This window comes from Physcomitrium patens, chromosome 23 (assembly GCF_059467195.1).
Source record: "Physcomitrium patens ecotype Gransden chromosome 23, ASM5946719v1, whole genome shotgun sequence".
Lineage (NCBI taxonomy): Eukaryota > Viridiplantae > Streptophyta > Bryopsida > Funariales > Funariaceae > Physcomitrium > Physcomitrium patens.
The window spans coordinates 14800757-14872845 of record NC_143432.1 but is presented as its reverse complement, the minus strand read 5'-3'; the positions used below and the strand labels follow the sequence as shown (position 1 = coordinate 14872845).

The 72089-nt window shown below is 33.2% G+C and overlaps 5 protein-coding genes across 11 annotated transcripts; 2 read left to right on the top strand and 3 right to left on the bottom strand.

Annotated features, from left to right (window-relative positions):
* Positions 1-25555: 25555 nt before the first annotated feature.
* On the top strand, positions 25556-26165 carry LOC112275530 (60S ribosomal protein L14-1-like). Its single transcript, NM_001378215.1, has one exon. It carries the CDS (start codon positions 25640-25642, stop codon positions 26042-26044), a length of 405 nt encoding a protein of 134 aa, NP_001365144.1. The 5' UTR covers positions 25556-25639; the 3' UTR covers positions 26045-26165.
* An 11354-nt stretch (positions 26166-37519) lies between these two features.
* On the bottom strand, positions 37520-43537 carry LOC112275972 (carbon catabolite repressor protein 4 homolog 1). Of its 5 annotated transcripts, none has more exons than XM_090246432.1 (12): positions 43272-43537; positions 42191-42792; positions 40999-41773; positions 40654-40740; positions 40430-40513; positions 39905-39988; positions 39557-39655; positions 39350-39403; positions 39073-39164; positions 38775-38889; positions 38444-38594; positions 37520-38159 (listed from the first exon to the last, which is right to left on the bottom strand). In XM_090246432.1, exons 2-12 carry the CDS (start codon positions 42346-42348, stop codon positions 38014-38016), a joined length of 1845 nt encoding a protein of 614 aa, XP_090102558.1. In that variant the 5' UTR covers positions 42349-42792; positions 43272-43537; the 3' UTR covers positions 37520-38013. The 5 variants fall into 5 exon arrangements, with proteins under 5 accessions (XP_090102558.1, XP_090102557.1, XP_024362617.1 ...); XM_090246431.1 differs by having other exon boundaries at positions 43361-43524; XM_024506849.3 differs by having other exon boundaries at positions 43224-43519.
* A 1323-nt stretch (positions 43538-44860) lies between these two features.
* On the bottom strand, positions 44861-46437 carry LOC112275515 (uncharacterized). Of its 2 annotated transcripts, none has more exons than XM_024505930.3 (2): positions 45947-46437; positions 44861-45556 (listed from the first exon to the last, which is right to left on the bottom strand). In XM_024505930.3, the coding sequence occupies exon 1, from the start codon at positions 46322-46324 to the stop codon at positions 45983-45985; it is 342 nt and encodes a 113-aa protein (XP_024361698.1). In that variant the 5' UTR covers positions 46325-46437; the 3' UTR covers positions 44861-45556; positions 45947-45982. The 2 variants fall into 2 exon arrangements, with proteins under 2 accessions (XP_024361698.1, XP_024361697.1); XM_024505929.3 differs by having other exon boundaries at positions 44861-45265.
* Positions 46438-55309: 8872 nt separating this feature from the next.
* Positions 55310-61176, bottom strand: LOC112276121 (uncharacterized). Its single transcript, XM_024507160.3, has 8 exons — positions 60970-61176; positions 60572-60741; positions 58490-60339; positions 57368-57487; positions 57050-57166; positions 56754-56843; positions 56398-56505; positions 55310-56203 (listed from the first exon to the last, which is right to left on the bottom strand). Exons 1-8 carry the CDS (start codon positions 61035-61037, stop codon positions 56138-56140), a joined length of 2589 nt encoding a protein of 862 aa, XP_024362928.3. The 5' UTR covers positions 61038-61176; the 3' UTR covers positions 55310-56137.
* A 3621-nt stretch (positions 61177-64797) lies between these two features.
* Positions 64798-69700, top strand: LOC112275554 (uncharacterized). Of its 2 annotated transcripts, none has more exons than XM_024506015.3 (12): positions 64798-65097; positions 65580-65793; positions 66050-66807; positions 66963-67120; positions 67307-67367; positions 67687-67752; positions 67972-68057; positions 68209-68272; positions 68575-68787; positions 68895-68957; positions 69099-69178; positions 69283-69571. In XM_024506015.3, the coding sequence occupies exons 1-12, from the start codon at positions 65005-65007 to the stop codon at positions 69383-69385; spliced, it is 1959 nt and encodes a 652-aa protein (XP_024361783.1). In that variant the 5' UTR covers positions 64798-65004; the 3' UTR covers positions 69386-69571. The 2 variants fall into 2 exon arrangements, with proteins under 2 accessions (XP_024361783.1, XP_090102794.1); XM_090246668.1 differs by having other exon boundaries at positions 64819-65097; positions 65529-65793; positions 69283-69700.
* The last annotated feature ends 2389 nt before the right edge of the window (positions 69701-72089 follow it).

The following is a 72089-nucleotide window of genomic DNA, read 5'->3' as shown; positions in this document are numbered from 1 at the left end:
TTGATAGCTTTTGGAACAATTAAATCATGTGGCGCACATATAAAAAATTTACCTTGCAAATTAAGATATGTGTGTTGCAAAGTCAATACATTTTGGAAGTCTTATAGGACATCGCCTTGTAACTCTTAGTTAAGAGTATATATGGAAGCAATAGTGAAGCCTTTTTCACTCTTGTCAATGTCCTCTTAGTCATTAGAGTTATTTTAAGACTTTCTAATTTTCTTATTTTTAACAATAGCCATTCTAGTTTAATATTATATCATTTTTCAATGACTTTCTAGTTCTTTTGAGTGACACAAGAATGTATTGAGAATTTTCTTTTTTCAAGATTCATGTCTTTGACAATTTGAAAAGAGTGCTAACTTATTGTTTTTGTATTGTTTTAAAAGTGAGTGGATTATCTTACTTTTATTGTTGTATTTTGAAGGTTGTGGACTATCCACCTTTAAACAAATAATCTTATTTTCTAATACTGATCTTTTCCTTTAAAAAAGTGGATTAACCTTCATTGTAAAAAAATTTCATTTGATATTAGAAGATGTGGATTATCTACTTCTAATTTAATTTTTTGAATTTATTTGAATTATCTATGAAAAAAAAGATTATAGATACTACTCTTAATAGAAGGGAGAATAGATTTTCAATTATTACAAATGATCATGAATTTATCAATATTCTAAGAATAGAAATTTCACATATTTTTAATATAAATCATAGATGTATTATTCTTATGTCTATGGAAGAAGTTCAAAATCTGCATCAAATAGTTGTACAATTAAAGGAAGAAAATAGATCAATCTCATAATTAAATTCAAATAATTTTACTTCTAAAAGTATGATGAAGATAAGGATTAATATGCTTGAGAAGTTTGAGGGAACAAGATCAAGTTTTTGAGGATTTTTGCAACAAGTCAAGCTCTATTTGAGGTTGCATCATTTTGAATATTCTAATAGTTTTATTCAAGTTGGATTTATAGATGCACTTCTATCAAGAACTATTCTTTTTTAATTTTTACCTTTAATGAAAAAGTATTTATAATTACTTCATGATTTGAATTTATTCTTAGAGGTGTTTACAGCCACATTTGGAGAAAATAATTGAAAAAGAGTAGCACATACCAAGCTCTTATTTTTATGGAAAAGATCACAATTAGCCATCATATATGCTACTAAATTCTAAAACCTTGCTTGCAACCAAGATTGCAATGACAAAGCCCCTATCAATCAATTTCGATATGGATTGAAGGATAATGTCAAAGATTTTTTTATTGAATATGCCAAAGAAAAAATCTCTATAATAATTTATTATTTAAGCCATTATATGCGACAATTGATTATTTAAATGATATCAAGAAAAAAGACTTGGTTGAAGGGGAACAAATAAAATAATGATGGTAATTCTCAAGTTTTCAAAATCTCATTCATCAAGGCCTAAATCAATGCAAATTGATATAGTACATTTTAAATCCCTCACAAAGTAGGAAAAGACTTGACAATGTTAAGAGGGCTTATGTTTGTATTGTGAAGAAGCTAAATACATTGCAACATTGTCCAAAAAAATAATGCAACCATAAAATACGAAGCATGATTGCTAAAAAAGACGATATGTCAAAAAACGAGTTTCTCCAAGTACAATAGAAACCATGCGGCTAGAATCTTGCATAATTCTTAGTAAAGGCCCTATTCTCTTTTCAAATCCTTCACCTTATTTTACAATAGAAGTTTATCTAGAACTAAAAAATCACAAAGTCTTATCTTTGTTAGATTCAAGAACATCACCTTATTTTATAAACAAAGTTTTTATCAAAAAATAAGAGATATTTTTAGTCAAAAAAACTAAACTTATATATGTAGAAGTCATAGATGGTCGTTTTCTATCTTTTGGAGATATTATTTATGAGAGAGTTCCTTTAGATGTAGCAATTAAAAATCATAATAGCATAATAATAATTAAAATAACAAGATCTCCATCTAATCTAGTTATTTTAAGATTATCTTCGTTAAAAAAGTATAATCCTTAAATAAATTAGATTTCTTATAATCTTATTTTTTTTAATAGTTTAATCCAAAATCCTATTAGTGAAATAGAAATACATATTTAATGCATCCAAATTGTTATTGGTAGGTGTGAGAGGTTTTATGCATGTTGCAAAAAAAAAATTATCTTTTGTTTTAAATGCCATATTAATTTTTCATGGTAAAAAATCATTAAGTGATATTTTTAACTAGTGTCAAGGATAAAAACACAATAAAGATATATAAACAAGTGAGAGTTTTCTCAAAGAAAGATGATAAAATATAAATAACTTAATATATATATATATATGTATTAATATATATATTAATACATGGCCAACTTCTTGACTACGTTTCTAATCCAAAATATCAATTAAAAATACCTATAAAGTCAAAGCAGTGTCTATGAAGCTTCTAAGAAGCTTCTACAGTAAATACTATAGAATTAACTTATTTTTACCTACTTTTATTTACTTCTACCTATTTATACATGTAATTATTGGCTTACATGTGTATGTCCATGACATTATCCCCCCTTCTAAGAACGGATTCCATAAGGAGCGGTAAGCATATGTTGAGGAAATCTATGATATAACAAATTATATTTGCAACATACTCTGATCTTTGTTCTCTTCAAAGATGATTGATAGGACCTCTCAACCATTGATAGTGTCCCATACCAGGGCGGGAAGACCACCCAATTATTTGATCATTGTTGAGGCCTTCATAACTTCCTTCGAATAGAACATTTGGAACAATATCAGGAGTTGTTCCCACCTTTAGTAAAATCACCAAACATCGGGAGTCCCTTCCCAAATCGTGATACCAAACATATTGTATCTCGCTATCTATTTGAGGAAGAACATGTCGTTCTTGAAGATCTTCATCTCGATTGTGTCGTCTTGAAGGTTGTGACAATTGTAATGTCTCATTTAGCAAGTCAGCAAATGAAGGCTCTTGAGTCGAATCCACTGGTTGTTGGTTCTCCATCTCCTGAGCGTCACAACTACAAAAAAGCTACAAACAAGGATTGAAAGTAAAATGTTATCTTACTTAGAAGTTGTTTCTTTTATAAAGAAGGTTTTCATCTTGATTTTGATGGATGTCGTCGATGAAAAGCCTCTATTGTCTTTGCTGCATTTGCAAGATTTTTTATTCGTTCCCATGTGCATTCACTAATATAATATCATATCCGCGCCAATAGACAAGATATTTCAATTTATTTTGACGTTGCTTTGAATCTAAGACTTCTTCCACTTCAAACTCTTCATTATTATCCACTTCTATAGGAGGACGTAGAGCTTGTCTACTTCTTGGTATGTCCATTGTCTTGTATGGTTCAAGGAGAGACACGTGGAATACTGAATGGATTTTTATTCACTCCAATAGATATAAACGATATGCAACTGGATTGATTTGAGCAGAAATAGAAAATGGTCTAAGCCTTTGATAGTCCAACTTGTCACAAAGACGAGTGGTCTTGATATTGTGATGAAGTAACCATACCTTATTATCTATGTGGAATGGTGGTTGTTCCTTTTGATAGACATCCGCATTGACCTTTTATTGTTCTTGAGCTTCGTTTAAGTGCGCCTTCATCGTTACATGTAGCTCTGATAAATGAATTGCCAAATCTTTTGTAGCAAGATTATCAACTTTTGAAAAGTCAAAAGTATCAAGTCGTGGATGATAACCATAATTGGCAAAGAAAGATGTTTGTTTTGTAGAAGAATGTATCGTGTTATTGTAAGCAAACTCTTTCAATAGCACAAAAGTTATCTAATCATCTTGTTGGTAGTTGATGGTACATCTTAAATACAACTCCAAAACTTCATTAATATGCTCCATTTGTCCATCAGTTTGAAGATGAAATGTAGAAGATAGTTTTATATCCACTTTAAGAATCTTGAAAAGAATCTATCAAAATCTTGATACAAATTGAGTTCCCCTATCTGATATAATATCTTTGGGTAATCCAAAATAGCGATAGATATTGTCAAGAAATAGCTTAGCTGTTTCTTCACATGTGATAGATTTTGTACATGATACAAAATGTGCCATCTTGGTAAAACGATCTACTATCACGAATATAGAATCATAAGAACTTGAGATTGAAAGATCCATCATAAAATCCATAGAAATAGAAGACCATGGTTGTTCCGGAATGGATAATGACTGAAGAAGTCTGTAAGTGTTAAAGTAAATGGAGGATAAGTTAGAAGGTAAAAGATATTATCTTAGATAAGTTGCTAATAGTTAAAGGGCAGCAAAAGAATGAAGGAAAGTTATCAAGGTGGTGACTAGGTTTTAAGTAGCGGCTAGGTTTTAAGTGGCGGTTAGGATTTAGTTAGATGAAAGTAAGTTGAATACTAGCCAAAATGGATGTAATCTCTACCTATAAGTAAAAGATATTGGAAGTGAGAGGTATCTCATTCTACACTTCTCTTGTGTCTAACCTTGTTGATTTCTACTTACTTGTGTGTTACTTATTATATTTTTTCAATAGGTTATGGGCCCACACACACTTTGTTGTACTATTCAAGTAAGTTGAAGTCATTTTTTGGTTGTTACTCTTATGTGGAATAGATCTTATGGTGTTTGCTGATGTTAGAGATTCTATGATCTAATCTGGTATTTTGACATGTAGAGTTTCTGATTTGGACCTTATAGATCTCTTACATTAGTTTGAAGGTTCTTAACTCCTAGGATTGAGTGATTAAGACCTTATACAAAGACCTTGATAGTGTCTTTGATTTTGTGGTAACAAAGTGTGTTTTATGAGTGGAAGTACTTGATGGTGAGGTTGATTGGAGTTCACATACTTGTAAGAAGCTTCAAAAGTTGATTTGGAAGTGTTTGGAGAAAAGAAACATTCATTTGTTCACAAGAGGGCATTCTGAGATTTTGCAAGTACAAAATTGTTTTAGTGATTTTAAGCACATAGAGACTCTTTTGCTTGATATTTTTTGATAGACCTCTTCTAAGATATGGCTTCAAGTGAGGGTGAAGGTTTGAAAGTGATTGAGAAGTTTAGAGGTAACAATTTCTACCATTGGAAGGTCAAAATGGAACTATTTAGTTAGCGTCGTTGGACCTTTGGGACATTGTAGATGAAAGTGAAGAGCCTCTAAGTACGCATGCTAATGCTAAAAAGAGGAAGGACTTCACAAGACGAGAAAAGAAGGTTTTTGGCATGATTGCCACTAATTTGGATGAAGCCAACTTTTCTCACATTATCTCTTGTAAAGGACTAGCAGAAGCATGGAAGACTCTTTGCAACATATATGAGAGCAAGAACTTATCCAATATCATCTTCACGAGGAGGAAATTCTTCACTTGCAAGATGGAAGAAGGTGAAGACCTCATGGCTCATGTCAATAAGGTAAAAGCCCTTGCTAATCAACTTACTGTTGTTGACAAGCCTTTAGAAGAAAGTGATATTATCATGACCTTGTTTATAAGCCTTCCTGAGTCCTACAACTACCTCATTGTGGCATTAGAGCCCATGAAGTTAAAAGAACTCACAATGGATTATGTGACGGCAAGACTTGTCCATGAAGTGACTAAGAGAAAAGAAAAAGAGCCCCAAAGTGAGGATTTGGCTCTCTTTTCAAGGCAAGGCAAGGAGAGTCATCCCAATCAACGTGACAATGTGAGAACTTGCTTCATTTGTGGAAAATCAGGTCACTTTGGTCGAAATTACTACAAGAGTAAGAAAGGAGATAGAAAAAGTGCAAACAATGCTCATGATGAATATGAAGGTGATGATTATGCATTCATGGCAAGTGAAGGCACTTTCGTGGCTGCCATGTCCAAGTGGATCATTGATTCTGGTGCCACCAAGCACATGACTCCATACAAGTGTTTATTTGATACTTATGAAGAGATTTCAACAGCAAATATCTTCATGGAAGGCAATGGTATAGTACAAGCTATTGGAATGGGCTCCATTGTTATAGAGATTGTTGTGAAAGGCCAAACCAAGAGGATTAGATTGAAGGACGTCTTACATGTGCCAAAGATGAAGAAAAACCTCCTCTCGGTGAATAAACTTGTTTCACACGGTTGTAAAGTGAAATTTGATAAGAATGGATGTTTTATGAAGACATTGAAAGGATATCATATTACAAAAGGCTTTAGAGATGGCAACCTCTACTTTATCAAGTGTAAGAAGGTGAATAGAATTGAAGTGGCAGTATTTGCTGAATTTCCTGAAGATGAAGATAAGTTTGGTATTTGGCATCGACGCCTTGGTCATTTGAATGCCAAGAGTATGAAGGAGCTCTAATCCATGGTAAGTGGCTTAGATCTTGGTCATATAAGCCACAATGCTATGACACTTACTTGTGAAGGTTGTATTCAAGGTAAACAACAAAGGGCCTCATTTCCAAGTAGAGTTGCAATATGTGTAATCAAGTTATTGGAAATTATCCATTCTGATGTTTGTAGATCTATGAATATGCCATCAATAGGAGGTGCAAGGTATTTTGTCACATTCATTGATGACTTTTCAAGGAAAATATGGATTTTCATCCTCAAAGCAAAGAGTGAGTGTTTCACAAAGTTGAAGTAGTTTAAGGCACTTATGGAGAAGCAATGTGAATGCAAAATCAAGGTACTGCGTACAGACAATAGAGGAGAGTATATGTCAAAGCAATTCAATGATTTCTTAAAGTTGCATGGTATTGTAAGACAAACCTCCAGTCCTTACACTCCACAACAAAATGGAGTTGCTGAAAGAGCAAATTGAACTATTGTAGAGATGGCAAGGAGTATGCTTCATGTGTAACACCTTGGACATGAGTTTTGGGCAGAATCAGTGGTGAATGCAATATACACAAGAAATAGGTGTCCTACAAGTACACTTACATCAATGACACCGAAAGAAGCTTGTAGTGGGAGAAAACCTTGTGTTTCTCACATGAGGACCTTTGGATGTATAGCATATGCAAAGATAACAGATTGTATGAGATCAAAATTTGATGCAAAAGGTACAAAATGTGTGTTTGTTGGATATTGTGAAGGTACAAAGGCTTATAGGCTCATGTGTTTGGAGACTAAAAAGATCATCAAAAGTCGTGATGTTGAGTTTTTGGAGCACAAGAGTGCTTGTGAGCACTTGGAGATGTGTCCAAGTGGGAGTAATGGTGTGTTTGTGGACACATCTTCAAATTTAGCAAAGGAGGAAGAAGACAAAAACAATGATGGTTGTAAAGGTAGAAATGAAGATGAAGAGGCAAAGAAGGTGGACAAGAAGGCCTCTACAATTGCTAAGACGAACAATGAAGAGCATGAAGATGTTGATGATGATGGTGATGAGGATTATGAACCTTTGAGTGAAAAAAGACTATCTTCAAAAGAAAAGAAGGTTGGAGGTGACCATGGAGTGCAACAAGTTGAGTCTTCTTCAAATGAAAGGAGATATCCTTTGAAAGATAGAAAACAACGTGGTGAATGGTGGAAGGACCATATTTTTCCTCAAATAAGTAAAGAACATACCAATGTTGTAGTTCTTGTTGATCTATTGAGTTTATGTGATGCAATGAAGTCTACAGATGCTATGAAGTGGGAGAATGCTATGGAAGAAGAATACAAATCACTCATGGATAATGAAACATGGGAATTGACTCAACTTCCACCAAATCGAGCTTCAATTGGTTGTAAGTGGGTGTTTAGAACCAAAAGAGATGCAATGGATAATATTGTGAGGTATAAGGCAAGATTGGTTGCCAAAGGCTATTCACAAGTTACTGGTGTTGATTTCAATGAGACATTTGCTTCCATGGCCAAATTCACCACCATTAGAACCATTGTGGCAATTGGGGCAGTAATGGACCTGGAGATGCACCAAATGGATGTGAAGACGGCTTTTTTGAATGAAGAATTGGAAGAAGACATCTACATGGATCAACCTCAAGGATTTGTTGAAGAAGGCAAACAACACCTTGTGTGTAAGTTGAAGAAATCCTTGTATAGGCTTATGCAATCATCAAAGGCATAGTACCAATGTATCGACACCTTCTTTGTGAATGAAGGATTTGTGAGGAGTGAGACTGATCATTCCATGTATGTGATGTAATCAAAAGCCTTCTTGTTGATTGTTATTCTTTATGTTGATGATTTGATCATTTTGACCAATACTTTAAAAAAGATGGATTGGTTGAAGATAAAGTTAACAAAAAAATTTGAAATAAGTGATTTGGGAGAGCTCCACTATTGCTTAGGAGTGGAATTTGTGAGAGATTAAGCTAAGAAGATCATTACATTGAGCCAAAAGAAGTAGATTGAAGAAGTGTTGAAACGGTTCAACATGAAGGAGTGCAAGTCCATTGGAATACCTTTGGAGGTAAATTTGAAGTTGATGAAGCTCACGGATGAGGAATTTACTGAAGTTGAAGAAGAAATGAAAGATATTCCATACAAGGCAGCAGTAGGCTCTTTTATATATGCAATGGTTGGTACAAGGGTGGACCTTGCATATGCGGTGAGTGTTATGAGTCAACACATGTCAAAGGCTGGACCAATTCATTGGGCAACCATTAAGAGGATCTTGAGGTACTTAAAAGGTACTTTGAACTTCAAATTGTATCTTGGAGGTGATAGTATTACATTGCATGGATATTGTGATGTGGATTGGATTGGAGATGCAAATGATAGAAGGTCAACAACAGGATATGTATTCTTTGTTAGAGTGGGAGCAATTTCATGGAATTGTAAGAGACAACCAATAATTGCAAGGTCTACAATGGAGGCAGAATACATCGCAGCAAGTCATGGTGTAATGGAGGCAATATGGCTAAGATAAGTTTTAGAAGACATTGGACTTGTGCAATTGGAAGCAACTCCAATGAAGTGTGACAATCAAGGATGCCTTGCTTTTGCTAAGAATCCAAAGCATCATTCAAAGACAAAGCACATTGACATTCAACATCACTTCATATGGGAGAAGATTGAGATGGGAATAATTGACATGAAATATTGTGCAATGGAAGACATGCTTGCTGATTTACTCACAAAAGCATTAGTGAAAGATAGATATTATAAATTAACAAAGGGATTAGATTTATTAGCCTTTGACCAATAGCAAAGTGGGAGTGTTAAAATAAATGGAGGATAAGTTAGATGGTAAAAGATATTATCTTAGATAAGTTGTTAATGGTCAAAGGACAGCAAAAGGATGAAAAAAAGTTATCAAGGTAGCAGCTAGGGTTTTAAGTGGTGGCTAGGGTTTTAAATGGTGGCTAGAATCATAGGTGGCGGTTAGGATTTAAAGTGGCGACTAGGTTTTAATTGGATGAAAATAAGTTGAATACTAGCCAAAATGGATGTAACTTCTATCTATAAGTAAAAGGTGTTGGAAGTGAGAGGTATCTCATTCCACACTTCTCTTCTGTCTAATCTTACTGATTTCTACTTACTTGTGCCTTACTTATTGTGTTTCTTCAATAGTAAGATCGATATCAAGGAGTTTTTGATCTTCAGCAAACATCACAAGATTGTACAAAAACTTTGACTGCTTTCCACATTTGTGGCCACCAAAAGTCCTTGGATATTAGCTCCAAATTTTTATTGTATCCAAAATGTCATGCTGTTGGAAAGTCATGACGAGCTTGAAGAACATGTAATCGAGCTTTACCTTCTGGAACATATAAGAATCCTTCAAAATATAGTAGATTATTCTTGAATTCAAACTTGGAAGTATCTTGAGACTTTGAAGGATTTTCCTTAATATCACGAATAAGAAGATTAGAAGACATACTTGACTGAACTTACTTAATGAAAGTTGAATCAACAGTTAGTGTTGATTTCATTGCTCAAAGATGAAGATGCTCTGGCTTAAAAGAAATTGTCCGTCGTTGATCAAAAGCAGCATCTCCTTCCTTTGGTGCAAGATAAGATCATCTAGAGAGTGCATCTGATAAATCTTGTTGTTTTCATGGTCGATAAGTGATCTTGAATTCGAATCTTGACAAAGACATATTCCAACAAGCTTGGCAATAATTCAAAATACATGCTGACATAAAATATTCAAGGTTCTTGTGATTTGTGTATATAGTGACTGGACTAGAAGCACCTTCTAGATAATGGCGCTATTCTTGAAACAAATCCACGATTGCAAGTTCTTTGTTGTGCGTCTCGTAGTTGATCTCGATTAGTGAAAATTTTCTAGAATGAAAAGATATTGGATGAAGTTTATCATCTGTTTCCATTTGTGACAATATGACACTCAAAGCAAAGTCTGATGCGTTTGTTTCCATAAAAAAATGGCTTAGAAAAATCAACGCAATATAAGATTTGTTTTTATAAGTCAAACGTGGACTTATAGAATAATATTTAAAGCGACAATCCAAACAACTCTATTTTCCTTGGTTTATGACATAGATACTATTTTACCAATTGAATTTGAAATTTTTTTCCTTCAAATTGCCTTAAAAGAAAGATTATCAACTAAATAATCTTTAATTGCTAGATTAGAGTAATTAAAAGTTCTAGATAAGACCAAAAGATAAAGTGGTCAATATATAAAGGCAATCCAAAGAAGAAAAAAAATTACCTTTTGATAAGTGACATAAAGTTAAAATTCTTAAGTTTGGCATGTTAGTTCTCTTACAAGATGCTAAGAGATTAGATTTTCTAGGAAAATTTGATGCCATATGATTAGGCCCCTACTTAGTTAAAAAAGTCTTTTCAAATAACTCAGTTTGGTTACAAATACTTAATAGAAAAGATTTTTCTATCAAAACATCTGAAAATAGATATAAAGAATATAGAGTGTGATTTTTATCATATACAAAGTCAAATGGCTCTTCCTCAAATTCACCCTTATTCAATCTCTTAAGTGGAAAATTATGAAAACCAAATAGAATTCAAAAGCTAAAACATTGGAATTCAAAATAAGCTATAGTCATATTCATTTGTCTTGTCTTTTTTTTCAATTTAGTTCTTTCACCAAAAAATTAGAGATATTATAACTAAAAGAGACAAGTACTTGATGAAACTTTTATGGAAAATTATATATATATATATATATATATATATATATATATATTATTAAAAATTATGTGAATATGTCTTAATAAACATTGAAAGAACATAGAGGGCTTGATCAGGTGAGAGATTGTCAAGTGAGTGTCTCAGATTTGAATCCAGTTGAAAAAAATGAGCTATTCCAAAGAGCTATTCCAAAGAGCTAGTTGAATGTAGGAAAAGACCAACCTTAATATCCAACGGATATATAGACCTTAAAAGGTTGATAATAAAATCTTCTCATATTAAAGAAGAATCTAAAAATATCACTTTTTTATTTCTTAGCTCTGATTTTTTATACATATATACATAATCATTAAGTCTTAAGTCAAATTTAATTTTCTTTGTCTTCTTTGTTTAAATATATAGAACAAAACCTACTTTAATTCCTTCAAATTAGAAGCAAATCACTCATTCTCATCATGGATAAATGATTAAATACTTTTGTAGATAATTCCTCTTTTTATTCAATAGCATTTTAGAAGGTCAGTTCTAGGTTCTTTTCCTTTGCAAGTTGTTCTAGATGGTCACCATGTTAGAAACATCAAATTGACTCACTTATTATTTTAGAATAAAAATATGCATTTAGAATGCTTTAAATCACAATATATAGTAAGTAATATAGAAATCCTTAGAAAAATAGAAAATTAAAATGTTAGTAGTTGAAATGGAGTCTTAGTAAGTCTTGAAAGCAATTATCTTTGTTGGTTTAGTATTTTTATTTTTTTATTAAATATTAAGGATTATTTATTAATACCAATATTTATATTGGTCTTCTATCTATATGTACTACTTATAAAAACTATAAATGTTAGTAGTTAGAAGAAGCATGAGAAAAAACTTCATGTTATTTTAGTTATTGAAATAAAAAAATATGATATATAGTGGATTTAAATTAATTTTTATTATTATCAAAAATCATCAAGGTAAAAAAATTTATCCTTAAATGGATATTAATATTATATAAATATAATATAGGATTTTTTTAGAAATTATTTAGAAATTATTCAAAAAAATGTAGGAATTTTTAGAGCAATTTTCAAGATCTAAATAAAAATAAATTTTACCTCTTTGGGAGCCTTTATGAAGAAAGGGAGTAAGATTTGAAGGCCACACAAAGTTCTTAGGCTGATTGTGTGTTTTAAAACACCATAGTGAGGTCGATATTGCAAAAATATTGGTCCTTCTAGTAGAAAATAGGAGGATCAGTAGCTAATGTAGTCCTTGTAAGAAGGAGTGTGCACAAGTCTCATATGGGTTATAGCACCTTGAAGAAAGTTAGGAGGATAAGATTAAGGCCTCGTAGCCTCTCTTAGACACCCTTATACACTACATGTGAACCTTGATGAGGCTCGAACCCTTGATCTATAAGCAAGTTACCTTTGAGGTAAAATATTTTTACTTCATTTTTCAATTATTTATTTCATATCTTTATAAATTCATAACTTACTCATAGTAATTTAGATTTATACGTCTCTTATGTCGTTGAAAAGATAATAAAACTACATATCTAAAAATATATTTTTTAATTTTTACTTTTATTTTTTATTAGATGAAAATATAGTGAACAGATTGTGACTTAATTTTGGGTGTTGTAATTGCTTCATGTCATTTATTTCAATTGCTTTGTGGTTTTTCTTCTTTTGTTCTTGTTATTTTTTTACTTCACTTTACACCACCAATTACAAGCAACTCTTAATTGAGGCCATCTTGTAACTTAGATTGAAGAATAAAAATTTACACTCATAAGATATCTAATGCATTCTCAAATCAATGCACTCTTGTGCCATTGAAAAGAACAAGATAGTTTTTAAAATATAATATAATATTGAATTAAAATGGCTATTACCAAAAAAAAATAAAAAAATAGATATTCTTGAAACAAGTTAAAAAAATAGAAAGGTATTGATAAGAATGAAGAAGGCTTCAGTCTTGCCTCCATATATACTCTTAACTAGGAGCTATGTGGCAATGTTCTATAAGATCTATAAAATGTGTTGACTTTGCAAGACATATATCTTAACTTGAAAGACAAGTTTTCTATTTGTGCACCTAATTGTAGAAGGTAGAATGGAAATTGCTACAATAAAATCTTAACTCTAATAGAATATTAAATAAATTCTAATTAAATCTTAATAATATTGAATAAATTTTAGTCAAATTTAAAAGAAACCTTAGAGAAATTACAAGAAAAAAAAAAAAAATCTTAAAAGAATTGAAAGGAAATCCATGATAAACTTGAAAAGAATCCTTAAGAAATCCTAAAAATATTAGAATAATCAAAAATATATCTTAAATCAAGTTCTAATTTAACCCTGGTTGAAATCCTAATATACTTCAATCCAATCTCAAACAAATCTTAAATTCTAAATTAAATCCTAAACAAACTTTAAATCTTAGATTAAATCCAAGACAAATATTAAATCTTAGACCTAATTCTAGACAAATCCTAAATCTTAAATCAAATCCTAAATAAATCCTAAATTCTAAATCCTAGATCAAACCTTAGATAAATCTTAAATCTTAAATCAAATCCTAAATCAAACCTTAATTCTAAATAAAATCTTAGATAAATCCTAAATTTTAAATTAAATCCAAATAAATCCTAAACCTAATTCTAATTAAATTTTAATTAATTTAATCTATCTCTAACATTATTTAGAACCTTAATATCTATCAATTGAATCGATAATCTTGCTTAAAAATTTACACACTTCTCAAAAACAAAGTTAGCAACAAGCACACAAAATTTGAAGTTAATTACATTCATCAAATAGAAAAAAAATCCTAAAATCCACTTGGGTGTTGGCTGGTCTTCTACTCCAATCTGAATTTTGAATATCTAGTACTCATATGTTTTTTTCAAATTGTTCAGTTATTCTGAAATTTCACATATATATAGCAAATCAAACCTATTACCATTACACACAAATTTTACTCCAATCTAATTAGTAGATTGCTAAAAATCTTAGAAATTCTAACTGCCTTTCAAAGTCTATATTCCAAGACTTCAACCTACTTGAAATTCAATAACCTTCTATTCAACTATTTGGTCAAGTTCAAACTTATAGCATACACTTCAAACAACCATTTTCATAAGTTTTCAAAATTTAAAAAATAGATCTATTACCAAACTCACAAAATATTCCAAAATATAATACTCTTTTTATTTCACAAATTCAAGAGTCATCTAAAACAACCATGATTTTGCAAAGCTCTTGCAAAATTATTTCACACTCAAATCATCCAAAAATCAATGTTTAAACAAATCTTTTCAAATCTGATTTCTAATTTCACTCTCTAATCTACAAAAAAATCCTTGAATTGCCATAAGTATATAGTTTTGTACCCTGGGGTCTGATTTCGACCGAGATTGATAACTGGTCTTCTTTGGATATCAAATTCTATCCTTTTGAATAAATTTTTGCTAAAATTAACTCCTTATTTCCTTCTACATATGTTCATATTCTTTATTTTTCTAATCTACCTTGTTTTGCCTTATTTATTGCCTTACAAAGTAAATAGAAGTCTATTTTGTAAAAAGGTAGCGTTTACATCTTTAGCTTTACTTTCTTTTGGACTATTGTTTATTTTCTGAGATAATTTGTTATAATATTTGAAATAAGATATTTTATAATATAATAATTTCTTCATCCATTTCACTTATTAGTCTTGTTACATCACAATAATGGTGACTATTGTAGCTAGAGAGAATTATTTTTTCACACATCGTCTGATTTAGAAACCATGCTTTTCATTTTGTGATTGCATTGCTTCTTTAGAAAATATTGAGTAGTGTGCTTGGATTCTCTACAATATAGGTACAAACCTACTTAGTGATGATAAATCTTTTCTTGCTTAGTTAGAGATTTAAAACATACCATATGAATTTGCATCAATTTTGGCCTTGATGAATTAGTTTTTGAAAACTTAGGTCCTACCATTATTATTTGACTTATTCTTCTTCAATCAAATCTTTATTCTTGATGCCTTTTAAATAATTGATTGTCACATGTAATGACTTAAGCAATAAATTATTTTAAGGATATTGCTTTTGGCATTGTCAATAACAAATCTTTGAAGTTATCCTTCAATTCATCTTAAAATTGATTTATAAAGGCTTTGTCATTCTAGTCCATGTCACAAGTGATATTTTAGAATTTAACAACATATATGGTTATTAAGTGTGATCTTTATCATAAAGATAAAAACTTAGTCTTTGCTATTTTTTTTTAATCACTTTCTTTAAATGTAGCCATAAATATTTCAATGAATGAATTCAAATCATAAAAGAATTGTGAATATTTTTTCATTAAATGTATAAACCAAGAGAGAGTACTTCCATATAGAAGTGCACCTATGAATCTACCTTGAGTAAATCCATCAAGTTATTAAAAAAAGATGTTATTTTAAATAAACCTTGACTTGTTGCAGAAATCCTCAAAATTTTGATTTTGTTTCATCATACTTCTTGGGCATACTAATCTTTGTCTCCATTATACTTGCAAAAGTAAAACTTCTTAAATTTGGTTGTGAGGCCAATCTACTTACTTCTTTCAACTGCATAACTTCTTGAAGTAGACTCTAATTTTTTTTTATATGTATAGAATTAGTATTTCCTTGGTTGGCACTAGTGATGCATAAAATTTCCATCCTAAGAGTGTTGATAGATTTGTGAAGATTTGTAATAGATACAAATCTATTCTCACTTCTACTAATTGTAACATCCATAATTTTTCCTTCTATTTCAAATAACTTGATAAATCTACAAGTTAAATTAGAAGAGGATAATTGACGATGTCTACTTTCAAATAAAAATTTCTACAAAGAAGAATAATTTTCTCTCTTTAAAGAAGATATTATTTTTAGAAAAATAAACAATTTATTTAAAAATAGATAATCTACAACCTTTAAAATGAAACAATAGAAGTGAAATAATCCACTTACTTCTAAAACAAGATAAGAATAATAAGTTACAACTCTTGTAAAATTTTCAAGGATATTAACCTAAAAGAACTAAAATTTCAATATACTCTTATGTTACTCAAAAAGACTAAAAAATCATTCAAAGATGATATAGTATTAAACTAGAATGGCTATTGCGAAAGACAAGATGACTAAAAAAAGTCTTGAAATAAGACTTAAAATTAAAAAGGCATTGACAAGAGTGGAGAATGCTTCACTCTTAACTCCATATATATTCTTAACTAGGAGCTATATGATAATGTTCTATAAGACCTCTAAAACGTATTGACTTTGCAAGACACATATCTTAACTTGTAAGACAAGTTTTCTATATATGTGCTACATAGTTAGCTTATTTCATAAACTATCAATACATTGTTAATTTCTTGATCAAGTTTTTAACCTACCAATCAATAATAAATACATATAAATTCAAAGTAACATCTATGAAGCTTTTAGGAAGCTTTATTAGAAAATATTATAAAATAAATTTTTTATTACTTATATCTATTTAATCATCTAAAAAAATATTAAATTAATTATATATATTTGTGATAGTTAATTCTTCTACTGGCCTTCAAGCCTTCTTACTCTTGATATTAACTATAAATTTTTGTCTTTTTAATTGTTCCTTATTTTTTATACACAGCTTAGTCTTCATTATTTAAATTTTTTTTTTTTAGTTGAAGTTCTAAATACATGTTACAGACATGCATATATATTTTAGTAGTCACTTAATTAATATGAATATGTAGAAATAAATAGTACATAAATTTTATAATATCATATAGAAAAGTTTCTTAGAAGCTTTACAAATGTAGATTTTTTTTTATATGTGTTTATAGAGGATTGGTAGATTAAAAACTTGGCCAACAAGTTCGTCACATGTCACACTTATTAGCCACTTGTACTATAAGTTAGACATATGGTGCACATATAAGAAACTTGCCTTGCAAATTAGACATATATCTTGTAAGTTAGATATATATTAGAGGTCCTACATATAGAATGTCACTACATAGCTCCTATTTAGATAGTATATATAGAGATAAGAGAGAGACCTTCTTTATTCTTGTTAACTCTTATATTAATTCTAGTCTAATTTGAAGAATCTCTAATTTCTTAATTTGTGATAATACATATTATAGTTTTTTCTTAAGTAAACATATTTATTTAATTTTTTTTGTTATTTCTCTTTGAAAAATATTTTACTTAGTTATTTATATTCTTTAAATTTTTATCTTTGAAAGTATATCTTTAATAACTATAAATAGTATTTATAATGAACAAGATATTTTAAACTAAATTGATATTGCCTTGAGTCTAAGAGTTCTTCTATATCAAATTTTTGATTATTATTCACTTTTAAAGAAAGATGTAGCATTTATATTCTTTTTGGAATATTCATTTTTTTATATGATTCAAGAATAGTTTTATAGACTATGAGATAGATCTTCATAGACCTTGATAATTGATATGCAATTAGATTGATACATTCAAAAATGTGCTTTCAATGTTACATACAGCTTTAATAAAGAATTTCTTAAATCTACTATCACAAGATTAAAAAAATTTAAAAAGATAAAAATATCAAGTTATAAATAATAAATAAAATTAATATAAAAAGGTATTTATTAAATAGAAGAATTTTATGTTATTATAATCAAATTTTACCAATAACAAAAGAGTTGTCTAATCATCTTGATTCTAGTTGATAGTACATCTCAAATATTACTTCAAAATTTAATTCTCTCGTTTTGTTTGTCCTATAATTTGAAGATATGAAGTCAAATATAATTTCATATTGATCTTTGATATTTTAAAAATGGTTCTCTAAAATCTTAATTCAGATTCTTCTATTTGACATAATATTCTTTAATAATCTATTATAATAATAAATATTATCAAAAAAATATTTAGTTATTTTTATTTATAATATATTTTATATATGGTACAAAATATACCATCTTAATGAATTATTCTACTATCACAAATATAGTCATATGAATTTTAGACTAAATGATCCTTAATAAAATCTATAGAAATAAAAGACAATGGTTGTTTTAATATGGATAGTGGTTGTACAAGTTTATAAGATTGATAATGAAGAGTTTTTGATCTTAAATAAATATGACATAATTACACAAAGCTTTTTATTGCTTTCTATATTTGATGCTACTAAAAATCTCTTGAAATCAATTCTAAAGCCTTATTATATCAAAAATGTCATACAACTAGAAAGTTGTGACAAGTTCAAAGAACTTATAGTTATACTTTATCTTTTAGAATATATAAGCATCTTTTAAAATAGAATAGATTGTTTTCAAATTCAAACTTAGAAGTATCATGAAATTTTGAAGAAATATTTTTAATATTACAAATAAAAAAATCAAATGACATACTTAATTGAACTTTCTTAAAAAAAGTTGAATCAATAGTTAGTATTAATTTCATACTTTGAAGATGAAGTTACTTTTTTTCTAAGATAATTTTTCTTTCTTGATTAAAAGTTGTATATTTTTTTTAATTTAAAACAAAATAGTCTTGAAAAGACGTTTAACAAACCTTGTTGTATTTTTTTTGGCCATTACTTGATCTTGAATTCAAAACTTGACATAAACATGGTCTAACAAGCTAAGCAATGATTCAAAGTATGTACTGACTAAAAATACTTGATATTCTTGTAATTTATATAAATAATTACTAAACTTAAAGCATCTTCTATATAATGGTGCTATTCTTTAAATGAATTTATAATTACAAATAGTTCTTTGTTGTGGATCTTATAGTTGATCTTTGTTGTTGAAAAATAAATTTAAATAAAAAACTATAAAATAAAGTTTTATATCTATTCTTATTTATTATAATATTGCATCTAATGAAAAGTTTGATACATTTTTTTCTATAAAAAATATCTTTAAAAATTCAATGCAATAAAAGATTAGTGTAGAAATAAAATTTATCTTTAGATCTTTAATTAATGCTTCAATTTTTTTATTCTATTCAAATTTATCTTTACAAGTCAAATATATATAGCAAAGTTGCAACTTGAGAAAATTTCTTGATGAAGATTCAATAGTAATTGAAAATTCCAAAAAATATTAATCTTTGACTATTTTTGAAATCTTCCAATCTATAATAATTTAAAATTTCTTAGGATCTATCATAAGACTATTATTTAAAATAATATCTTCTAAAAATTCAACTTAAATTATAAAAAATATACACTTTTTCATCTTTGCATATAATTATACATCTTTTAATTTTTATAATATATGATAAAGATGAAATTAATTTTTTTTTTATATTTTGAAAGTAGATTAAAATGCTGTCCAAATGAATAAGAAAAATTATTTAAAGTTTTTCAAAACACATCATATATTAAATGTTAAAAAAAAATTACACATTTGTGAGTCCAAAAATCATAACATTGTATTCAAAATATCCAAACTTGGTTCAAAACTTAGTCTTCTATTTATCTCCTTCTTTGAAATATTCTAAAATATATGATCCTCATAGATCTATTTTTATATAGAACTTGCCTTGATTCAATTGATCAAAAAATTTGAATATTAAAGGTAAAGGATATCTATTCTTGATAATAATCTTATTTAGCCTTTGATAATTTATATACATTCATAATAATCATTCTTTTTTCTTTACAAATAAGAAAGAAGTTATTTTAAGAGATTTAGAATGATAAATAAAATTCTTGGTTAATTTTTTATTAATGTATTCTTTGCATATAGCTAGCTTATTTTGTAATAAATTATAAATTATTCTAAATAGTGATTGAGTTTTTTCTTAAAGTTCAACTTAGTAATTATAAGAATAATACTCAAAAAAAATTATTCTTATTCTTCTTCTTAAAAACATCTTAATAATCTTGATACTAGCTTAAAATATTATTTGAAGTCTTTATATCATAAAAAACGAGTGTGATATAAATAACACAAGGTGATCTTACTTTTACAATATATAAGAAATCTCTTCCACATAAAAATAAGAGTTTGATTATATTAGACTTGTAACTTTCTACTTAATTAATAAAATCCTTAATTATACTCAAAAATAATTTAAAATTATAAAAAATCTAATATATTTAAATATTATATTTTTTTAGCTTTAATAAATCTAAAATGACTAAATTAGATGGAAATCTAATAATATTAAATATCACAAAGCTATTTTTATTGTTAGTTGCTATTATAGCATGGATTTTGTTGGTAATATTTTCAAAAGACAACAAACCACCATCTATAATTCTTACATATACCACTTTAATTTTCTTCACAAAAGTTATATTGTAACTTTTAACAAACTCTTCATCTAAAAACAAGTTGAGGTTCATAATTCTAACAAGGTAAAGACTTTATAATATTTAGATATTAAACAAACATCTATTATAAAATATTAAAAAGGTTCCAAAAAAAGAAAATGACCTACATTAGGTATTACATAAGACTTTGGTTGTATTATTTCTATTATAGCTAAATAAACTTTTTTTTGACATATTATCTTTTTTGACAATTATATTCTTTATTTTGTGGTCACATTACTTTTTTGAATAATTTACTTTGATTTAATTTTCCACAATATAAACATAATTATTTATGATAATAATGAATCTTTTCTTACTTAGTATAAGGATTAAAATATATCATATCAATTTGCATTGCTTTTACTTCGAAATGTATGTATTAAAAAGATGTTGGTATTACCATTAAATTGTAAAAATATTGAGGCTCACTTGTACAACTCTCATATCAAAATTCAAATAGCCGATTATTATACTTTTCAATAAAGTGAATTACTTGATTCTATGTCTAAAGATTCAGTATATTGAGCATCAATATTTTTAGCATATATTATAGTCTATAAAAAATTTGGTTGAAAAATATAATATCATCTCATTTGATATTGATTATAAGTTGTTAAAATAATGAAGCATATAATGTTACTAATTGATTGCATCCTCACAAAATACAAATCTTATTGGTTGCAACATAAATTGTGTCATGTTATCCATACATGAATTAAAAATGTGTCAAAAAAACCTCCAAATTATCCAATATTAGATTATATTGTTAAAAAAAATCACAATAAAATAGAATCTAGAAATAATATTCTAATAAACTTAAATTGTAAATTTGAGATGAAATAGCTTTAGGATTAAAATTCAATCATTAAAATACTTGGTTGATGAATCCTCAAAAATTTGATCTTGTGCCATCAAAATTCTTAAACAAAGCAATTCTTGATTCTTTAATACTTGAGTAGTGTCATGATATAACACAACTAACATTTAAAAGAATAAAGAAAATATTATATTTCAGAAGATCTTATTTCAAAATATTATCACAAATTATTTTAGAAATATAGATAATAGTCAAAGGATAATAAATTAAAATTACAAATGTTGCTTTTTTATAAAGTGAGCTTTTACTTACTTTGTAGAGCCATAAATAAAGTAAAATAAGGTAGATTAAAAAAATAAAAGATATAAGCATATATAAGAAGGAATTAGAAGTTGATTTTAATAAAAGATACTTCAAGAAACCAAAAATTGATACCTTAAGAAGACCAATTATTAACTTGGATTAAAATCAAACCCTAAGAGATATAATCAAGCATCTATGGCGTTTCCAAGATTTTTTTGCAAATCAAAGAGTAGAATTTGAAAGAAGAAATTATAGGATTTCTTTAAGCATTGGTTTTTAGTGTTTTGAGTTTATAATGACTTTGTAAAAGTTTTGCAAAGTTAAGGTTTTTTTGGGTGATTCTAAATTTTATTAAATAAAATAAGGTTTATAATTTGCTCAATTTTATGAGTCTAAAAGCAGATTTGCAAGTGAAATTTAATAGAGTTGTGAATATAATTTTGGTAAACATATGTTGTAAATTTGAACTTAATCAAAAAGTTAGATTGGAATTTATTAAAGTTCAAGTGAGTTAGGATCTTGGAAATTAGATTTTTAGGTTTAATAAGGTTATCTAAGATGTATAATAATTTTTTATTTGGATTGAGATAATTTTTATTGGAATTAATAATTGACTTGACTTCTAATACTTTTGCAAAATTTTTAAGGAAGTTAACAATTCATTTAGGAGTTATTACTATTGGAAGATCAACATTAATATTAAAGTTGGAGGCTAGTCAATACTTGAGTGGATTATAACATTTTTTTCCTATTTTGTAAGTTCGATTTTCTTCAAATTTATTGTGCTTGTTGTTAATTAAGAGATTAAGAGATGTATAAAATTTTAAATAAGATCAACAATTTAATCAATAGATATTGAAGTTCTAAAATTGTGCTAGGATTAGTTTGAATTGATTAGATTTTGGCTAGGATTTGCTTAGGATTTGATTAGTATTTGATTTAGAATTTGATTAGAATTTTATTTAAGATTTAATATCTAATTAGATTTGGTTTAAGATTTAGGATTTCTTAGGAATTTTTTAGAGTTTCTTTAGGATTTATTTAGGATTTCATAAGGATTTCTTTAAGATGCTTGTGGATTTTGTTAGAATCTCTTTAAAGTTTCTTTATTATTTCTTTATAATTTCTTTAGAATTTCTTTAAGATTTCTTTATATTTTTTTTATAATTCCTATGAAGATTTAATTAGACTTGATCAATATTTGATTATATTTATTAAGCTTTAATTTATTTCATATATGATTCTATTAGAATTATTAGGATTTGTTGTTGCAATTTTCTTTTATTTTCTACAACCAAGTGCCTAATGCATCCTCAATCAGAATTTTACATAATATAATAATACTATTCTACCATTAAAAAAGTAATATGATTTGATATAGATGTTGAAGTACCTCAAATCATCTCTATATCTTTATTTTTTGCTAATCTTATTGTTTCTTGTAGTAGTAAATTGAGTTAATGCATCGCAAGTATTAATTTTTTCATTCATTTTTGTATTTATGTCATTATAGTCTTCATTTCTACAAACTTTTTTATGATAATATAATAGAAAATAAGATATCTAATATTGCTTATAAAAAAATAATTAAATGCCAATAAAAAAAATAAAGAAAAATGCCAAAATAATATAAATTTAAAAGCAAGTAAATTATAATTTTTAATATACTTATGTCTTATCAAAAAAATAACCTATTCTTAATAAAAAAAAACATTAATATTATAATTATACTCTTATCAACATGTTAACAATTAGGATTTAAAGAATAAAAATAAATAAGTTAGATATTTTTTAAAAAAATATAAAATATATATATATATATATACATAGTTAAGAAAAAATTGAAATGACTATTGCCTAAAGACAAAAAAATTAAAGACTTGAAACTAGACTAGATGTAAAAAAGGAGTTGACAAGTATGAGGAAGATCTTATTTTTACTTCCATAAATACTATCTAACTAAGAGCTTTGTGGCAACATTCTATAGAACCTCTAATATATGTCCTACTTGCAAAACAAATGTCTAACTTGCAAGAAATTTTTTGTATAGATGCGCTACATATCCAACTTGTTGACTAAGTTTTTAAGCTATTAATTATCTATGGACTTATATAATAGCAAAAGCCATGTTTATGAAGCTTCTAAAAAGCTACTCCAAAAGATATTATCAAATTTATCAACTTTTATATATTTCTATCTATTTATGTTATCTAAATACTTATATAAATAAATATATGTATCTATGATAAATTAAAATATAAAAAAGGCATTGATAAGACTTAAAATAGCTTTAGTCTTATTTTTATGTAAATCTACTAATTAAAAATAATATAGAAGTTTTTTTGAACTACAAGGCTTCTATACCAAATTTATAAGTTATAAAATATTATAATAGTGGCTTTTTATATATAAAAAGTTTTTCTTTTATGTGGCATGCTTAGGAGATTTTATAGATCTAATTTATCATTAGGAATTTTTCTAAATATATTTCATAAAGATATTTAATATTATATATATATATATATATATATATATATATATACATATATATATATATAGATAGATAGATATAATTCTAAATCATTTAAATATGATTACATCTAAAACTTTCTATCAAATAAGAAATTACATAAAAAAATTAATTTGAGTTTTTTTAGATTTAAAATATAAAAATATAAATTTTTATATTTTATAAAATATTATTAAATTCTAATTTAAATATCAAATATATTTTTATTCTATTTTTAAATAATAAAAAATAATTTTATCATATTTTTTATAAATACACTTGGATTATAATTTTGAACTTAGGATTACATATTCAATCTATAAATAAATCTTCTAATTTTGAATTTGATTTTTTAAAATATTTTTAGCAATCTAATTTTTTTAAAACTAATAAATATTATTTTTACATTCAATAAGAACCAAAATTCGCTTTTGGTTCTAAAAACATATTTTATTGAAAAAATATCTCTCATCTTAAATAATTTAAACAAAAATAAATTAGATACTAGGTTTTTTAATAATATTTTTTTGTAAGTATAGCTTTAGCATGTATAACACTTTTTATAATGATAATAAACTATAAAAAAATTCATATATTTCTTAAATAAATAAAAATAGATAAAAATATATTAAAAAATTAATGTATTTTTCTTTAAAAAATAAATAAGCTTCTTAGGTTGAAATTAGATCTATAGACTCTTTTAAATTTATTAAGTGGATATAGAAATTTCTTTTAGAAGTTCTTATTTTTAAGAATCCACTATAAAACTATTGCACAACTTTAATGCTTAACTCACAAGCCTTATAGTTATAGTTGTTTAAAATCTTATATGTGGCTTATTTATAATTAATACATATAGAGGAAAGATTAATTTCTTTCTTATTTTTTTATAAATTTTTATATTCTAATTTTAATATAAGATTCATATTATTTCTATATTTAGAAATTTTAATTTTAATTTATTTTTATATTGAAAAAAATATTTATTTTCTTTTCATTTCTTTCTCTTCTTTCTTAATGGAGAATGAATATATTATCTTTTCAAATAATTTTGTAGATTTATATCATTGGTATAAACAACATGATATGTTGTTAGCTAATAATATTATATTTCAAAAATCTTATTTATTATAGAATTTTAAACATCTTATTTCTAAAAAATTCATTAAAAAAATAATCTTTAATTTATATTTAATTTATTATTTTTAAATCATATAATTAATAAATAAATAAAATTATATAGCTCACAATAATATAACTTCAATTCTTATACACAACCAATTTAATGTGTAACTTTAAAATGTGTTTGCTTTACTTTGTGGTGCTATTATGGCTAAAATCCTATAATTTTTGCAAACTTCTGGTTGATTAATTATTTTTTCCATAACATTTTGAGAATGGTATAAGGAACAATGATTTTGTTTTGGAAGGCAAGGAAGAAGGAAAGAGGCAGGAAGTGTGAACGGGGCCAAGAGAAAGCAAGGGAGGAGCAAGAAAGAAAGAGGCAGGCAGTGTGAACGGAGGAGGGAAGATCGATTAGGGTTAGGGCGAGGGGGACGGAGATAGAGCATAGCGATGGAGGGGAGCACCGGGGATGTTCCTTACCCGATTCCTGCAGGGCTGCTCCTCCTCCTCCTCTGCCCCTGCGCTGTGTCGCACCGCATCGCTTCGCTTCGCAGCTATGGTGTTCCGCCGGTTCGTGGAGATCGGGCGCGTGGCCCTCATCAACTACGGCCCCCAGCATGGCAAGCTGGTCGTAATTGTCGACGTCATTGACCAGAACCGGGCGCTCATCGACTCCCCGGACATGACCCGCACTCAGATCAACTTCAAGCGCCTCTCTCTCACTGATATTACCATCCCTGACCTCTCCCGCACCCCCTCGAAGAAGGTGCTCAAGGAGGCCTATGCCAGCGCCGAGGTCGACCAGAAGTGGGCCAGCAGCGCTTGGGGCAAGAAGCTCGCCGTGCGTGCCAAGAGGGCTAGCTTGAACGATTTCGACCGGTTCAAGGTTATGGTGGCGCGCGTGAAGAGAAGCTCTATTGTTCGTCGGGAGCTTGGAAAGTTGAGGAGGGAAAAGGCTTAGGTCTGTTGGACACCTGGTATGAGAATTCGGTGTCATTGGTTTCTTGTCTCTTGTGTGGTTTTTTGTAGCACGAAATGCGTGATTTTTTATAACAACTTGTCCTGGTTCTACCCGTTGAGCACAATCTTCCAAAAAAACGTCACGTACTTTCCTGCGCCTTTCTTACGTGGGCATCATTTCATCTGCTGCCTTGTTTCCTGAAATTTTGTGTGTTTCTCATTCCGGAAGTTAGAATTGAGTTCCTGACAGTGTTCGTTTACCAGCACGTGGTTTTCTATAACATTTGGTTTAGGGTTTCTACTCAAATCGGTTTCAATTGATAATCACGATATATTGCGGATTAACAGACTTAGTCTGTATTGGGCGTGCTGTATATTCAGCGTCCTGGAGGTAGTTTAGTCGACGTTAGGTGGAAGCAGCATCGTCATCATTCGGTTTAGCAAAATTCAGGTTAGATGCAACTTCGTTCAGTTTAGAATGTCGACAAACTGGTTATCTGGATCTAACGAATTCAGACCATCCGTGAACAATGTGTCGTCTGAAGCATGAGCAGCAAGTTTAACGGACAGTAAATTTGCGGTTGGGGTCTTTTAAATATATGATAAAATTATCCAAGAATCTTAGACAATCTCGAGTTTGTAGAGATTCTTGGATAATTTTATCATATATTTAAAAGTTTCAATATAATCTCTTAATCACGGTCTTTCTCATGGTGAAGATAGTGCCTTTTAGGTCAAGCCTGAAAATTGCATACGGATACGCGATTTCATATATTTTGAAATGTTTACTTTCCCTCATGCTATCTAGCGGCACTTCTACACTCTAGAGAATTACTGTCTTTTCTACACTCACATTCTTCAAAACTGGTTTTAAGGGGCTAATACGTAGTACTGATTTACTGTAACTCTTTCACTCTTTCTGTATTTCACACATGATCCCTACAGCAGTTTTCATGGCTCAGTTTTGACGTTCTAACTATTCAGCTGCGTTCATTTTGACGACCTTATTGCGTGCTTGGCAGAACGTTTTTAGCATTGGGCAGACAGTTGGATTAGCAGCGGCGCTAGGCTGCTCTGCCGCAATCAGTAGCTACGATTGAGAAGCAGAAGTCTGTTGATTCGGTCTAAGTGTTTACACCATATGTTCATTTGAGCATATGTCATCCATCGTGTTGGATTCCCCAAGCGTATTAAATCCTTGAATATTGTTCAACCCTAATTCTGATAAAGATGAGCCATGCCACATGTATTTGGCATATTCATTTTATTTATTGATCAATGCATCTGTTTGAAAGGTTACATGTACTTAAAGATTACAGTGTGGTGTTGCTCAATGCTTTCTGTGTTCAATGTATTTAAAAGGAAAGTGAAATGAAGTTGGAATCTCTTCGTTTTGTATAGGCGGATTGTTATTTGTGGGCTTAGAGGGACAGCCTTTTGCCAAATACATGAGAGTGCATCAAGCTATCCAGAATACTATTTTCTCCACATTCTTTCAATAGAGTCAGCAATCATTCTTTGAAATTTAAGAGTACTTACATATTTATATTAGTAATTACTTAGATTAGAGGAGGTAGGTGGAAGTAAGTAGAAGCAAATAAATTTAATAATATCTTATGGAGAAGCTTCTTAGAAGCTCTATAGATGTTGATTTGACCTTCTAAGTGGTAGGTAATTGATAGGTCAAAAATTAGACCAACAAGTTTCACATGTTGTACATATTAACCAGTTGTTTCTTAGATTATGTTGTACATGTTGGTCACTTGTATAAGTTGTCACATATATTGAAAACTTGCATTGCAAGTTAGACTCATGTCGTGCAAATTAAATACATGTTGGATGACTTATAGAACATCATTGCATAGCCCCATACTTGAATAGTATATATAGAGGCAAGAGTAAGGCTTTCTTCACTCTTGTCATTTTCTTTCTTGTTCTTATCTTTATTTTAAGAACCCCTAATTTTCTTGTATTTAACAATAGCTATTATAATTTTTAGCTTATAACTATCTTTGATTTGTTTATTTTCTTATTTTAAATGTTATAGAATTATTTTACTTCTATAGAGTTTTGTTATGATTTGTGTTTTTTCTAATTTAATAAGAATATTAATTTATTGTTATTCTTTTATTTTATAAATAGAGAAATTATTCTACTTCTTTTATTGTGTTTTAAAAATTGTAGACTACTCACTTTTAAACTAATTTTTTTATTTATTTATTTATAACATTGATTCTTTTCTTAATGAAAGTAGAATACTTTTCTTTGTGAAGATTTACGTTATATATTTGAGATTATGAATTACTTGCCTTTGTTTTGATTTGTGAATTTATTAAAGTCTTCTATTTTAGTGATAGAAGAAAAATAAATTATAGATGCTACAATTGGTAGAAGTGAGAATAGATTTGCAACTAATATAGAGCTTTACAAGCTTTTCAATATTCTTAGAGCAAAAAATTTACATATTTTTAATATTAATCATAGATATATTATTTCTATGTTTATAAAAAAAACAATAATGACATCTAATGCCTACACTAATAAGTTATGTAGTTGACAGAAGTAAGTAGATCAATTTCACAAGTAAATCCAAATGTCTTGCTATAATAAATATGAAAGATGTAAAAATTAGTATATTAAAGAATTTTGATGGAACAAGCTCAAAATTTTGAATATTTCTACAAGAAGCCAAACTCTAGTGAAAGTAATATCATTCCTAATATTTTTTGAATTTATTGAAGATGGGTTTAAATGTGCACTCTTATTTGGAAGTATTTTTTTTATTTTAATTTTTGATGAAAAATGATTCCTAATTTTTATATGATCTAAATTTATTTTAAAAAATTTTATTACCATATTTAGAAAGAATGATTAAAAAAGAATAGCAAATTCAATTTCTTATTTTTAAGATATAGTTGTGTAAACAAAGATTGTTACACACAACACATCAAATACTACAATTCAATCACAAAGTATATAATCTAAACCAAATGCAAATTTACAATCAACACATTTTTAGTGAAAGATTATAAATCTATACACAACTAAAGCTATCTTTCACACCACAAAGAAGGAATTCAAAACTGTAAGTGTGAAGAATAGAAAAAATCCTAAAACTTTAGTAAAGTGGCTAAATCACCATAGCTAAGCAAATCCTTATAACAAGTTTTTTCTCTTTCAAAATCACTCAAAAGACTTCACTTCATAAGAATGTCAAGTTAATGATTTTTTTTCTATCTTAGTATTCAAACTTTAATTGACATTTATAAAGTCAATTAACAAAAAAAAAAAAAAAAAAAAAAAAAAAAAAAAAAATCAATGGATGAAAAACCACTAATCACGCTAAACTATATATATTTGACGAGATTTGGCACTCAATGCTATATCACTTAACAATATGGATCACAATAAGCTGCCATTTATATTGTCAAGTTCTAAAACTTTGTTTGCAATGTAGACTAGAATAATTAAATCCTTATTGACCAATTTTAATATGGATTAAAGAATAATAATTAAGATTTATTATTTAAAATATCAAAAATAGATTCATAGAAATAATTTATTACTTAAGTCATTGTATGAAAGAATCAATTCTTTGAAAGGCACTAAGTATAAAGATTTGATTAGAGAAGAAAAAATCAAGTCATTACAATAATTCATAATTTTTAGAAAATTTATTTATTAAAACTAAAACCTATGCAAATTAATATGGTACATTTTAAACCTCTCATTGAATAAAAAAAGATTCAACATTATGAAAAATGATTGTGTTTGTATTATGGAGAATCAAAGTATTTTCTATGTTTTCTAATGAAACAACAAAACTACAAAATAAAGAGCATGGCTATCAAAGAAGACAATATATTGCTAAACAAGTTTATTAAGCTAAAATAGGAATTATGTGGCTGAAATCTTATGCAACATCTAATAAATATCTATTATCTCTTTACAATCATCATTTTATTTTAAAATAAATATTAATTTAAGAGCTTATAATTACAATTATTTTATCTTATTATATTCAAGAATTTTAACTTTTTTATTAGATAAAGATTTTTTTAAAAAACATAAAATATTTTTAATAAAGAAAATAAGTCCATGCATGTAGAAGTCATAGACAATCATAGTTTTTGTTTTGAAGATATTATCTATGAAACTATTTTTGTAGAGATAGCAAAAAATGGTCATATTAATTTAATAACATTTGATATTATTAGATCTCTTACTAATTCAATTATTTTAGATTTATTGTGGCTAAAAAAATATGATCTTTGAATAGATTAAAGTTCTTTTTACATCATTTTTTATATTATAATCAAAATAAAGTAAAAAATTATAAGTCTAATATAAGTAAATCTTTATTTATAATTGAAAGAGCTTACATGCATGCAGTCAAAAAAATATTGTATTTTTTTATTTACACCACACTTATTTATAATGGTTAAAAGACTTTAAGCAACATTCTAAACCAATATATAGATTATTAAGATGATTTTAAAAAGAAGAATGTAAATAATCTTTTAAAACATTGTCCTGATGATTATTTAATTGAACTTTAATAAAGAGCTCAATTGCCATTTAGACCAATCTTCAACTTATTACAAAATAATTTGGCTTAATTTAAGGAATAGATTAATAAAAACTCAACCAAGAATAATATATCCCATTAAAAATATCTAATATGAGCATCTATCTTTTTTGTAAAGATAAAAGAGAAATTCATACAATTGTATATAGATTATTGAAGACTTAATAAGATTTTTATAAAGAATATATATCCACTAATTTTTATATGAAAAAAAATATTCAAATAAATAAAAAAAAAATCTATAGAAAAACAGATTTATGAAAAGTATACAATCTTGTATGCATTACAAAAAGAAATGAATGAAAGATTATATTTTAAGCTACGTATGAACATTTTGAATATAATGTCATATTTTTTGGACTTACAAATATGTCAATTATTTTTTAACATCTAAAAAATTATATTTATTGAAAGTTTTTAAATCATTTTTTTCTTTTTTATCTAGATAAAATCTTAATTTATTCTATGAATACATAAAAGCATGAATTTTATATTTTTTATGTATTACAAAAACTTAGAAATATAAGACTATATGCTAAAATAAAAAAAATATATAAATTTCACACAATTCAAATTAATCTCAAAGACATAAATTTCAAAAAAATAAAAATTTAATATACTCTTGTATTGCTTGGAAAGAAAAGATATTCATTCAAATCAAATATAGTATCAAAATCAGAATAGTTATTGCCAAAGATAAAAAGACTAGAAAGTCTTGAAATGAAATTAAAGACTAAAAAAACATTGACAAGATTGAAGAAGGATTCACTCTTGCCTTCATATATACTATCTAACTACGAGCTATGTACCAACATTTTGTAGGACCTCTAACATCCCTCTAATTTACAAGATAATTTTTCTATATATACTCTATATAATTAGCTTGTTCTATAAACTACTAATACATGTGAGACGTGGCTAATTTGTTGGCCAAGTTTCTAACCTATTAATCAACTATAAACATGTATAAAGTCAAATATGTGTTTATGAAGCTTCTAAAAAGCTTTGCCACAAGCTAATATCAAATCTATCTACATTTATTTTTTGCTTCATATTTTTTTTCTGGATAAATATGTATGTTTGTGATATTATCTCTCTTTTTAGGAACAAGTTCCACAAGGAGCAACAATCTTATATTGATGAAGTCTAAGATGTGGAAAATTTTATTTACCACATATTTTGATTTTGTTGCCTTTGAAAATAATTAATAGGGACTTGCAGCTAGCAATAATGTCTCATTCCAAGGCAAGAAGACTACCCTCATATTTAATCACTGTTAAGGCCTTTATAACTTTCTTCAAACAAGATATTTATAATACCATCAAGACTTGTTTCTTCTTCCAATAAAATCACCAAATATTAGGAGTCTCTTCTAAGATTGTAATATCAAACACGTTGTATCTTACCATCTATTCAAGAAAGAACATTTTGTTCTTGAAGATCTTTGTTTCTATTACGTCGTTTTGAAGGTTGTCACAATTGTAATATCTCATCTAATAAATTAACAAACAGTAGATTTTGAATTAAAATTATTGGCTATTGGTTCTCCATCTTTTTAGTACCACATATATATATATATATATATATATAAATTATAAAGAATAATACAAATTAGAATAAAATCTTCTCTAAATTGCATTTCTTTTATAGCAAAGATTTTCTTGACTCTTCATCTTGATTTTGATGGATGTCACTGATAAAAAACATCAACTTTCTTTGATGTATATATAAGATTTTTGGCTAGCTTCTATGTGCATTTATTAATATCATATCTATACTATTTACTAATATTCATATCTATATTAGTGATAAAATATAATTACTTTGTTGCAATATTAAGACTACTCGTCCTTGTGATAAGTTGGATTATCATAGGCATAGACCATTTCTTATTTGTAAACAAATCAATCCAATTGCTTATGGGTTATATCTATTAGAGTCTATCAAGACCCATCATACATTCTACATATCTCTTCTTGAGCCATATAATATATGATATAACTTCAATATTAGCAATAAATGCTCCTAGCAATACACATTTGTATTCGTCATTTGTTGTTCTTGAGCTTCTTTTAATTGTAGCTTCATTATTGTATGTGGCTCAGATAAATAATTTGACAAATCTTTCACCTTAAGATATTTAACTTTTGAAAATTCAAAAGCATCAACACAATTAAAAGAAGGTGAAGTTCAACAAAAGATTATTGTACATATCCATTGCAATGAACAACATCAATTCTATGTTCATGGTAAGATGTGATTACTTGATTGTAATATTAAGACTATTTGCCTTTATAACAAGTTTGATTATTGTAGACTTAAACAATTTCTTATTTGTGAATAAATCAATCTAATATTAAAAATATACATATTTACCTAGATTAAAACACTTAGATAGAAATAAGTAGAAGGAAGTAAATTTCATAATATCTTATGGAAAAACTTCTTAGAAGCTTTATAGATGTGGATTTGGCTTTATATATGTTTGTAGTTAATTGGTACATTGCAAACTTAACTAGAAAATTAGCCATGTATCACGCATAATTATTGGAGATGTTTCGTGAAATAAACATTCAATTTTTGACATAATATTTTATAAATTTATTAACCTTATCATGAATATATTATATATTGATCAAAATAAAATATTTATTTTTATAAAAAACTATGTTATATATTAATAACTAATTTTTATATATAATAGAATATATAGTTTTTAATTTTAAATAAATAATAATAATAATATTTAAAATAATAAATATTACATATATAATTTTTATATATTCTAAATTCAAATCTATAAAATTTTAAGATATATAGAATCTTATCATTCTTTCTTTTTGTATTCAAAAGTTTTTAGTTTTTATAAAGACAAGCCAAAAACTATAATATTTATAATATATTTAGTAATATTCAAATAAGTCTTTAATTCGTATTCTTTTGATATAATCTTTAAGTAAATTTTTTATTATTTTTTCATATGTTAATAATAGAATTAGAATAAGAAAGTCATTTATGTAATTTTTTCAATCATACAATAGCAATTTTATATCATGTTTTGTTTTTTTGAACTAAAAATTGTAAGTAAATGGTTGATGTTTAAAAATAAAAATTAAAAATGAACATGTCTTATTGTCCATTAATTAAATATATATATATATATATATATATATATAGAGAGAGAGAGAGAGAGAGAGTTGTCCTTTGGAACTATTTCAATACAATAAACATGTGATTGCATTTAAAAGTATAAAGAAGTAGGATTACTCAATATCATGATTTCTTTTTGAATGAAAATAAGAAGTTAATCACTGAAAATTAGTCTAAAAATCAAGAAGATTCCACTTTAAAATATATCAAAGTGATTTAAGAAGTAATTTATTAAAATAAAATAGACTTTATAGAAATAATGAATCCTTTTGTACAAAACCATATTATGGTGATTTTTTCCTCAGAGGTATCAACTTTAACAAATTTTGGATTTTATTCTTACTTTAACAACCCTATTAAATTTACATTCTAAAATAATTTGAAATATTGTATAGTAATTATGTTATTATTAAATTATCATTACTTTGGACTTTGTAAGACATGCAAATTTTGTTATAAATGGAAAATGATTGCTTGTAATCTATTGCATTGCACAATGAAAAAAATTGTACCAATTAAAATCAAGAATTAAAGTGATAATTAATAAATCATTTCTAAAAGCAAAATGACATTAGAAAACCTTGAAAAGATCTGCAATTTTGCATTGGAACAAATCCAAGTTAATATTAAATAGCAAGATGGAGATTATTATTTATTTATTTAGGTGTTTCCAATCATAAAACTCATACTTTCAATCACCATTCAAATAATTCCGCATGTAACAAATTCCGGACCATGAGGCGCAACACCAATGGGGAGTCAACACGTCAGCAACGCCCTCACGGCGCCATGTGGCACTCGCCACCAAACGGAGTAGAGAAATGCCACGTGGTAATAGCAAGCCAAATGACAAGTGTCGCCCGAGAGTGTTGGGGTGGGGAGGGAAGAGAATGGAGTTGCTCTCACTCAGGAATGAGCGGAGGAGGGAGGGCACACAATGCAAATAATTGCAAGTGAAAGATAAAGGAATTGTGGGAATTGAAGGATTAATTGATCTTTTCTTCTCTTCTCTTCTCTGCTTCGCACTGCGTTGTTTTGCTTTGTTTGGCTTTCATTTGCTTTGGGGTTGATTCTTTTTGTAGGGGAGGGAGGGTGTTGTGATTCCTGGGACGGCCACACTGTTGTGGCACAGCAGCATGGCAGGAAGGCAGGCCTTGATGCGCTCGGTGTGGTATGATTCTTACTATTGTCCCCCCCGCACATCCACCGAGCTTCTATGGCGCAAGTTCGCTTCCATGGGGACTGTCTCACGTGGGTGGTCGTCCGGCAGCCGTCACTCAGAGGGTGGTGCCAATAACAACAACAGCGCGAAGGAGGGGGAGGATCCGCAGGGTTCTTCTTCCGCACCCCCTGCGGTGGATGCTGATGCCAAGAGCTATGGTGGATTACAGCAGCATCCCGGCAAGGTGGCCGATAGGGCTCATGAAGAGCATGTCAAGCATGGCATTGACCAGGAGAGTATTCGAGACGTTGGATACGACATGTCCAAGGTTAGCAAACCTTCCGGCGACGAGTAATGAGCCATGCAGAATGTAGATCTACCATGTAACCCTAATTCTAGTTTCCACCCGTATTCATTTCCACACTCCGGAGGGAATCGCACAGCAGGTGCAACGTGTGCTTCAGGGCTGAGCATTGCGTAATTATCAGCGGGCAGGTGGTAGGAAGATCTGAAAATAGCCACAGCAGAAGCAGCGATGAGCTGAATGTGTTGTAAAATTGGCGAACATTTTCTCTTTCTTGGCAGATCGTTTTTTTCCTTAATGAAATGTCATTATGTCAGATTCCGCTTGGAATCGAATACAAATAGCACTTGTAGGATATATGTTCATGAGACATTTCCCTGTCTTTTTTCCAGCACAGTGCTTGAAAGTCAAGTCACCCTCAGTTCGCAGTAGAGCACATCTTGTGGTGCTTCAAATTTGCAGGATGTTCGCCTTGGAACTATCAGTGATAAAACTCGAGCTACAAAGATATTAGTTGTGAGAAATGTCTCACCAGCAATAATCTTTTTGCAGAAAATGATCATTTCTTCACATCTTCATGCTCGTCACTCTTTCGTGAGAGCTTTGCTCAGTTTCTATCTATCATCTGCCTTGTTTTGACTCTCTCGCTGGACATGAAGGTGTCAGTGTTACACTTCAAGTTAAATGTCTACACCATGGTGCATTATACTGTAGTATGTCTTCGCATTGCTGCGTTGTTCATCGTTGTGCCACTTGATGCATGCATTATCTGGATACACGCTGGAATTTTTCTGTTGTTTCTTATTCATTTGTATTCTTACATTTGTATGTGTTTTAAATATGTTGAAGTATATTACAACTTTCAGATTTATGTGTTGATATGCTGAAAATTATTATATCACATTCATTCAAACACATTTATAGATATGATCACTCTTTTTGAAAATTATGATTTAATATCTTAACATAGCCTGTGGATATAGATTTATAAATTAATTATCTAAAACTTATAACTAATAAATGAGATTATTCGAAATTCAATATTTGGTACAAATTACTAAGAAAGATTCTATGAGTACAAAAAATGATATTGAATGCAAATAAAATGTTAATGATAACATACATATGCATTAATGTTTTTGTATGCATTGTTTGATAAGTTTTTGATAAATCAATTTTTTTGGTTGAATACTTCTTTTGAAGATAAAGTAATATGTTGGCTGGCACTAATATGAAAATGAGCAATATGTAGACATTATACAAATTCTCTTGTTAGAGTAGTATAAATAGTTACTATATTAATTTGATTCCAAGGGTGTATTTTAAATTAAATAAATTAAATAATTAAGATGTTTTAAAGTTGGTGTATATATTCACTTGGTGTTACTATTTTAATACATTGAACGTCATGCCACTATATAATTGTGAAATTCTGGTATAATAAGAATGTAATTAGTTACTACTAGAGGAGAGCAATTTGTTTAATAATCACTAGAGTATTTTTTTTTTTTTTAAACAATAAAAAAAAGGATTTTTTTAATAAAGATTCTTTTGTCAAATAAATAATAAATAAAAACGTACAAATTTAACCTTGGTAAGCTATAAAAGTTTTAAAGGATATTATTAAAAATAAAAGAAATTTCATTACATATGTAGATAAATATATATATATATATATATATATATATATGCAATAACAATGGTAAATGAACTTATGAATAGAAACAACAAAAAAAATATCCCATATAGACATTGTTTTACATATATAAAACTTTTATAATAGCTAGTAATTGCACAAATGGGTATAGAGAACATTACCTCTATTTATTTTACAATGCAATTTCATTTTATTTATTTTATATTAGCAAGACATAATGTAAAGAGAAAAATCAATTTCAATCTCTCTTGGAGTAAGCATTTTCAAATTAATATCTAAATTTTGTAACATTTTCACAACATTATACGCACATAAAAGTTACTGTACATAGTCATGTAAGAACTAATGTGTTTGGAGATGATATTTTAATTGCAAGAACATCAGTATTCACACAACATTTCACAAGATCCACCACATAGAATTGGGCAGCTCAAAATTATTAACAATAAGGCATCTCCAAATTCCATAGACACCCGAATTGTAATGACATTGGTATGGACCGGTGACTAGAAAAAAAAAAAAAAAAAAAAAAAAAACATAGAATTAGAGAGTCCCCCGCACGAAAGCAAACTACACATAGTTGATGGCATTTCAGAATAACCAGCAGATACGATGGAAGAGAAAACGAAAAAGGGGCACAATTGGGCTTTGTTATTACGCAGACTGACAGCTTATTGAGCAATCAGGTACCGGTAAGAGTGAACACCCAATAGCTAGTGACCTAGCAAAATGTACATCTGCACTAGTGACTCAATTGGAGCATTCTCCAATCCAGCTACATCTCTCCTGTTGGAGGTTGCTAAAATATGTCCAAGAAACTGGTGGCAGCTACTGTGGGAGCTCAAAATCTGAACCTCATACATCAGTTCCAAATCTAAGTGGTACTTCATGTCTCTAATGATTTGAACATGCTAATTGTCAACGAACCGAAATCTTGGGGAAAATACACAACCTCAGCTGCTGTACCCTAATTTCTGGAACAGCGTGAAAGACAACCCAACGGATGAGAAATGAAGTCACAAGCAGTTGGCTGCTCAGACAAGCAGGCTATACCAAAGCTTAAGCAAACTGCAACAAGTAAAATCCGCACAAATCTTGCAGAGGTCGGTCTAGCGACGCATCCGAGGCTTGCATCGGAATTCCGCCAGTAGAGCAATATGATCTGATGACCATTCCGGAGAGGGTAACCCAGTGTCTTTGCGTAAACTGTCTTCATCCAGCAGTTCCAAGAGTGACTCCACACTAAGCGAGTCCGCTGCAGAACATTACCGTTCATCTGTCAGAATCGAACTAAAATCTAATTCACTGAAGGTATAACATCCAAAGACTTATCTCTCAAATAGATGGTTGCGTTGGTACACGGCACCAAGTCACCATCCAAAAACCGTATGAGTTGGAAGGATGTCCTCTATTAACATTTTCCAACAGCACAGAAAAATATGAACAGTAATATTGGACAGCAGTTGAAGAGCTTTCGGTTCTCTTCAATGTAATAGGACGTCCTACCACAACTGTCAGAAAAGAACATGACAATCTCACCAGTGTAGAAAATATAATCAAGCGTGCCCAGAAAATCTCGAGTACAATTTGTAAATTGTGGTTCCCAGGTGGTTGGATCCATTCGCCGCCTCTGTTTCTCTACTGTAGGACCATTTCCGATCAATCTCCCAAATTCTGCGTAAGCACTTACCTGCAAAATTCCCAAAATACTCCATTAAGCAGCTATTCAACTCTTAATTTCACATCTTTTGCATACTGAGAAAGGCTGATGGATTGACTGGTTATAACACTTTTAAATTAAGCAGTATGCGAATTTGAATTATAGTTATAATTTACTGTTCGAAAAACACTGCGAAATAAAAACATTTACCAAGGGCAGTGAATGGCAAAGTTTGCTTGCAGGCCGCAAAATGTTCAGTGGATCAACTTGCAGGTCTGGATGGGAAGGATCCACACTACCTGTTGACAACAGACAGTGAGGTGCACTGCAAAAACAGTCCCATAGGTTGGTGTTAGAACCGTATTGTTCATTCACGAGCGTACAATACAACAGCGGATCTTAAACTTGGATTCCATGTCCATCACTATATTGCCACATGGACCTTACAGCGGCCTAGCAACGTACACGAACGGATCCTCAGTATTTAGGGTATATTAGAAGCACTTGCCTGCCAGGAACAGAGTTAAAATCGCCAGCCACCAGCATGGGAATGTCTGCGCTGGCTGCTATCTTCTCAAGACCTTTGAGGAGAGTATGTACCTGAACAAAAATCAAGCCCAAATCCTCAATCGAACAGTTATACAAGAGTATTAGAGAATTCAGCAGTCGGAAATTAATCTAGACAAAGCATAGTAAAAATCACAACATCCAGTGGTTTGAACGTTATACTTCAACACATAATTGGAGCTGCGATCTGAACCAAGAAGATAGAATGATCTGCATACCTGCCAAAGCTTGACGTCCTTAAGTTCCTGGTTTGCATGAATATGTGTGTTTGCCTGTCCACAGGCAACAAGCCAACAGTACCTGAGTTAGATCCCAATCAGCTCTAAGAAATATAACGACAGGGTTTGCATGTCTCAACTCTATAATTTGACAAAAGTCGGCCTGCAGCAATGCCCTCGATATGAAAGTTATGAATATATACTCACCACACACAGAAGCTGGCCACGCTTGCCTGAAACGGCTTGAGGATCCATAAACCCTCCAGTATCACGCGCTTCCAGTACCACGATCAATGCCACATTGTCCTGCATAGGTGACAGATCATCAATTCGTAAAATATCCTTTCACGCTTTGAAGAGGTCCCGATTCATATGAAGACAGTTCTCAGTAACTCATCAATTCCATTACAGTTGAACGGCCTGGAACGAATCAAGATATCCAGTGATTATTTGGAGTCTATTTATTAGCAACAATAATAAAACCATGGATACAACAAAAACTTGAAGCTCCTAAAAGTCAAACGAGCTCCAGGTATACTCAAGGCATAAACCAACCTTCAAAAGCCTGCTCAAAGCCGCTTTTTTAGTAGATGGTATCAGAGCTTCTGACAATGACTGAGCAGCCTTGTTAAACTCCACCTGCGTAAGTGACACGGAATAGCATAATTGCTATTTGTAATCATACTCTCATTGGAAGCTTCAAATACAAATTATTCAGCCTTGGAGGAAGAAGGAGAGAGGGAGAAAAAAATAAAATAAAACAACGCGAACCACAAACATTCACAAACGACGTTTAGACCACAAGTGATGACTCCTCTCTTCCTCTCCTGTCAACACCTCTCTAAAAATAGCCAGATAAGATTCAAACCTTGTTTCTTAGACGGGACATAGACATGTAAACAGTTGATGATGGGAAGTTCGACAAATAGAAGAAACATTACTACGTTGATCACCACTACGTATCTTATCATGAGACCAGGAATCCGTCAGATGGTTTCCTTATAGATGCATCTATGCGAGTTAAAAAAAAAACAAAACAAAACAAAACAAAAAAACCAGGTTAAACCCGAATATTCATACCTCATATTTCTTCACTAATGAGAAGCGATCTCGACGGAAAAACGTTGCGCAACCATCAATAACATAAACAGAACCTGTATACACCTGCAATCCATTGCAAAATAACAAAATCACAGGTCACTCTTGGGTATAGTCCTGTAAAAGCACAAATTTTAGTAAGAATTGTTTGTTACATAAGCTTATGTTTCTAAGGACCCAACCATGAAGCACAAGACTGATCTCACCTCCCCAGTTTTCTTCTTGTAAACACCGGTGTAACCATGCTTCTCTAACTCAGGCGCATAAAAATCCTCATAATGATCACTTTGCACCTGCGGATCCAACCCAACAATACCATTCACATCATTACGATTACATCGACCTGCCCGATTAAACCTCAACGCCTCATGTATATCTACCTTGATACTACAAGTAGATGGCGATGTTACGCAAATCCAAGACCTGATCAAACAAAATTTGCGCCTGAAAAGATCAATTTTTTTCAGACAATGGAAATACACTCCTTCCAGAAAATAACAGACCAGGACCGTTGGTCTTTACTCTCAACTCCCATTCAAAGTTCAAAATACCTCCTGAAGACACAGAATGTCTGCTCGGTACGCCACAATCTCCCGTAACAGATTCTGCCTTCGATATGTCCATGCCAATGCCCATGGAGGGCAATAGCTGTACTGCTCACTGGTGGCATACAGGTCCGACAGAACATTGTACGATAGCACCGTAAAAGTCCCAGAAGTCGCTGTCCGTCCATCTGTCTCCACCAGACCCGTTCCTTCCATCGAATTTACCGTCACCAACCGCCGCGGGGTTGGAGATGGTGCAGGGATCACGCGTGATGTTTGTCTCTGATGAGGGGTTTCAGCTGGCCGCCCTGTGCTTCCGTCGATGACTACACACTCTATCTTCAGGATGTGACCTACGTCCTCCGTAGTCGGTGTGTAAGTCTTCCCCTGTCCAACTTCACACCAAACTTCACCAGCCTCCTGATCCTGGTTGTGCGATGCCATCCGAACGGGGCTAGAGAATATGGATCCATTGGAATGATTGGCCATTCGCGTAGCAGCACTACCCAGACTCCCATCCAGGGACCGAAGAGTTTTTGCCGGGTTCGAGTTGAACGTAAACGGGGATTCATCTTCTTCGAAGCCATTTTCTCGCTTGTCAGCAGCCTCCTGGTGCATAATAACATGGTGCCGCCATGAGTCTGTAAAACACTTCTGGGTGCAATGCAAGCTCTTCGACTGGGGAAGTTTTGCTTTCATGCACTGCACACATTGGAGTGTAGCAGGCTCAGACGGGTGTACACAGCAGACTAAAACCTTCTGCTCATTCTGCAGTCGATACCTGTTTCGCGTACAGAGCCAACAAATTAAGCCTTCGCCCCCATGAACGACGATTGATATTTCATAGAAGGAAAAACAATATCGTTGTGTTCACAAACAAAACAAAATACTCTGACAAAGCAGTTAATGGGCAACCTAAGTCTCGATACAACCGTGTCCACCCAGCTTCACAACGGAAACCAAAGTAAATACATGTACCTGTCTGAGACGAAGTGCTCAGCTCAAGTTTTACATTTGTCATACCAAGATTCAAATTGTAAACCAATAAATCTTGACAAAAATGTGACTACACTGACAAAGCTTCAGATTATAGAGCATAATAATTACTAACCCAAATCACGAACTATCTCCTTCTAAACCAGTATCAATGTAAGTGTTCCTCAAGAAACTGAAAGTAGATGAAGACAAGGCGAAGTACCATCGACACTGAAGGAAATAGCCGTCGATTGACGAGGCCTCGGTGACATCTTCTGGGGAAAGACTTGAATCACCCCGTCGTAAGAGCACATAGGCCGACAACTCGCAGCCTACGATGGGAATGTCGGTCGGGAGGTGCACCCGCACCACGCTCAGCATTCTTCCTCCCCGTTTATACCCCCACCCTTATCCCTAGCTCCGCTTGAGACGATGCTTAAGATTCTGCTCTTCTGCCCTTTTACTTCCAGACGAATTTCATCAAAAAGTAAATGCGATTGGGGCTGATCCGCCATCAGGCATCCCCTGGGCGCGCCAGCGTTTCCCCCTCAAAATCCTCCCTCCCACTGCTTTAGATGTTTATTCCGGAATCTGTCCGCAACAACCTCCACGGCTCGCTATAACCTAAAAATCTTGCCAAAAGTCATTTCAGTTTCCGCTACCGAGCTAGGGAAACAAAAACACCTTTTGTTTCTACACTCAAGCTTTCGTAACCAAGACATGCACTACAGGGATAGCTGTCTCTTAGCGGCGCATTGTATTACATAATAGTCTTCCAAAGATTATTGCGATGACTTCTTCATTCTTCCTTCGCTAGCTACTTGCCTGTAAATAAACCCCTAAAGTTGTTAGCGCACGCTGAAAGAAATTCCACAGACATGAATAGCAGCTAAAGCGCAAAGAGGAACAGAAAATACATGTCCTAAACCACACAAACATCTCTCGTCAAAAGAAACAAGCATCACTTTACACTCCCACCCACCCCTACCCTCCATTTCCAGTTCACTTCCTATCGAACATCGTCCCGCGGCAACCACACTTCACACAAGCTCAAAACGACACAAAAAACAAATACAATAAAATAAAAGAAACAAAAATAAAAAGAGCAAAGATACTTCCACACGGCTAAGCACCACCATTAACTGGGCGGCACAAAACTACGTGACTCGCAAGAAGAATCTTTTCAACAAACACTCCAACTCTTCTTTTTCCCACAGGCCCAAAGCAAACACAACCTCGGTGTGCTTCGGATTTACCCCACAAACAAGAGAGCATGAGTTCCAAAATTAAGTCGTCGGACGAACCCTATCCAAACAAAATCTGAGTGGAGAAAGAGGGAGGGTAGAGCGGGGGCTGGCTACCGCACCAAACAGAGAGGGATCCAAATAGGTACCAAAATGAGCGGAAAGGGGAAGGAATGATAGAAGGGCGTCGTCGCGGCGCAGGTTGAACAAAGGAAGGAATAGAACAGGGATGGCGATTCTAGAGGCCCAGAAAGAGGCGATGGCGGATGAAGGAAGAAGGGAAACGAAGCACGACGACGACGAACACGAAGACAAAAACCAAGACCCCCCCCCCCTCCAAAGCCAAGCCAAGCCAAGCCCAGCCCACAAAGAGACGATGCGTTCCCCGTTCCTGTTCCTGTTACCCTGTTCCCCGTTCCCTCCGCCTTTGTGCCGCCTCCTCCGCCATCGCAACATCTCATTCATCTTCGTGCCACATTTTCATCCTAGTAACCTGATCATCCATCCACGTGATTGCATCCATTGTTGTCGCATGTCCATCTCATTCCGTTCCATTATTTTGCAAACTTATTTATTGACCCGCTTCTAGTTAGTTTTTGAGGTCATCGTTAAATAGCGTGCTTCTTAAATGCCCCAACCCCATTATTCCTGATAACCTTAAAAAAGGAGTAACTGTCACCTCCTCCATTTTGTCGAAATAGTATCAAATTAGTGCATGTGTTGTGTTGGAGAGTAAAGGAGATAAAACAGGCACTTCTTATTCATGATTTTCCATCGACCGCAACCTGTTTCCATTGCGCGCAATAATATGGTTGACGTTGTGGATTAAGATCTCTTTGAACGCGTAAAGTTCTCTTTGAACTCAAATTCAGTGGAACAAAGAACGTTTTCAGCAAAGAGTGTTCACGATCATTCAGAAGCATACGGTGAAACAATAGTGGAATGGATTCGAGTATTTTGTAAGCCAAAATTACATGGAAGTGTTGATTTGGAATGATAAATACTACTGCAACTTAAAATTTCAATACGGCCGGATTTACATTCGTCAGTCACTCTCGCTGTTTTATGAAAACAGACAGATATTCAACATAATAAATTAATGCGTAAGCTTGTTTTGAAAAAAAAAAAAAATTGTCATGATGAAAACGTTCCGAAAACTGAAACAATGGTCAATAGCATGAACAGTTCTGGGGCTGAAGAATCAATACGTACACTTGATTCGGGAACTTAAAAATGGACTCATATATCCAAATTTTTGCACATTAGAAAAATATAGATTTGTCCACCAAATACAAGCATTGCCCAACAGTGATTTCAATGTCCAATCACAGATACTCAGTTAACAATATCTTTCAAAATGAGAGTAAAATAGTGCTCTTCAGTTCCCCAAAAAAAGAGCTCACAGTATTAGAAGTTCAGCACACAAACAAAGACATGATATATTACAAACAAAAATAAATAAATAAATAATCCAAAATTGCAAGGCATCACAAAAACAGGTTCAAGTCTAATACGATAGTCACTGTTGTTACTCTAAACGCGGATATGCGAATCCTAGGACCCTGATTCAACAAGGCATCAGCATTTTCAGCAAGTATCCAGAAATGAGTATCTCCCGATGCACTCGCAGTCAACCATGAACTCCCATAGCACTACGAGAATAAATTGCATTAGACTTCTTTTGCAAGCAATGTGAGCATTTGAGAATCACTCCCCACTCATATCCATCCGCAACTTAGGAGCTCACCTTACACAATAATCTTAACTTTACTACAAAGAGCGTCCTATGCTAGGAAATCAGTATGAGAATATACACAGATCACCTCCAGAAGTGTACTAGCCTTCAGATCTCAAGTCAGCTACATCTTCCAACTGCTTTGAATTACACAATGAGCTGCCACTTGTTGAAGCAGTTCGACAGACTTGCCACCCGTCACTTTATAGCAAATTGCAAAAGTGCCTCCTTGATACTAGATTCAGAGGAGCTTCGCTTAGCAGAGCACAAGCTCTTCGACTCGGTCGGAAGATGACAAACAAAAGCCATCTTGGGGAAACTGCTAAGTGTGACATGCAGGAGTCAAAAGTTAGACTCAGACAAAAGAAGAACTACGGGGCTATGATACGCTCAAGCTGAGGTTACACCTTTCATCACCACGCACAAAAGCCCCACTACACCTTCATAGCTCTTTGTAGTGATTACAAACCGGGACAGACAGGTAGCCAATGATTGCAATCAGACAATGGCAGAGTCCATCAACAAATCCTCAACACATGTACAAAATAGGATGCTCAATACTTCATCGTTTACAAATCAGATGTGCAGGAGAATGCACCACCTGAATGGCCTGCACCCCGTAACCAATGCTTTCAGATTTCATGCATAGTGAACTTAATACTCTCAACTCTACTTATACCGACACTCCCAATTAACAGGGAGAAAAAAAGAAAGAAAAAAAACAAACAAACCAACAAAAACCAAAGTAGAGGGGCAGTTCGGAAACCCTAAAATTACAACCAAGTCAATTGACCACCATGCACCGATACTGGCTTCATGTAATCGCCGACCATTAGCGATGACGACCTACAGCCTTCGCGCATACTACGCACGACGCTCAGGGTACTCAAAAAAATAAAAATAGAATAAAACAAACAACGGCAGTAACCTACCAACCCTAACCTCCTCAGAGAACTAAAAGGTTTAAGCTTACAAAACAGAGAGGAGAAAAATAACTCACGCAAGCTTCAGGCGCCAACATGAATGAGCCCACACCCTACTTGCAATAACGGTCCGCCTTCTTCTTCACGCGCTCATCCAAGGCAGCTTCTCGCGATTTGGCCTTCGGGATCACGTACCCAAATCTCCTGGTCTCCACAGGGAAAAGCTCTTCATACTTCTTGCTCTTCTTGCCGTCGGGGGCGTGCCCCGTTCCAGTATCAATGACATCATCCTCCGCACTCTTCTCCTGATTGCCACCCGCATCCTCGGCTTCGCCATCCTGCTTGGGGTCCTTCTTAGTCTTTTTTTTTTTTTTCTTGTCGATCGTCTTCTCTGGACCCAATCCGCCCTTAAAGCTCAGCTTTCCACCGCGCACCTTGTCGTAGGACGACGACATGGCAGGAGGGTCTTCAGTTTCCGAAGAAGAATCCAATCGAACTTCAAATTAAGCGAGGATAAACAACCAAATCGTGCCGCTCCGACCCTCAAGTCTTGAGAAGAACGGAGAAAATTGCCCTGCGCTTGTTTGCTCGCTTCACAGCCTGAGTGTGAAAGAGAGAGTGTGTGCCAGGATGGATGGATGGATGGATGGATGGATTGGCCGTGGATACATGGATGGGTGGATGGATGACTTATTGGTCTCCGTTTGGATGAAGGATGAAAGCGGATGGTTTTCGCAACGCATCAGAAAAATCTGTTCAACCCTCATCCTCACATCGTAATTGCTCAAATTTTGTATCTATTTTAGAATCAAGATATAGGATGACAAACTTAGACTTGTAATAAATAAATAAATAAATACTTATTGAACATGCATCAAAGGCAAGAGAAAGAACTATCTAATTATTTTATAGAGAAAGTAAATACATTAATACATTATTAATTTGAAATTTATCCTACCATTACATTGTTTTATCTAGACAACTTACTTAATCCAATAAAAAATAATTTATCTTTGTACTAAGAGCCACCATTAAAGATAAATATAGAAGAATGTAGCAATCAGATTGAAGACAACAACAACAACATCTCCAACAACCAATAAAGATATTTGGAATAGAAATAAAGTATGTTTTAAATGTTGGAATTGTTAGAAAAAAATTTTAAATAAAAATAAATAAATAAATAAATAAATAAATAAAAACTTTTGTGTAACTTTAGAGATATTAGTAACTTCACTAAAATATTAGGAAAATAAAAATAAAAATAAATTTTATAAAGGATTATTAACAAAGAATATGTAATATAAAGAAAAGTAAAACATTAAAGCATATAAGATTCTAAGGACAAATTTGTTTTATTAGCAATCACTTATCCAAGCAATAAAAAACTAAGACACAAATTTTACTTTTAAGATGGTTGCGTCTACCGTCTTTTGTACTTACTCTAAAATGTTTAAATTTGTTTTATTTCTACAATACTTTAATATAATTAGTTTTAAAAGAGTAACTTTAATGCAAAGAAATTAACAACAACATAAGTATGGTTATTTAAACCTAAAATCCACTATTTTTATGAATTTGATTACAAATGACCTATAAACATTATTATATAAGAACTCTTTAAACTTTGTTATTTTAGAATTATAAAGTAATAAGTGAATAGTAGCAAAGAAAAGAAATATCCTACAATTTTTATTTTAGATTATTTAATTTTTACTTTATAATTGTCAACTTAAAATATAATTTAAGAAAAATATTATTAATACATATTTTGTATAAGTTATTAAACATACTCATCTTAGTTCTAAAAAATTAAAAGTAAGACCTTAAATTAAGCATATTCACCTTATTTGTTCTTCTTAAGTTTTTATTATTAGAACAAATATAAATTTCAAATTGACTATTTTTCTTTTTTCTTTTTTCTTTTAAAATAATTGAATAACAACTCCAATTCAAATAATATAGTATCTAAATTATCATTAAAAAAAATATCTTTGATATAATTGAAAGCATTAGCTTCTTAAGCTAAGATTCTTATGATACACTCCATAAGATCAAAGATATGTACAAAGCAAGAGAATCTTGCCTCAAAAAAAATATAATTTTTTTAATCTAAAAAGCCTCATATGAGCAAAAAGCTACAACTTCTGCAATACAACATCTAATGTTCAAGATTCTTCATCTTTGTAAAATTTGACACAAGTTGTTAAATATGTATCAACGACAAGAACTCGATGAAAAAGCAATTCAGATAAGTGAGCCTTCACTCAAAGAAAGGTAAAAAAAAATATAAATAAATAAGTATGTATATTGAAAGAGAAACTGGAATGGCTATTGCCAAAAGACAAGAAAACTAGAGACCCTTGAAACTAGACTGGAAGCAAGAAAGGAGTTGACAAGAGTGAAGAAGGCTTCACTCTTGTCTCTATATATACTATCTAACTAGGGGCTACGTGGCAACGTTCTATAAGACCTCCAATATGTATTGACTTTGTAGGACACATGCCTTGACTTACAAGGCAAGTTTTTTTATGTGTAGGCCACATAGTTAGCTTGGTCTTCAAGTTAACAACATGTGTGGCACATGGCCAACTTGTTGACCACGTTTCTAATCCAAAAAGTCAATTAAAGTCACTTATGAAGTCAAAGCAGCATCTATTAAGCTTCTATGAAGCTTCTATATCAAATACTATAGAATTAATTTATTTTTACCTACTTTTACTTACTTCTACCTATTTGTATATATAATTATTGGCTTACATGAGTATGTCCGTGACATTACCCCCCCTTCTAGAGACGAGTTCCACGAGGAGCAGTCATCATATATTGAGGAAATCTATGATGTGATGAATTGTACTTGCCACATACTCTGATCTTTCTTCTCTTCGAAGATGATTGATAGGGCATCTCAACCATTGGTAGTGTCCTATACCAAGGCGGGAAGACCACCCAATTATTTGATCATTGTTAAGGCCTTCATAACTTCTTTCGAATAAAATATTTGGAACACCATCAAGAGTTGTTCCTACCTCTAGTAAAATCACCAAACATTAAGAGTCCCTTCCAAGGTCGTGATACCAAACGCATTGTATCTCGCCATCTATTCGAGGAAGAATATGTCGTTCTTAAAGATCTTTATCTCGATTGCGTCGTCTTGAAGGTTGTGACAATCATAATGTCTCATCCGGCAAGTCAGCAAATGAAGGCTCTTGAGTCAAATCCACTGGTTGTTGGTTCTCCATCTCTTGAGCGTCACAACTACAAAGAAGCTAAAAACAAGGATTGAAAGTAGAATATCATCTTGCCTAGATGTTGTTTCTTTTCTAAAGAAGATTTTCATCTTGATTTTGATGGATTTCATTGATGAAAAGCCTCTACCACCTTTGCTGCATTTACAAGATTCTTTACAAGCTCTCATGTGCATTCACTAATATCATATCCACGCCAATGGACAAGATATTCTAATTTATTTTGACGTCGCTTTGAATCCAAGACTTCTTCTACTTCAAACTTTTCAATATTATCTACTTCTATAGGAGGAGGTGGAGCTTGTCATCTTCTTGCTATGTCCACTGTCTTGTATGGTTCAAGAAGAGACACGTGGAATACTGGATGGATTTTTATTGACTCTGATATGTGTAAACAATATACAACTAGATTGATTTGTGCAGAAATAGAAAATGGTCTAAGCCTTCGATAGTCCAACTTTTCACAAAGACTAGTAGACTTGATATTGCAACAAAGTAACCATACCTTGTGACCCATGTGGAATGGTGGTTATTCCTTTCGATAGACATCCGCATTGATCTTTTGTTGTTCTTAAGCTTCTTTTAATTGCGCCTTCATCGTTGCATGTAGCTCTGACAAATGAATTGCCAAATCTTTCGTAGTAGGATTATCAACTTTTGAAAAGTCAAAAGTATCAAGTCGTAAATGATAACCATAATTAGCAAAGAAAGGTGTTTTTTTGTAGAAGAATGTACAGTATTATTCTAAGCAAACTCTGCCAATGGTAAAAAAGTTGTCCAATCATCTTGTTAGTAGTTAATGGTACATCTTAAATATTGCTCCAAAACTTGATTAACACGATCCGTTTGTCCATCAATTTGAGGATGGAATATCGAAGATAGTTTTATATCCATTTTTAGAATCTTGAAAAGAGTCCGCCAAAATCTTAATACAAATTGAGTTCCCCTATCTGATATAATATCCTTGGGTAATCCATGATAGCGATAGATATTATCAAGAAAGAGCTTAGTTGTTTCTTTACATGTGATAGATTTTGTACATGGTACAAAATATACCATCTTGGTAAAACAATCTAGTATAACAAATATAGAATCATAAGAACCTGAGATTGGAAGATCCGTGATGAAGTCCATAGAAACAAAAGACCATGGTTGTTTTAGAATGGGTAATGGCTGAAGAAGTCCAAAAGATCGATGACGAGGAGTTTTTAATCTTGAGCAAACATCACATGATTGTACAAAATCTTTGACTGCCTTCCACATTTGAGGCCACCAAAAATTCTTAGATATCAGCTCCAAAGTCTTATTGTACCTAAAATGTCCTATTGTTGAGAAGTTGTGACAAGCTTGAAGAATACATAAATGTACTTCTCCTTCTGGAATATATAGGTGTCCTTCGAAATAGAGTAGGTTGTTCTTGAACTCAAATTTAGAGGAATCATGAGATTTACAAGAATTATTCTTAATATCATAAATAAGAAGGTCTGAAGATATACCTAACTGGACTTGCTTGAGAAGAGTTAAATCAACAGTCAATGTTGATTTTATTGCTTGAAGATGAAATTACTCGGGCTTTGAGAGAACTGTTCTTCGTTGCTCAAAAGCTTCATCTCCTTCTTTTGGTGCAAGATAAGAATGTCTAGACAAGGCATCAGACAAACCTTCTTATTTTTCTGGCCAATAAGTGATGATGAATTCGAATCTTGATAAAGACATGCTCCAACAAGCTTGACGACGATTTAATATGCATGCTGACATGAAATACTTGAGGTTTTTGTGATCCGTATATATGGTGACTGGACTAGAAGCACCTTCTAGATAATGACGCCATTCTTGAAAAGAATGCATAATTGCAAGAAGTTCTTTGTCATAGATCTCATAATTGATTTCTGCTATTGAGAATTTTTTTGAATAAAAGTCTATTGGATAAAGTTTGTCATTTGTTCCCATTTGTGACAAAACCACACTCAGAGCAAAGTCTGATGCATCTGTTTCCATAAAGAACGCTTTGAAAAAATCAACACGATATAAGATTGGTGTAGAAACAAACGCTGTCTTCAAAGATTCAAAAGCAACTTCCGCTTCTTGATTCCATTGGAGTTTATCTTTACAAGTCAAATGTGTAAGTGGAGCTGCAACTTGAGAGAAGTCTTTGATGAAGATCCGATAGTAGTTGACAAATTCCAAAAAGCATTGGACATCTCTTACCGTTTTTGAGATCTTCCAATATATAATAGCTGAACTTTCTTAGGATCCATCATAAGTCCATCATTTGAAATGATGTAACCTAAGAAATCGACTTCAGTAGTGTAGAATACATATTTTTTTATCTTGGCATAGAGTCCCGCATCTCTTAATTTTTATAACACATGACGAACATGAAGTTCATGTTCTTTTAGATTCTTAGAATAGATCAAGATGTCGTCTAGATAACAGACCACAAAATCGTCCAAAAACTCTCAAAAAACATCATTCATTAGATGTTGAAAAGCTGCTAGTGCATTTGTAAGTCCAAAAGGCATGACATTGTATTCAAAATGTCCATACTTAGTTCGAAATGCAGTCTTCCATTCATCTCCTTCTTTGATGCGTACAGATTGTATGTTCCCCGGAGATCTATTTTTGTATAGATCTTAGCTTGATTTAGCTGATCAAGAAGTCCAGATATTAAAGGTAGTGGATACCTATTCTTGATGGTAATCTTGTTGAGTCCTTGGTAATCAACACACATCTGCAATGATCCATCTTTTTTCTTCACAAATAGAATTGTTGCTCCTGCCGGAGATTTAGAATGGCGTATGAAATTCTTGGCTAGATTTTCTTCAATATACTCCTTGAGTTCAGTCAATTCATTTTGTGATAAACTATAGATTGGTTCGAATGGCAATTGTACTCCTTCTTGAAGGTCAATTGAGCAATCATAGAGACAATGTTTTGGGAGTGTATCCACATTTTTTTTTTCAAATACATCTTGAAATTCTTGATATTGGCTTGGAATGCCACTTGAAGTCTTTCCACCAATAGAAACAGGTGTGGCATAAATAATATATGGTGATTCTTTCATAGCAACATACAAGAAAGCTTTTGCACCTATAAACACGGGTTTAATTGAACTGGACTTATGACTCTCTACTTGATTAATTACATTTTTAGTTATACTTTTAGAGAACGTAAGAGTTCGAGAAATCCAATCTATTTGAAGGTTGTATTTTTTTAACCACGATAAACCTAAAATGATTAGATTAGAGGGAGATCTAATGATATTAAATACTACAAAGCTATTATGACCATTGATTATTACTTCTATAGGAAGGGTTTCATGAGTAATATCTCCAGAAGACAATGGACGACCATCTATAACTTTTACATGAACAGGTTTAGTTTCTTTACTAAAGATATGATATGTCTTTTAGTAAATTCTTCATTGAAGAAACATGTTGAGGCTTTTGAATCTAACAAGGCAGAAGCTTTGTAATGTTTAGGTTCTAAAATAATATTTAATATAAAACAAAGAGAGGGCTCTGAGGAGAGAATAGGACCTTTACTAGATGTTGTACAAGGTTCCAGTCGCACAGTCCCTATTGTAGCTGGACAAACTTGTTTTCTGACATATTGTCTTCTTTCACAGCCATATTCCTCATTTTGTGGTTGCGTCGTTTCTTTTGACAATGTTGAGTAGTATTTTTTGGTTTTCTACAATATAAATATAATCCTTCTTGACGACGACGAGTCTTTTTTTGCTCAGTAAGAAGTTTGAAACGTATTGTATCAATTTACATATCCTCTACTTCCGAATGTATGTGTTGAAGAGGTATCGGTGTTGCCATTGAATTATAGTAATATTGAGGTCTACTTGTACGATTCTCAGATTGAAATTCAAAAAGGCGATGTCGCACTTCACAGCAAAGTCAATTGCTTGACTCAATGTTTGAGGATCAGGTAAGTTGAGCATTAATTTTTTTTACCTCATATTGGAATCCGTAGAGAATTTGGCTAATAAGTGCAGCATCATCCTACTTGATATCAGTTGCAAGTTGTCGAAATTGTGAAGCATACAATGTTACTGATCGATTGTCTTGTCGTAAAATATAGATCTTATTGGTCGTAATACGAATTGTATTATGTTCTCTATACATGGATCGAAACTCCGTCAGAAAAGCCTCTAGATTATTCAATATTAGATCTCGTCATTCAAGAAAAGATGAAAACCACGATAGTGCTTAACTTGAAAAAAGCGCACCAATGAATCTAACTTGCGATCCTAGAGTTGGATAGCTTTGGGGTTGAAGTTCAATTACAAGTTGCACTTGATTGATAAATCCTTGAAACTTGGATCTGGTGCCATCAAACTTCTCGGGTAGGACAATTCTTGGTTCTCTAATACTGGAAGGACATTCCACCATAGGAGAAAGGACATGATTTGGTACAGATGTTGAAGCAGCTCCAACCATTTCTATATCTTCACTTCCTGCTAATCTTGTTGCTCCTTGTGGTCGTAAATTGAATTGATGCATTGCAAGCATTAACTCCTACAATTGCTCTTACATTTGTGCCATTGCACTCTTCATTTCAACAAGTTTTGCTATGATAACACTTAGAAAAGAGAAGATGTCTAATATCGCTCAAGACAAATAGAAGAGAGGACTTGAGAATAAAGAAAATACTAAGGATAATATTAGTTTAGAAAAGAGTAATCCGTAACTTCTAATATGCTTATAACTTATCAAAAAGAAGGGGTAATCCACTCTTAATCAAGATTAGAAAAAGCTCTAATATTGTAGGTGTACTCTTATCAATCTATCAAGGACAAGAACTCGATGAAAAAGTAATTCAGACAAGTGAGCCTTCACTCAAAGAAATGTAACAAAATATAAATAAACAAGTATGTATATTGAAAGAGAAATTGGAATGGCTATTGTTAAAAGACAAGAAAACTAGAGACCCTTGAAACTAGACTGGAAGCAAGAAAGGAATTGACAAGAGTGAAGAAGGCTTCACTCTTATCTCTATATATACTATCTAACTAGGGGCTACGTGGCGACATTCTATAGGACCTCCAATATGTATTGACTTTGTAGGATACATGCTTTGACTTACAAGGTAAGTTTTTCTACGTGTAGGCCACATAATTAGCTTTGTCTTCAAGCTAACAACATGTGTGGCACATGGCCAACTTGTTGACCACGTTTCTAATCCAAAAAGTCAATTAAAGACAACTATGAAGTCAAAGCAACGTCTATGAAGCTTCTAAGAAGCTTCTATATCAAATACTATAGAATTCACTTACTTTTACCTACTTTTACTTACTTCTACCTATTTGTATATGTAATTATTGGCTTACATGAGTATGTCCCTGATAATATGTGTACAAAGAATTACTTATGCAACATCTACAAGAAGCAACCAACAATCATAGCAAAAGTCTACTGTAAGTACCAATTACTAGAACAAAATATGATGTGTACAATAAATCTTACAATGACAAATATGCACACTCCCACCAAGTAACACAAAAAAAATATCCAAATACAAATAATACCTAAAAACCATTGTAGAAGCTTATATATACCAATTATTTCAGCAACAAAAAAAAAAATTCAATAACCAATGCACAAGTTTTCCTTGAAGTGACAAATACCAATTACAATGACAATTACAATGACAATTATTTTCAACAAATACCAATTACTACAACATTCTTTTACTCAAGTGAAGTATGTAATTGTTTCTTTGCTTGATAACATTGAATAAATTTATTGCTTAGTGTAGCATAATGAAATGAGTAGCCATATAATCACCCTAATCCACGTATGAATATAGCTGAGGTCATTTCGATTGCAATATTTGAAATCCATGAATGCAAATACCACATACGTAACTGTCATAGTATGCAATGCCTTAAATGCACTACTCAAGTTGGACTCAGCACAAGTGTGTAAGCAACCTAGTTTTTCAGTGCATCCATGGGCAAGGTATTCACAACAATGGTACCACCACCCTCGAGATGCAAATAGGCCTTGTGGGAAGTATTTGGAACCAACCATAATGCTTCACATTGTATGCACAGGTAGATATTTTCAATTTGAGGATTGCTTGAGAAATGATTTTAACAATGAAAGTTAAGTAAGAAATTTTACACAGATTTCTAATAAATTGTGCAAGAGAGAGCTATAACTTGCACTCAGTACTAAATTATCCTCTGGAAATTGAGTTTGGAATTTCATGTGGAACTCAACAGAAAATATCAAATTCATAGGATTGGTCACTTTATCATCGCCCTTCCAAGGACACCACATCACTTGGATGCTTTAGAAAGTCGTAGGTGTGCTCAAGAAGTGCAAAAACAGGGACCCAGTAAATTAATACTGTACACAAGAGAGCACAAGACTGCTAAATAAAAACAGAAAGAAAAGACTGGGCTCCTCACCTGGCGTTCTTTGCAAAGAACGGAGATATGTGGCACTATTTAGGTCATTCGCAAAGCCTGACTGATATGAGAATCTTTCTAGCAACCAGCAATACAGCGAGGGCAAGAATAACTCTACTGTCTTTTCAGTTTGAAAACAGTTATTTTGCAATAAGCGACAGTAAGAATGGCATTCTTACTCAAGTACGACTTAAAAGCCTGCACTCACGGAAGAACGGCATATGTTGATCGGCGTAAGTCACATAAATACTGTTCTGAATGGCGAAGGTGAGGCCAAACAGTATAGGAGCGTGCATTTCCGGCACTTGCCTTCAGCTTCATAGACGGACGATGGGTTTCGAAAAGCGACCCGGCTACAAACCCACTTTCCAGTTTCTCTACACAAATCCATCTGCAGAAGAAGCTCACGCAGTCGGGTTCTCATCCTTGTAAACTTGCATTTGTCCGAGCTGGGGAGGTTTCTCCTAAGCAAGGGCGAGCACGATTGGAGATCGATGCTGATCTTTGAGTAATCAGGCACACGAGATTACCCTGATGGTGTGGACAGGTATGACGAGATAGACATCCTTATTCCAAGGTCTGCAGGTGTGGCTTCATGAAGCTCTTAGTCTTTCGTTTTCCAATTGGATCAGATGTGTGCGCAGGCTACGCTCCTCCACCTGCTCAACAATCAACGAACAACAAGAATTGATCTGCTTAGAATTAATAAATAGAAACATGGTGGTCTCGACAAATGAAATTTTCAGGGTTGAAACTGAAATTTTTCATGCTTAAAGAATCTGCGTCACATAATACATTCAATAGACAGGTAAAACTCAGGTAGAATGAGAAAAGTGTTGTTACTAATGTACACCTCCAAAGAAGCAGCTACAGATAAGAGATCTCCACATTCCTCTAGCAAAGCCCTCTCTTGTGCTGCTGTCTCTGCCAACTGTGATAATAGCGCGTCCATATTCTGTGTCTGCGCAGTGATTGACAATTAGGGAACGCTTTGACCAGTTTCAAACTATGTGGATGAACCTACTCACACACTGAATGTACATAGAAGCATTGGGTAGCATGTACGCTACCTCAGAAACACGGAAACGCTTCAAAAACTCACTGGGAATTAAGCTATGAATTTTATGCATTTTCTTATGAAAAGTCAGTACATCTCCTCCACGATTAGAACGAGTTCGCTCAAAAGGAAATGTGCATTGACAATCTCACCTTAGGTAAAAGGAAATGGACAGAGCCTTCAATCGCATTGAGCACATCTACAGCTGAGTTAAGAGCTTCTTTTATGGCTTGCACGTCGGCCTGAAAATTCACATAAGGGGTATCGGAGGCATCAGAGATGGAGACATAGAAGCTCACAAAACCTCAAAATACCAAGAGGGAAAATAAAATAACAAAAAGAATAAAAAAGAAAATTTCAAAAAATGCGCTAAACCTTCATAAGAAGTAGATAAGACCATGCATGAAAAGGTTAACATTTACTCAGATAGAAGTAACAGCTTCCATACCCGGGCACCTCCTGTCATTGGGACTCTCAAAATTGCAGATTCTAGGGCTTCCATGCATCCCGTTAGTGCATTTGAGTGCTCCTCCTCTAAGGTTTTCCAATTTTCCAAATAGGTTGCCTGCAAGAGAAACCTCAGCCTCGTTACAACCTCGACAATACTAGAGCTTGAGAATCTCAGTTCAAACGACTAAGTACAAGATCTTCAAGAATACATAAACGTTGAATTCAATGATGTGAAGTTCGCTTGTTGAAAGCTCCAAATATATTTTAAAAACACCGCAGTATGAACTGTGAATTGACACAAGTGACCATTATTTACATGTGTGGACAGTATAGAGCGGAGCTTGTGAGCCTGCCGTGCTTGCTGGAGTTTAATACGCTGCATAGCCACTGAAGTGCGCAACTCCGATGTTTTAACCCACACATTGAACAGCTGCCTCTGCAAGATCCAAATTGGATGTAAAAAAGCATACATAAGGTGCACAATCCCCCCTCCCATTCAATCAGAGCACAAATCACCTTTTCAAGGAAAGTGAAAACGATCTGATATGGTCTGTAAAAGTGACCACCATTTATAAATTTAATTCTGCACGAAGAGACCCTTTCAGTTGTAACCACAGAAAAGATATAGAATCAAACTCCCAGGTTTTAGCTTCAATGAAACATGGAACAATAAATTGTACAAAGAGCACAGATATCTAGAATGTATGGCTTAAGCTGACACGACAATGTAATCTAAAGTACTAGTTTATTTAAATTAAGCTTTGTCACATGACATTGGTATAAAGTCTGAAATGACGTAAAATCATTTCAGACTCTCCCAATCAAGAGGATGTAACTATTAGTATAAAAACTAAGCAATATTCCTTCATATTAGCAACTCGTGAAAGGGCTCGGGAGCATATGGTTTAGAAGCATAGAATTTAGGAGCATAGTTTCTAAAGTGATATCCACTCTAAGACTACAAAGGACTTGATCAACAGGAATCTCTAGCAGAATGTCTCAGCCCTAGGTTCAGCTGCCAATTAGAAGGGGCTTACATAAAAGCGTCTGTTCCATGCAAATGAGCAGAAGAGTGGCAAAATGAGAGATTTGCAATCCGAAGCCAACAAGTTAAAAAACTACATTCAGAATACGAGTAGTTGACGTTGACGTTGAACTTTTATTTATCATACGTAGAAAAATCTAAGAAGTATAAAAGTATTTTATGCAGCTAGTTTCATCCAAACAATTTCGACACAGGAGACACCATGCTGGCTTTGTATGAGCAAGGAGAATTCTTCAATTCAGAGATAAATAAACAAAATAAAATTAATTCTAAGTTAAGTATAAGTGGAGTGCTAAAGAAGTCTACATAAGCCATGAATCGCGAGTGAACTACGCAATTGATTCCAACTAGATCAGATTGTAAAAAGAGTGTGGCAGTGGGACTATCATGTACCTCGGCGGCTGCTTTTTGCGAACTCATAACTGCTTCAGCTCGTGAATTCACGAAACGCCATTGTAGCCACCGATTGTGAAGAATTCTCAGGAGCTGGACTTCTTCTTGTTGTGTCAAAGCCTTCTTCCCTCTACTTCGACCATCAATCCCGAAGTTCAATGTGGTACTTCCTAAACTACGAGCAGTGCCTGCCAATGCTGCAGCTGCTACATTCACAGGTCGTGATCTCTGCGGGCTAGGCAATCTCCTTAGCGGTGACGTACCCTTCGAATGTGAAGGTGAAGAAGGTGGATGTGGGGTTGATGGGACAGAACCTGACATCCGACCAGGAGAGAGCGCCCACGCAGATGTCGTGCTCCCGTTCATGCTTTGATTCATACTCTGATTCATGAGCAAACTCACAGCAGATTGGTGAGGCAATACCTTCATGCGCCTGAATGTCTTCACAGGGGCAATGGCAACTGCTGGAAGATCAGCTGCGTCAGATGTCCGGTTTCGCTCCCCTTCAGAGAGCCGTCGTAATCTGGTGTTCGTATCCTGCCACACACGAGCAGGCACAGTGGTTCCCCGAACATTTCGACTTCCGGGTACAGATCCAGCCGAAGACACGCTCTCAACATCCGACATAGTTTCAGCAGGTGTAGAAAGTGAATCGACTGTGGCAACAGATTCCTGTGAAAGTCGGCGGGCATGTGTAGCGTGGTCTGTTGCACCTGTGCCATTTCCACTTACATGGGCAGCATCGGCGTTACCACTGCAATTATTGTTGATCACAGGTTCCCGGGCTGCACTCCCTGTCGTCCCCGCTCCACCTCTAGTAGGAGTAGGGTTGCGCCTTAGCGCTACCTGACCAGACGGTGCAACAGGCCCCTCACTGTCACCAGATCGACTATAACTGCGAGAAAGGGTGGCCTTTATTCGTGAAGAAGGGGTCCCTGGACGACTTTGTGTTGTCATTGCCACAGATCGAGCAAGAGGCCGTTCCTTCTCCACACCAAGATCAGAATTCCTATTCATGGATGTATTTAAGATCTTCCCTGTACTCATCCCGGGCCATCTCTGCTGGTCTGGTTTGGAATGAGAATTCTCTGTAGGTCGCGCATTCTCGGACTGAACGATGCTCTGACGCCGCATAGGGGAACCTTTTCGAGAAGGAGACCCAGATATATTTCCGTTCACAGTTCCGCTTCCAGTAGATTTTGGGGTGTGCTTTGAAACTTTGTTAGTTAAATCTTTCTCCTTTCCCCCCTCTGATTGACAGTCACTCCTATCACTCGCACTTTCGCTGTTGGTGTCCACACTCTGCTTGACTACAGACATGGAAGGCCACAATTCAGGGCCTCTGGACTGCGGACGAGCTTTGGTGAGGGAAGCGAGTCCGACCGATGAGGAGACCGTCGAGACTGGTTTGATCTCCGATGGAATGACAGCAGGCCATGGTCGTCTCGTCCTCTCCGTTGAAAAGGCACGCTTTGTGAGTTCCGGTGCATTGGTACTACGCCCCGTGTTAGGAGATGGATGGCGAAGGTGACTTTCTAAACCTCCTTTTGTACCGTTACTGGAACCAGAACTGGAGCTCCGATTTCGAGCTGGAGACGATTGGCGAGATGACGGGGATGATTGCCTGAGGGGTGAGGGACGGCGACTGGCAGGTGTGGTTAAAGTAGGAGAAGCTATAGTTGCGGTTTTGTACCGTGATGTGATCTCCATGGTTCGAGGTTTATGCACCAATTTGACCTTCTCTGTCGGAGGAAGCCCTCCATAATTCTGTACATTTACGGGTTCCTTTTTCTTCCCTGTTTTCGCCTCCTGAACATTTGCTACAGAGGAAGGTGGGGACGAAGACACCACTGCGGCGACCATTTTCCCCCGAAATCAATCAGCAGCACCTGCTCTACTTCGCCCCTAAAATCATACACTCCCTCTTCAAAACACCAGCGCTAGAGCTTTCTCCTAGACCGCAGTCCCTAATGCGCAATGTCATCACCACCTCACAAAGCCTCTCAATGATCTGCCGCACATCAATGCAGCATCTCCAATTGCCACCCCCCAATCGCAATCGCAATCGCAAACGCGCCTTACCTCCCACCCGTTCTTGATGCCACTCCAAAACTCCTCCAGCACCGCTCCTCCGCTCGTCGTCCCCCTCCACATTGCCTCCTCTCCTTCTTCTAGGCCTCCCACTTCCCTCCACCTCGCCCTCCAACGCCTCCACATCAATCACCTCTCCCTCACACCTCCTTGAACACCAACTAACACATGCACGAATCCCTCGCTCAAAAAAAACAAAAAACAAAAAAAACAAAACAAAAAAACAAACAAACCAAACCAAACCAAAACACAAGGGCAAAGAGATTGAAAACAGAACAAAACTATCAACTCAACGCTTCCTTCCAGCTAACACCCATCTTCTCGTTCATTAGGTCATCATCGTCCGCAGTTATCCTCCCCTGACCCGCACTCTCTGCTCAAAAACTTACACATCCCCCCCGCAGTCGGTGTGCAATCGAAGCGCTCCGAGGGGAGGGTGCTGAAGCTCAACCGGCATCACACCCGAGCTCTTCAACGGAGAGCGCGTGATCGAGGCATTGCCAGGTTCATGTCCACCAACCTCGTCTAATTGCAAAGCGCATCCAGGCTGCTGCTGCTGCTGAGCTCACACAGCGGTCGGAGGACGAAGAACACTCCGGAAATGCGCGGGGGAGGGAAAAGCCCCACCCTACCCGCTCTTCAAATCTTGGTTATTTGTACATCTGACACATCTACGATATCATGTCGCGGATGCGTCCACACCGCAACTCGTGCGGAGAGAATGGTGCACATGTGGCAAGTCGAGAGTGGGTGGAATAAGGGTGAGTTGGCACTGGTGGGCGGGATGACATGGACAGGAGGCTTGGACTTTTAAATGAGTCTCTCCAACGGATCTCCCCTTTTCTTCCTCTTCCCTTGCTGGTTATTCAAAGCTGCCCATTTGGGTTCACTTGAATTTATATTTTGTTGTATTATTCAAATGAATGTCATCGTGAAATAGGAGATTCGCCCAGATTTGTAGAGGCAGGAGAATACAATTCTCACCACTTTGATTTTTTTTAAGCTTTGTGCTATTCTAACGTCAGTGGCTTCGTGAGAGCATGGTGAGAAAAACAGAAAAATATCAGCAGTTATTTTTGATTTTGCCATACTCATAAGTATGTTGTCTTATTTTACAAATTTTACCCTCTTTCTCTTGAATTATTTATTTTATTTGATTTTTTCATGTTTCTGGTTAACAAATTAGTCACTGTGTAGTGCCTGTCAAAGCAAGAAAGAAAAAAATTAATATAAAATAAAATAATCCAATTCATGGAGATTGTTCTAGAACCTGAAGGTGCAATTGATTTGTAATGAACATCCAAGTTCTTTGATCTTACTGCCAATTGCACATCCTTTCTCACAACAAAAGAACCAGTACTCTAACATTTTAATGGAGAAATTCAGATGTGATTAACAATTTGAGATATTTGTGCAATTTAAGATCAACACTCTCCCTCTAGAACCACAATGCCATGAGAAGCTTTAATACAACTCAAAACACTTGTGGCTACAGTAGCATTGTTGAGTAGTATAGAATTTTGTTCTAATAATATTGTATTTCTTTTAATTCATTAGATGAAAGGGTTTCAATTCATTATGTAGAACTTTGTTACTAGAAAAAATGATTCAGTTTTTGTAAATCACATAATTTTGTTGTGATATGGCTTTATTGAGCTTATTTCCAATATGTGTATATATATAGGGTATTGCTAATTTTCCTACTACCACCACAATTTTCCACCTACATGAAATATATATATATATATATATATATATATATAAATTTTTTTCCAAATCATATATAAATCAAATGAATTTAAAAATTATTAATTAAAAACATAATACAAATAAGTTGTGGTGGCAATAGCAAAAATTATGGTGGCATTAACGACACCTTTTAATATGTGTGTGTGTATATATTTCTATTTCTATTTCTATATTATAAAAAAATTGTATCTTCTTATTAAAATAAAAAATAAAATTTCTATTTATTGCAATTATGCTTTATTATTTTGTTGCACAAATCTCAATCAATCTAGCATGATTGCAATTTTTTACATGTTGATGAAATAGCATCTATTTACTTTGTTTTAAAATATCATTTGCAATGCGACACCCCATTTTTTTGCTAGATCATAGGTTTTTAAAATATATAACAAAATTGAATTGCTACTATGTTTTTTATTTTATTTTATTTTAAAAGTTATGGAGTGGTTGCACTCCCTTTTGTTATAACAACACTAAAGTATTGGAGGTCAAAACACCACCTTTACCCATATTGAAGGAATAGGTAGTTGTATTATAAGAAACAATGATTGCATATTCACACCTCTTTATGATCTTGAATACTTTGCCTTGATATTGCAAAATCAACATGAGAGGCAATTGTTAATTTAGCAATGGAAATTGATCTATGTCTGTAGGTTATTCAAGTAAAAACTTATCAAATAATAATTGTTGTACTGTAAGAGTTGTTGTGTTTGGTTTGGAGAAAAAATTAGTTTGCTATAAAGATACTCTATTTTTATTTTTATTGTGAATCTTAGGACATTGTAAGTAAAAATAAATAAATAAATAAATAAATAAATAAAGGCCAAAGATCCACAAAAAATTGTAATAAAAATACAGAACTACAAAGAAATAAATAATAAAATCATACATTCAAACTTGCAACCTTAATACACCAATATTTATTATTCATTTAATGTCATATTCTTCTGTGCTTGAATTTATAAGATTTAAAAGCATACTTACTTGGTTTATAAAATTATAATCCAATAATTTAAAAAAGTAATAAATAAAAAATTTTAATTTTAAAAACTTTAAATTACATGATATTTTTGTTAATAAGACATCTTATTTTTTCATATCATCAATCAAAATAAATAAGAGTAATCATAATCACAATAATAGATTAGAATGTGTAAGTACATTAAAAAAAATTATAGAATAAATTTTGTTAAAACAATAAAATACTTTTTAAACAAAGTATATGATTTATTTATTAGAATTTTTTAAACAAAACTTGAAAATACCTACTTGTATTATAAATATATAAATATATGTATATGTATGTATGTATGTATGAATGAATAAAAATATAAAAAAATTAAAAACACACCAAAACCATAAGAATGATATAGTTATATTTTTATTTATATTTTGCTGCACTCTTATTTATTTATTATTATTTTTAAAATTTCCTCTATATGTGTGTTATAAAATGTTAAGCATTTATTTAGATTTGAGTTAATAATTTAACTACATTTTGTGTGGTGTAAGTGAATGTGTTTTCATGTTTCTTGGTTATACTATTTACTTTTGTATTTGTTGTTGTATTGTATATTATTGTGCACAAGTAAATTGCTTCACATATTAATCATCAAGCAAAGGCTCCCGATTCTTGTATAAATAATTGTAGTAGAGCATGGGAAAATATCACTTTTTGAATATCTATATATATATATATATATATATGGTTTTGATGTCTTAATTTAATTTAATTTAATTCGATTATTTATTACTATTGATACTGGAGCTTGTTGTAAAATTTGCCAAATTTTTTAATCAACACTAATATTTATTTAAATTTAATATAGTGTAGTAAAGAATAAACATATCAAAATAAGAACTTATTTACAGTACTTTCAAAATCATTTATAACATAAATAAATTAACACCAAAGAAAATTAACATTTAGATTGGAAACAATGAATTGTCATTTAATTAATTATCGTTAGAAATAAATTATTCGGTTTCCATTGAAAATAAATCATTAAATGAGATCTTTATTAGTTTGGTGATAGACCAGTTACATGTACGATTTTTAAAATTTTAAAATTTTTAAAATTTATTAATATTGCCATCTACATGTGCATAGAATTGAACAACATGTTGAAACACTCAGAGTTAAGTAACACATCAAGCATCCTGTTTTAAAAAATCTATATATATATATATATATATATATATATATATATGTTAATAAATATGAAAGAAATTCCATGCATTTTATACTTTCATTTCAATTCTTATTTGGTGACAATTTTTCTTTTTCTTTTTCTCGCCGGCTTTTTCTCTCACAGGACACTCCCTCACGATGAATGCACAGAGACGCCATTCATCCACTAATGTAGAGTATCAGCTACGAGAAGTAAGATGAATGAAGAAAGAAGGGATGAATGAAGTGGGGACGTCGTGCGTCGAAGCTCCTAAAATCCTAAACCCCCGTTGCTTGTGTGTGTGAGAGAGAGAGTGTGCGGGGGCGATGCGGTGCACTGAGTGATTCTTGCTACGTCGCAATTCGCATTGTATCTCGGTCATGGCACACGCGAGCACAAGGGAGTCTGCTGCGGAATTTTTGCTTCTGCGAGTGTTTTGGAGCTGAAATCTCTTATCGGAAGAAGAAAAAAAAGAGCTGGTTCCAATTGAGGAACAGAGCCATGTCCGTGCGCCAGTGCCTCGCCTCCGGGGGTAGAAGAGTGCTGGCACAGACGCGCACTCTGGCTAATCTGTTTGTTTACCGGCGATCTCAGGTGCATTCATGCGCAGAGGTTTGGAAAATATTGGATTGGTTGAGTGCTTGGATTTTGTATCAAAGGGATTTCTGTAGGTTCAAAGCGTATTGAGGGTTTTTGCTCTTGTCTTCAGTTTGATTGCTAGTGTGAGATTTTATTTTATTTTTTCTGGTGGAAGAATGAGCTTAGTTTCGATATTCAATTTGTTACGGGTAGGACAGAGCTGCTCAAATTTATAGTTTTACGTCAAATTGCATGTCGAGTCAAGAAGTTTTATTTTAAATACGTGTCACTTCGAAATTCCAAGGGCTTAGAATTTTAGTTCTTTCGGGAAAAAATACTTTCGTGCCCGTAGATTTTATTATACCAATGGTTTTTTCAGCAGCCACTGTGAGATGCTCTTTGTAGGACGTGTTGTTAGCAATTTTAACTTTCCTTTTTTTTTTTAGGTTTTTGATCAATCAGAAACTCAAAGGAAGGCGTTGAATTTTGGAATGTAGGGGGTTGGAGACTTATCCTTGGACACGGTGTTACGGCATTTGAGCACGCTGGTTCATCACCAACAGGATGCTGCTTTGGATGACATTAAATGGAGAGTTGTTCGCCGCCCTTTTGTGGACATGGAGCTGCGTCGCTATGCTCAAAATGCGGTGGTACCGCAGCCCTTTATATTGCATGGCCCTCGAGGGGTGGGAAAACGCACTCTTGTTGAAGGTCTGTTATCTTGTAATTAGACGATGGTACAGATTTGTTGGTTAATGGATGGAATCTGTAGCAATAGTCTGCTTGATTGGAGTTCTTGAATTCCATTCTAAACTTCTACTAGAAAGATGTGAAGTGTATCCACCGCACTATGTCTCATTCGCGTGGGACCAATCTCGAATACTGTGCGGTATCAGGATTTTCGCGGAGTGCAATATTGCAGCCATGTTAGAGGTGTAATTTCATTCGTCACAGGGTTGAATTGCAGGACTGCTTGAAGAGTGGAGCAGGGATCCGCATTCCACTGCCTACGTGGATCTGTATGCTCAGTTCGGAGGTGGTAGTGAAGGGAAGTGCATTCCTCCGTGGACCTTAATTCCCAGTAGCACTACAGCAGGCCCCACAAGTCAAGGTGGCAGTGATTTGCACTGGGTTCGAAGAAAATTAGAGCAGGGTCTGGAGTCTTTGGCAATTCGGGCTGTTCAAGTAGGTTGTTTAAAGAACAAGAACGTCTTTGATGCGCTTACAGATCGTCATACGGTTGATGGTGCATTATATGAATTCCTTTCGGATCGAACACTAGGCACTGGATCCTCTGCATTGTCAAGTAGTGGTGAACTGAAGCATCTGTGGCAGCATGCTCTCGTATATATGAGAAGGGCGCTAGGAGTTGACAGTCACCCTATTCAGGGTGGAGAAATTACATGCATCAATGAAGTCCTGCATGCAGTGCTAGAAAATTCAGTTGCGGATTCTTTAGATATTACAGCAACTCTATCCAATGGAAATAACAGGAAAAAGGGCAAAAACAGTGCGAATGTACAGATTGATGCGAAGGAAAAAGCATTATTATCCTTGGCTCTTGCTAAGCATTTACTTCAAATTCAAGAAAATTGGAGGCTTGCAGCTGGTGCTGATCGTCAAAAAAAGGGCTTGCTTTCAAAGGGTCTTGTTGATGCGGTTGTGAGTTGGCCTTCCCTTCTACTGGAATTGGTCTCCTCAGCAACTCAAGAAGGCTTATTTCAGGTTGATGAGTCATGCACATCTTCTCTAATTTTTCTCGTTCACGCCTTTGAAGTCAACTTGCGCGGTTGACGTGAATTATCATCTGCGGGGTTTGTTTAGAAGTTATTGGGTGGCTGACTGCAGGATAAACACTAACTTCAGTGGTACTTGCACAGCCTAAATTGGTGATCAATGGAATAGAGCTTTTGCGTAATGCTTCCTCGGACATGGGATGTACGGATGGTTCATCATACCATGATGCTCTTCTGCTGCAGCTTGTTAACAACAGTCTCACTCAAGGATCTTTCCCGGTCATATTAGTATCATCAGACAGGTATACAATTCGCTGGTCGTCTTTGTCTTTGCAACTATTTTTGATTTGTGAAATAGGAACACGTGCACCCTGAAGGAACCTGACTGTGATAATTATGTGTATTACCACTGTATTTAGCCTGGCTATTTTGTTTACGTGAAGTGGCTCCATTAGTGATTGAATTCTTGTTTGGGGTGTTTCATTCAGCTATTATTCGTGGCAACTAGGTGATGACTTTGGCAGTACAGACGCATTTATTTCTAGCGAGGTACATTCTTGACCCTTCACGCGATTCATTTTATGCTGTAGTATTTGGATTAACGTTACAGGAGACGAGATTTGCTCTGGGAGTAGCAGGAGGATTGCAAAGTGATCATATTCGTCTTGATTAGACATGGCAAACTGCCCATTTGTGTCATGAAAGACTGCATGTCATTGGATGGCTTTGGATGAAGGACCCTCTTGGTCATTGAAGTTCTTGAAAGACGTTAATTTTTTATTATTTATCATTATTATTAAAAAAAAAATCTCCCCTTACTATGCTTTTAAAATGGATTTTATTTTCATGCTTTCTCCGACATGCTCAGATATTTGGTTGGACACCTAAAGAAGCTGCTCTTCATTTAGTTCCTGGTGTGTATACTACTGATGAGGTACAAGTGTACGCTTCTTATGCTGTTTTTACTGCTGTTCTCAATCCTTAGGAGTGCGCCAGATAATTACGTTAACAACGTAATGAGGTTAGGATTATGACGTTGAAAAGTTAGAGCACATATGTATTTGAATACAACTTTGTTGCGTGGATTACATTCATAGGAGAAGTTTGGGACTTGGTTGGGAAGGTTAGAAGGAGATTTTGATATCCATTGCAGTGGAAAGTGGTTGTGGCAGTGTTAGGATCCAACCCACGACACTCTGTGGAACTTCTACAACTTCGATACAGCAAAGCTTTCTCCGAGTACGCACACCCCTACTTCATCTTTGATTTGAAACCTGGGAAAAGTTAGGTACATAGGCAGGTCTCTTTCCATTCATAATCATGGCCTGACCATATATAACCTGATCTAACTTTTATTTCTTATGAACTTATGTTCGTTGTTCTCTTCCAGGCGCATGAAAAATGACGATTTGGATATCGAGGATTGCATTGACCTTTACTTAGCCTATTTACAGGTACATGAATTTGCCTATTAATAAATTTGATCGTTCAGATTAGGTTTTAGGGATTTTCAATCACTTTAACTCCTGAAGATATTAGACTGTCATTGGTTCTTTGATTACCATCGTCCAGTCGTGGAAAGGAGAGGACTGGGATAGCCGTGCTGGTATTCTGAATACATGCTCACTTCTAATCGCGTTTTGTATTTTCTTGGAATAAACTTTGGTGTTGGTGTTTTTTGATATATCTTCTTCTTCTTCTTTTTCTGCAAAGGACTTGGTTTTTTAAGTTCCGAGCTCCTCCTTCTGATGTGCAGGTTACGGCAGTTGACCCTGCGATGGATGCAGCACTAGCGTTATTGGAACAATTTGCTAGTAAAGCTATGAAGGGAGACATCGACGGTAATCTTCTTCAACATGGTGCACCCTGGAGAGATTTCCCTAGAAATGATGATAAACAGCAGCGACAACGTTGGGCAAGAATACAAATGGTGGATTTTGTTCAGGCCTTCACAAGCACAGAGTTCGGGGTATGGTGCCCAATCTGGAAACTTCGTATTGTTTTGTGCGACCTGTCTAGCTAGTGTTGAAGCAATCTCTTGTAACGGCGTGGCTAATTGAAAAGCTGATTTTTCAGGTGAACTATCTTGGTGGTGATATGGAACTCTTGGACGATCCAGCAGCTCGTGCCCTTATACAGGTACAAATATCAAGGATTTTCGTAAATTGGCTTGCACTTACTGAATTCTGGTCTTTATATTTTACACAATTAGTCGATGCATAAAATGAGTACTTTACAACTTGTCTCGTGAGGATCATTGGGATATGTTTGGTCTGGCAGGTGGGATTACTTTATCAACAACGAGCTCCTCCGTTCGTGAGACCGACTTCTCGTGGCATTCTCCGGTGCCTGACTCGCTGGTACTATTTCAGTTCTGTTAACTTCTCAATTTAAATGGTTTCATAACTCCATGTACATTAGAAGAAAGAAAATTCCTTAAGTCAGTGACAATTTTTGGCTGCAGGTTTGTAAAGGAGAAGCTGTATCTAGAGTCATCGGATAATCTGAGATTTAAATGGCACCGTTTGGTACGAGGTAGATCTTACCGCCATCTCATGAGGGAGTAGCTCCCTAGTCTATTTTCTTAAAGTAGCACATGCATTTGCAATCTAGATGGCTTGGTGCGTGCCATGGATGTGGTCAAAAGCGACCTTGACACATGCGTCTTGAAGATTATCATTTGAAGATCACTGTGTATTGAGATCTTGCCGACCTCAGTGTTTCTTGTTTAAAGAGGTTCTTTTACTTCCGAATATTCGAAATTGGAGATGCGCTTACATCTACTGATTACACAGCAAGAATTGGCGCTCTCAGATCAGACGTCAATCTGATTCATGTTGGTGTTCGTAGAGGTTCAATAATCTCATATACTGTTTCTTGCATGCGCTGTTTATGTCAGCTACTCATGAATGGGAAGAATGCTTACGACGCCCTCGCCTGTGTAGTCTCGAGTGATATTTCTCCTCTTATTATTGATCACCTTCATTGACTGTAGACGAATTTTCCGAGCACCTAATAACATCCGGAAGCTCTTTTTACGTTGTGTGTTTTATGGAGTGCCACATAGAATATCTGATGCCTGTAGTGCTTCGTTTGAGAAGTGGACTGGTCATGGATACGGGATGGAGGAAATAAGTTTAGACTCCCTATAATTAACATTGTTTCTTATCGGTGCTTATATATTCTAATGCAAAGCCACAACCGGACTTGAGTTTGCATCCACTCAAAGCTACATTATCGCGAGGCGCTGTTGAGAATACGACACACTGTAGCCCACGCAAATTGTGATCTCCAGCTTGCCAAACAGACCAGAGGGGAGCTGCAGCATGCCTAAATTGATGGCACACATGCAAACACAAGAGGGTGATGATGATGATTGATGGGCATCTGGAACAAGCTGATAGTGATGACCCAGTGATGATGACCACGTAAGACTAAAGCAGGTAATTAGGGGCGAGTGCGCAGTTAATAAAACAACAGTAGGAGCTAGACGTGAAAAGAGAGGGAGAGAGAGAGATAGAGAGAGGCTGACGGCTAGAGCGAGGGGAGAGCTGACCCACACAAGGGAGACGAGTCGAGGACTGTGTCGCTCATATCGCTGATGCTTTACTTCCCACGTGTGGAAGCGCCCTCTTCTCACGTGCATCAGCCTCCCCACGTTCATCTCCTCAGCCATCAATGCCGTGACCTCCTCCCTCCTCCCTGATTTCTGCAAACTTTTTATGTTTCGTCTGTCTTCTTTCTTTCTCACGAGTTTTTTTTATGAAAGTAAAATACAAATTTGATTGTGGAGTGGAGCGACTGTCGTACAGTTCGAACATCATCCAGTAATTCTCGCAAGAATTTACTCCCGTTCTCGAACTTATTCAATTGGCTTGGATTTAGTTCATCCTTATTTTGAAATGTGGAATTTTATGCTTGGAACTGGGGGGGTGTTCCTTACATTATATTTTACCAGTGAAGACAAATAAGTTTCTCTTTTTCTTTTCTTTCTATCTTTCTTTCTTTGGGGAGGCTGGGGGTGTAGGGAGGGGAGTGTGTGGTTTTCCTGAATGGCACTGCAAGGTGTGATGGTGAGGATCAGTGGGAAGAGGCACCTGTCTTGATTATCAAGTTGCCTGCACTGGGGGTCACTTGCTGTTTGAGCTTCTTTTGGTGTGTAATCTCACTGAACAGAGATACAAGCAGGGAATGACTGTGTGCTGACCTTACTTCAGGGTGCAAGTAGTAGCAATTCCAGATGCATGTGAGCAGTGGTGCAGAATTATGTATGTGGTCCATGCATCTTGATCACTGCTGACAGGATTACTGTTCAAGTTTTGCTTCTAAGCAATTTCATGGAAAGGTACACAATCTACAACTTCATTGTAGCATGGCAATAACTTGTGTGCTACCTCATGGTATTCATTTTATTAGTGTTACATAAATTCTAATTCTACAGTGCCATGCCAAACATTAGAAGTGTAGAAAGGAAAGCAACACTGATAGCAGATAGGTTATGTCACTCACTGCTTTTCAATTCAACCTATGGAACATTCGTGTATGACTTGAAAAAGACTCTACTCATTTGTTCATTAGTATTTATTTTAAAAAAATCTAATTTACGTTATAGATTTTTTTTTAATTAATTATTTTTTTTAGACTAATTTTCCAGAAAGGGAACTTTTTCTTGTGTTGGTGAATTATACATAGTTGATTATGGATTATTTTGAAGTTATTCTTCACATGTTATATGAAAAAATAAAATTGAACTCTAATTTTTTTTAAAGCTATATATAATATTATTCTTTCAAAGGAAAGTTTTAATAAATTGAAGATAAATATATTATACATATGATAAAATTACTCAAATAAAAATAAAAAATCTAAATTTAAAATGGGCTGCAGTGAAATGCTTTGCATGGCAGCAAAAACACAAATAATGCTGCAACAAGCTTTTAAGAAAGTAAATGGACTTTTCACTCTAATAGTACCTCTTAATTTTCAAGACAGGCACACGTTTCATATAATTCACAACAGATCAGTAGTTGCCTTTGATGCCAACATTATACACTAAGTTATAAATATCCTACTTGAAATCAAATGTTTGGTCTTAGGTTCAACTTGGAAGGAACCTCCACACAATTGTGGTTGGTGGACCTCCTTTTAAAAAGATAGCATTTTCATCATAAAATATTAGATTTCTTTTCATTTTATCTCTGCTATTTTTTGCCAAAACCCATCTAAAATGTTTAAATAGTAGTTCTGGCTCTCTGTCATAACAAATATATA

What these genes read in the sequence shown, in the direction of transcription:
- LOC112275530 (NM_001378215.1), top strand. Translation starts at nt 25,640, where the DNA reads ATGGTGTTCCGCCGGTTCGTGGAGATCGGGCGCGTGGCCCTCATCAAC.
- LOC112275972 (XM_090246432.1), bottom strand. Translation starts at nt 42,348, where the DNA reads ATGCTGAGCGTGGTGCGGGTGCACCTCCCGACCGACATTCCCATCGTA. An exon ending in TATTTCCTTCAGTGTCGATG is followed by an intron (nt 41,774 to 42,190) that starts GTACTTCGCCTT and finishes TACGCGAAACAG; the next exon opens with GTATCGACTGCAGAATGAGC. An exon ending in CTTTGAGCAGGCTTTTGAAG is followed by an intron (nt 39,656 to 39,904) that starts GTTGGTTTATGC and finishes TCACCTATGCAG; the next exon opens with GACAATGTGGCATTGATCGT.
- LOC112275515 (XM_024505930.3), bottom strand. Translation starts at nt 46,324, where the DNA reads ATGTCGTCGTCCTACGACAAGGTGCGCGGTGGAAAGCTGAGCTTTAAG.
- LOC112276121 (XM_024507160.3), bottom strand. Translation starts at nt 61,037, where the DNA reads ATGCCGGTTGAGCTTCAGCACCCTCCCCTCGGAGCGCTTCGATTGCAC. An exon ending in GCTCTATACTGTCCACACAT is followed by an intron (nt 57,167 to 57,367) that starts GTAAATAATGGT and finishes TTTCTCTTGCAG; the next exon opens with GCAACCTATTTGGAAAATTG. An exon ending in CTGTAGCTGCTTCTTTGGAG is followed by an intron (nt 56,204 to 56,397) that starts GTGTACATTAGT and finishes ATTGTTGAGCAG; the next exon opens with GTGGAGGAGCGTAGCCTGCG.
- LOC112275554 (XM_024506015.3), top strand. Translation starts at nt 65,005, where the DNA reads ATGTCCGTGCGCCAGTGCCTCGCCTCCGGGGGTAGAAGAGTGCTGGCA. An exon ending in GTGTGTATACTACTGATGAG is followed by an intron (nt 67,753 to 67,971) that starts GTACAAGTGTAC and finishes TATCCATTGCAG; the next exon opens with TGGAAAGTGGTTGTGGCAGT. An exon ending in TCACAAGCACAGAGTTCGGG is followed by an intron (nt 68,788 to 68,894) that starts GTATGGTGCCCA and finishes CTGATTTTTCAG; the next exon opens with GTGAACTATCTTGGTGGTGA.